Genomic DNA, 63,142 nt, shown 5'->3' on the forward strand with positions numbered 1-63,142 from the left:
GCTGTCTAATTCTCTACATTGGTTATAAAGGGCTTTTACCCAACACAGGAGTGCTTGGCAAAAGCAGTTGGGGTGGCTAGGAGCTGCAGGGAAGTTTGCCAGGCTCATGAGTAGGGATGGCTCATGGAAGTGGGGGCACATCTTAACCTAGGACATATACCTAATAACCACAGAGTTAAAATCACTGTCTAAATCTGCATAGGCTGCTGTGTTAATTGCTTTAATGGCATCAGAAAGAGAACAGCACCTGAGTACTGAGCTTATGAATGCAAACAACAATCCCAAAAAACAAAATAGCCAAGTTCCCCACAAATGTTCACCTGCTCGCAGACCCCGCTGTCCTTTCTGCAAGTGTGACAAGTATTGCTGCAGGGAAACTGTTCTTTTCCCAGTGTCATTTCTTTTCCCATAGCAGCTGATAAAACTGGTCCTTTCTCATGCTGCCTTTGCTCTTCATCTGGCACTTGGTCTTGATCTTGGCGGTATGACTGCTTGCTACCGGAATATTTTTCTAGTTTGCTTTAAGACAAAGCTGGTGTAAATATTTATGGCAAAAAAGGAAGAGGACTTTGACTTTATCACACAGCAAGGGAATCGCTGAGCAGCAGCATGAGAAGCACTCCTTAGTTCACCCAATATTGCAGCAATTACATTTTGTTTTATTGACATGTTAAAAGTCATAATCATTACAAGAAGATTTTGTGGTTATCCTCGTATTATGTTCTTCTAAAATGCAAAGCACTTGCAGTTTTTCCTTCATACCAACCTAGCCTACCATTTCTCCAGTTCAGCGAGTGCATTCTGCTTTGTAACTGTCTTCCAGGAAGCAGGGATTTCTCCTTTGCCATGAAATTTCCCATTGTAGTATTGTTCTAGCTGTGTCCTGAAAGAAGACACAAACCATTTCCAGTATGCTGGCATGGATGGATCAGGAGGAATGTTCCAAGTGGAATAGGGATGTCCCGCATCCCGGTATTTCTTGTAGGGGATTGATCTGTCTTCACCAATCCTGAATAAGCAGTCACTTGAAACACTGCTAGAACAAATATCAATTTTAAAGTTGTCTGTTTTATGCCATTTAAATAGTCTCCTTTTATACCATTTGCATCCTACCAAAAATTGTGGACGATGGAAGACAACCTGGTGGTCTCCGTCATGGTTTGGCATAGTGTTAGTGCAAACAGCCCCACAAAATGGACACTGCTCCTGGCACCCTGCAAACTGCTCAGCCACTATTGTGTGAGGCTGCCTTTCAAAGGAGCTCATACGAGCTTCTTCAAACTCTTTCCTGAGATCATCAATAACGGGAGACAGTGCTTCTGTCATGGCATTATTCAGGAACTCTATGTCTGTTATCTCCTGATGTTCAATGCCCTTCAGGTCGCTCCTGGGCAAGCTTAGCACATCTCCGAGTGCTCTGCAGAATTCATCCAGCCAAAGAGAGATTTTATCTTTTCTGTCTTTTCTGTCTTTGACAACCATGGTTGATGCAAAAACTGCTGACTGAATGTTTTCATAGTAACGAGAGAGGGAGTCTCTTAAAAACATCTCTAGCCTTCTGTTCTTATCTAAACAGTATGTCTCAACTTTTGTCTTAATGTAATTATTTAAAAACTCTCCTGGGGCATTAAGGTAATACATGAAATTTTCAAAATTTTCTTCTTCTGCTAGGTATTTCAGCATGTAATTTTCCAGAGTGGATCTATTGCCTCTGAAATCTGGAATTTTATCCTTCACGTCTCGAGCTATGTCAAGAGCTGTCTTCTCATAGATGGCGTGTCGAAGAGCCGGGGCAATCTTTCTGCACAGGAAATCAGCAAATGTTGTGATACTAGAGGCTCCTTGGCAGGAAATCTGGAAACATTTGAAGAAGTCTTCTCTCTTGCTCTCCAGGTAGATGACTGGATCATTTGCTTTCCTGAACGCTGCATGCATGTCTTTAAACCTTTCTGCTGCCATTCTGCACAGGTACAGTGATAATTCCATTCTGTAATCTTTATTAAAACTGTAATTTGCAGTTGTAGGGACAGAGTTCATACCTTCCTTCACTTCATTTAGTATTTCATGAATAAAAGTTCGACTGTAATCCATTTTGTCCCTTTCCTTCTTCTCAATGTTTGCCTTCACACGCATTATGATGCTCTCTGTAATGTGGTGCATATTGTTCACGTCGGCATCGTCCAAACTCTTAGAAAAGATGCGGAAGCCTTTTTTCTTAGACACGTGTTTCTCTATGTCAAGACAAAAGACATTCTTTTGGGAAAACTTTCTGATTCGTTTATCTACCTTGGGCTCCTTAAAGTGATCTAGAAGGACATTTTCTATATCCACATCGATGTCCACCTCTTCCAGAGGGGGAGTAGCAGAGGACACTTCAGTAACCCACTGCTTCCAGATAGAATTGAAGTGGTTTCTCAGTTCACTTTCACCTAATTTCTGGCCTTTTAGAGACAGGGCCAACTCTCTGCTCTTTCTCAGGAGCTCGTTTTCATATTCAGACTTCCTCTCATCCAGTTTACTCTGGCTCTTCTTTACTTCTATAAGTTTCTCACACTTCCTTCGCGTTTCAACAAGAAGGGACTCTCTCAGTTCTTTCAGCTTCAGTTCCGTGCTGCTTTTCCACTGGATCAGTATTTCATGGTCTTTGTCTTCACTGAAGAATGTTTCCATGTTCTTGGTGATGGCATCACTTCTCTCTTGCACCAGTTTTTCAAGGTGTTCCGTGGTGACTTTCCCCAACTCCCCATTCCGCACCTTGTTTTCCAGTTTCATTTGCAAGTCTAAGATGTGACTTCTCAACTGCCAGGTCCACTGACTAAATGCAGTTTCCAGTTTCTTGTAGGCAGCAATCTCCACTGAATTCTTGAAGCTGAAAACAAAGTTTTCATTCAGCAGGGCATTCCACAGGTCACTAATACGAACTTTCAGGCTGGAGAGCCTCAAAACGCTGTTGTGCGATTCCTTCTTGGCAGCTTGGAGAATTTTGCTCTTTAATTCCTGGACGTTCTGGCTGTAGGTGGGGTTGGGCGGTGCCATCGGTGGGTTTCCTTCCCACAGGTGAGCAAAGTAATGAATGTGGGTGTTCATGTCAAAGCGGATGACGTCGTTGAAGCAGGTGATGTCACAGAATTCCTGCTGGGCCGCGGTCACGGTCATTTCATCCAGCTTTTCCTGCAGACGTCTTTGTCCTTCCATGTTCTGTTCCTTTGCGGTTATTTCGCCCACGTTTTGGTGCACAAAGAGGCAGCCTGGGGAAATATTAACTTGCTTCATCCTCAGGAAAGCCTGCACAGCAATCTGAAGGACGTCTTGCATTTCCGAAGGATTTTCTCCAAAGATGTTGATCAGAGTCATGTTGCCGATGCCGATGACAAAGGTGGCCAGCTCATTGTCATGGTTAAGTGACTGCTTATTGGCCATCTCTATGGCACGAAGTCCTTCTGTGTCAACAACGAGCATGTAATCAAAGTTCAAATCCTGTTGGAGCTTCTCATCCACTGTAATGAGCTGCATAAACGCTCCCCGGGTGCACCTCCCTGCGCTGACGTTAAACTGGAGACCAAACATGGCATTCAGCAGGGTTGACTTCCCTGTGCTCTGGATGCCAAGCACGGAAAGCACAAATACTCGCTTGTCCCCTAGCTTCTCAATTAACCTGTCAAAGATGGCTCCAATCCATTGCAGTGGTATGTAAGAAGCATCACCGTCCATCAGCTCAATGGGATACCCTAAAAGCATCAGATTGGCAGCAATTTCAGGTAGTTTGACATACCATTTTTCTTTGGAGTTTGTTGATTCCAGTGCCTCATAAATCTGCCCCACCTCTCTCAAAATATGCTCAAGGCCAATGGACGAATCATTGATTTCATCAGACAGGGCATCTAATTTCTTCATCAATTGAGTTTTCAGGTTGTTATTTCCATTGCTTTTCTTTAATGCCAGGATTTGAGACCAGAAGTGATGATACTTTCTCTTCAGCTCATCAAGGTGATCAGAGGAGATGTCGTCCATGAAGATCTTCATCCACTGCAGAAAGAATTTCTTGGTATTGTCTGGCTGTGACTGGAGAAAGCCAAGGACTGTTTTCATCAGCTGATTGAGGGGAAACGCTTTGCCTAGTTGCTTTCTTCGTATTGCTGACTTCTCCAATTCAATTTGGCTCCGATGATGCTCTATGCTCTTGTTCCTCTTTTCCTGCAAGCGAGTGAGTTCTTTGTCCTTTTTACACCACAGGTACCACAGTTTTCCCTGAAGAGGCAGTAGCTGTGATTTGATCTCAGACAACTTCTCCTTCTTCAACAGATTCACCAGTTTGATTGCCGTTTCTTTGGCTGTCACGCACGCTTCTGCATCTTCATCGACTTGGAAGCCGTGCTGGTGAGCTGTGCTCAGGCATGCATTGAGGCTAACAAGCGTGCTCGACCCTTCCACTAGGTCTCGGATGGTTTTTTTCAGCTCACCCACTAATTCTGCTTCATTTCTGTTCTTGATCCCTATTCTTATGTTTTGGCTAGATCGGCCAGCTGCAATGCTCTCTTTCTCAGTGAAAAGGCAAACCAAAGGTCTCTGAGACTCCCACAGATCACGTAAAATTCTCCTGCCTTTCTTCTCATTACTCTGATCAGACTCAGAAACAAGAACCACGTTCACGGCAGAGATCTCCTGTAAAAACTGCAGCTGGGGTTCGTGATCCCTTGCATCTCCATGCAGGTTACAGAAAGCAACAGGGCCGTTAAAGCTGTCATCGTCGCTACCACGTGGAATGTACCAGGAGATCTCCACAACACCTTTCATCAGGAAGCAGTCTTTGGTGCTGCCTTTGCAATGGCGGTGGAAAAAAGTGTCGTGTTTTCTCATGCTCAGCAGGGCATTCAGGAGCTGAGACTTGGAAGAGGAAGGAGAGCTGCCGATGCGGAGGAAGGACACGACGGGCATCTCTGCCTGATAAATGAGTTTGTTTTTGTGACTGCTAATGCTCGTCTCCTCTCCCGATCTCACCGTCCCTTTCCAGCTCTTCTTGATTTGGCTGAGGGACCAGAGAGGGAACTCTATCTGTGAAGTGCCCGGGTTTGGTACCAGGAGGGGTAGTGCAAACTGGCAGAAAGCGAGCTTGGATGAAAGGTACTGTCTCATGAAATCATCAGCACAATGAAAAATTGCCATCTGGAGGTCCATGGGGTGCACATGACTCTCCCTGCTTGCAGATTCAGGGGCTCCTTTGTCCAAGTCACTGAAAAAGTCATCAAAGGAATCAAAGGGCTCGTGCTCCTCCCCTGAGGTGTTTGGTGTGGGAACAACTCCTGGCTTACTTGTCTCCTTGCAAGTCAGGTACCTCACCCGGTAATCCACGGTCAGGAGCCTTTTCAGGAAGTAAAATGGTAGCTCGCTGTCCTTGCTGGGCTGGCTGTCGTGTACAGATGTCTGGTGTATTCTGTGGAAATCTTCTGTACCCATTTTTCTTGGATAGTACCTTTCCAGCCCGAGGCGCTTAAGTAAGTTGAGGAACTCCGGGTTTGCAGTGGTTTGATTTGCTTTGGATTTGCTGCTGTCTGATTTGGGATTGCACTGACTGGGAGGCTGCATGCCTTGAAAAGCATCTTCCAGGTCTTTCATTATACTGTCTTTGTTCAGGTTGCCAGATGTGTCCTCCACTTGCCCATCGATGAAGGATTGCAAATCTCTTTCCAGCATCTCCCAGTCTCTGAATGCACTGTGCTTTTCGAGGAGAGCTTTCATCTCTGTGGACCATGTGTTTTTCATCTTTTCTTTCATGAAAACTAAGCGGTCATTCTTCTGCTCAGGGGTCACCTTCTTGTTTTCGGATGTTACGTTGAGCCCCGTCAGCAGCAGGAAGGCCTGAGCTCTGCAAGCATCCTGTTCCTTCAGGCTCTGATACTCGTTATGTGCCACGCGCATTTCCTCTATCATGAAATTAATTTCTGGACACCCAAGGAGGCACTGAAAAGTGCCGCTTTCTACTTGGTATCCTGTGCTGGTTGTAACTAAGAGCACTAAGAGTTCTATGTCTTCCTGTGCCCTTTGCTGCAGAGACTGGAGCAAGGAAGAAACAGACTGGCTTACAGTGAAGGTGGCTTTGATCTTTGCCTCATGAATGGCAGATGCAGAAGTTGCCGGTGCGTAGGTGACTTCCATGATGTACTCCTTCATTTGCAGCAGTGTTATATTGAGATCTTCAAGACTGGAAATACTGGGAGTTTTGGGAAGTGTGTGCTCCTTCTGGAAGACCCATTGCATAATGAAGGAAGCCCTGGGGAAGTCCCTGACAGAATAGATGTGAGGATCCAGCAGGCTCTGCAGCAGAGATTTGATGTAGGTGGTGTTTTCTGGAGAAGACCTCTGGCAAAAAGAAACAGTGTTCACCAGGAACTCCTGCAATGCTTTGTCTGACAGACATATGTTGATCCAGACACTGTGATTCTTTGTTCTCTTATTCAGACCCTGTTTAAAATCTATCAACGTGAGCAGTTTCTTTTCATCAACTGTCCCCTCCCAGGTCTTCACTTGCTCCAGGAAAGCTCTGGCCTCTTCTATGGCACTGGCCAGTTCCTCTCCAAAGATCACACTGGTGCTGTGGTCCATTAGCGCTTCATAGACAGTCCTGAGGCCGCTGCCCATTTGATGGGAGGCTTTAAAATCGCTGCTGTGGTTGGACAGGATTATGTCCCACACTGGGATCAGCTGAAAGCCCCGGTCAATCACACACCAGGTTGTGTTATTGGCCACAAGCCCGCATTTCCACTCGGGAAGGGAATCCGTCTCTGCTGGGCCACCTGTTTTGGTCACATAGAGCTGAACTGCTCTGTGGGTGCTGCTTCTGTCTCTTCCCTGAAATGATGCCTGTGAGCTGGAGTTTGAAGCATCCCCCTTCACTCCCCACTTGGTACCGAAGCCGCTGAAGCTAGCCCCGACGTAGCTGTTCAGTGCTTCAGATGTTTGTTGCTTCATTTCATCCCATTGCTCTGCCCTGAAACCTTCGGCAGATGCTTTCCACCAGAATATTCCCCCAAAGTGGAGGGGTCCCTGGTTCACGTGGGACCCAAACCTGCTGAAGAAGCTGGAGCACCTGCTCTTCAGTAGGTGGAACCTGTCTGCCTCCTGGGTGATGCTCAGAAGCTTTTCGATGTCTTGCAGCTCTCGCAGGGCTGCGTCTGAGAGGCGAAGCTGGTCCATTTGGAAGTAGTAGGAGGCCAGAGGGATGTATTGGTACTTGGTGGTGCAAATGTACGCCTGCTCGGAGCATGACCGACGGGAGTCCTCTGACTGTGAGGACTTGCTGTAATCTACACCTGTTTCAACACTGAACCTCCAGAACCCAGCTTTGACAGAAGCATTGATGCTGAACCCCAGCTGCTCCATGGACTTGGTGAAAGTGGCTTCTGCTGCAGAGGAGGAGAACTCCTTCCTCTCAAGCAGCGACCCTTGCACTGGACCAGTAAGCATGAAGCCATCAGGGACCCTGATGAGTTGCTCTCGCTTTGCCAGCACATCCTCCAGGCTCTTGGTTTGGTAAATCCCCTGCAGAGCCAGGCCTCCCGATGCCCGCCTCAGGACCTCCTCATCAGAGACGTTCTCCCTCTTCCCCATGGACTTCTCCTGCTGCTCCAGTTGCTTCCGGATGCTCACCAGCTCATCCAGCAATGCCTTCTCTGGAGGTGCCCAGTACTCCTTGGGAATGTCCATGGCTTGCCATAGGGCCTCCTCTTTCTGTCTTATCATTTCCTTGCTGTGGCTGCAGCTCTTCTGCATTTCTTCCAGCTCCTGTAGGATTGACTTGGCTTCTTCTTGTCTCTGCTTCATCACATCCAAGCGCTGCTTCTGTACTTCATCAACAGCTCTTTTGTTGTCTGTGATTCCTAGGAGCCTTTGGATTGCCTTGGTCTCCCAAGGGTACCGTACTTCGCACTCCAGTTTAAGGCAGTCTTCATATTGCAGATGTTTCAAAGCATCTCTTGACTTAACACCCAATATCTCTGACAGTTTGGGGAGCCAGTATTCTTCATCAAGTCCTTCCTTCTCAAATGCTTCTGCCAGCAATTGCTTAGCAATTCGTGCCTTTTCCCCAGCATCTGCTCTCTCCTCCTGTGACTCCATGGCTGTGGAAGGGGAAAAGAGACTTTGGTTACATCAGGTTAGAGGAGGCCACCACCCCTTAGAAGAGGCCTCTCCATAGTTCCTGGCTCAGGGATTTCTTTTGCCTTGCTGCTGGAACCCAGCCTCGGGCACCCCCGAGATAGGCAGACACAGACAGAGAGACACACGCAACCACTGGCACGGCTACACAAATAGCCATGGACAAGGCGCTGCCTTCAACAGCACCCATGTATAAGCTGCTGTGATGGTTCCGCTCGAGTGGACAGCTGAGCTCCACCACAGCCGGTTTCTCACTCCCCCTCCTCAAAGAGGAAAGGAGAGAAAATGCGATGAAAATGGCTCAAAGGTTGAGAAAAGGACAAGAAGGTCATGCAGTAATTATTTGTGAGGGGAAAACAGACACAGCATAGGGAGACAGAACTGTAGGGGTTGGAAGGGTCCTCGAAAGACCATCGGGTCCAACCCCCCTGCCAAAGCAGGTTCCTCAAAGCAGGCTGCCCAGATAGGCGTCCAGAAAAGCCTTGAATATCTCCAGAGAAGGAGACTCCACAACCTCCCTAGGCAGCCTGTTCCAATGCTCCGTCACCGCCACTGTGAAGAAGTTCTTTCGCATGTCAGTGCAGAACTGCCTGGGCTCTAACTTGCAGCCATTGACCCTTGGCCTATCCCCACAAACCACTGAGAAGAGGTTGGCTACATCCTTCTGTCCCCCACCCCTCAGATATATACACTGAGGAGATCCCCTCTCTGTCTTCTCTTCTCCAGGCTGAACAGACCCAGGTCTCTCAGCCTTTCTTCATAGGGAAGATGCTCCAGGCCCCGTATCAACTTTGTGGCCCTCCGCTGGACTCTTTCCAGGAGATCCCTGTCTTTTTTGTACCGGGGAGCCCAGAACTGGACACGGTACTCCAGGTGAGGCCTGACCAGGGCAGAGTAGAGGGGGAGGATCACCTCCCTTGACCTGCTGGCCACGCTCCCCTTAATGCATGCCAGGATCCCATTAGCCCTCTTGGCCACAAGGGCACAGTGCTGGCTCATGGTCAACCTGTCGTCCACCAGGACCCCCAGGTCCTTCTCCTCAGAGCTTCTCTCCAGCAGGTCATCCTGTAGTGATCCATGCGGTTGTTCCTTCCCAGGTGCAGGCCCCAAAACTCGCTCTTATTAAATCTCATTTGGCTTCTTCCTGCCCATCTGTCCAGCCAGTCCCGGTCTCGCTGAATGGCAGCACAGCCTTCTGGTGTGTCAGCCACTCCTCCCAGCTTTGTGTCATTGGTGTACTTGCTGAGGGCAGACAATATTCCCTCATCAAGGTCGTCGATGAAGATGTTGAACAAGACCGGACCCAGCACCGGCCCCTGGGGAACACCGCTAGTCACAGGCCTCCAGCCAGACCCTGCTCCTCCGATCACCACCCTCTGAGCTTGGCCACTCAGCCAGTTCTCAACCCACCTTACTGTCCACTCCTCTATCCCACACTTTCTCAGCTTTGCTATCAGGATGTCATGGGAGACAGTACCAAAAGCCTTGCTAAAGTCAAGGTAGATGACATCCACCGCTCTCCCCCCATCTACCCAGCTGGTGATGCCATCATAGAAGGCAACGAGGTTGGTCGAGCACGACTTCCCCTCAATGAATCCATGCTGACTACTCCTCATAGCCTTCTTCTCTTCCAATTGCTTGGAGATGGCATCCAGAACAAGCTGCTCCAATACCTTTCCAGGGACAAAGGTCAGACTGACTGGCCTGTAGTTTCCCGAATCCTCCTTCCTGCCCTTCTTGAAGACCGGAATGACATTGGCTGTCCTCTAGTCTTCAGACACCTCACCCGTTCTCCAGGACCTTTAAAGATGATAGAGAGCCGTTCGGCGATCACAGCTGCCAACTCCCTTAGCACACGTGGATGCATCCCATTGGGACCCATGGATTTGTGTGTGTTGAGCCCACTCAGACACTCCTGAACCACTCCCATGTCCACCAGGGGGGAGCCCTCCATTTCCCAGACCCTTTGTCCTATTGTCAGGGGTGAGGAGTCCGGGGGGAGTGTCCTTGGAGCAAAGACTGAAGCAAAGAAAGCATTCAGTATCTCTGCCTTCTCAGCGTCTCCTCTGACCAGGACACCCCCTCATTCAGCAAGGGACCCACATTATCCCTAGTCCTCCTCTTGCTGTTTACATACTTGAAAAAACCCTCTTATTATCCTTTATCTCTTTTACAAGCCTCATCTCTAGGTGGACTTTAGCCTTCCTCGTTGCGTCCCTGCAGGCCCTGACAACACATTGTGTTGGGTCTGTCTGAGCTGGAGTCACCTTTTCCCTGCAGCAGCCCGCACAGTGCTGTGCTCTGCACTCGTAGCTGGAACAGCACTGATATCACTCCAGTGGTGTGTCTATTGCTGCGTAGTGCTGGCACAGCATCAGGACTCCTTCCAAGCCCCCAAGAGCCAGCAGGCTGGGGGTGGGCAAGTGATGGGGAGGGGACATTGCCGGGGCAGCTGACCTAAACCAACCAAAGGGATATTCCATAACACCTGATGTCACACTCAGCAATAAAAGGGGGGGCTCTCGTGGGGGAGGGGGCTGTTCCTCCTGAACAACCACTACGCGTTTTGAGGCCCTGCTTCCCAGGACGTGGCCGAACACCGCTCGTTGATGGGAAGTAGAGAATAATTTGGTTTTTCTCTCTCTCTGTGCTTCCGCGCGGACTGATTGTTTCTTTTGTTTCTGTTTTTCCTTCCCATTCCCTTTCCCTTTAATTAAACCTTTCTCATCTCAAACCTCGAGTTCTCTGTGTTGTATTTTCTCCCCCTTCCTCTTTGAGGAGAGGGGGAGTGAGAGAGCGGTTGTGGTGGAGCTCGGCTGCCCACCTGAGTAAAACCACCACACACATCTATACTCCTCCCAAGAGGACAGGCCCTTTTTCCACATTTCACAGATCTTCCTCTTCCTTTTATTCTTATTGATGAACTCCTTGCTCATCCACACGGGCTTCCTGCCCCCCTTCCCCGATTTCCTATTCCTCGGGATGCACTGACCCTGAGCATGGAAGAAGTGCTGCTTAAATGTAGCCGAGCTCTCACAAGCACCCTTGCCTTCTAGCAACCTATCCCATGAGATACTTCCAAGCAGGTCCCAGAAGAGGTCAAAGTTGGCTCTTCGGAAGTCCAGGGTAGCAATCCTGCTTTTAGCTTTACTTCCTTTGCCTAGTTCTATCTGGAACTCCACCATCTCATGGTCACTGCATCCCAAGCTGCCCCCAACCTTCACATCGCTAACAAGGCCATCCCTGTTGCTAAGAACGAGGTCCAGGAGCACCCTCTGCCTCGTCGGCTCCTCCACCACCTGCATCAGAAAATTGTCCTCAACACTTTGTAGGAACCCTTTGGACTGCTTGTGCCTGGCCGAGTCGCTTACCCAGCAGATGTCTGGGTAATTGAAGTCCCCCATGAGGACCAGCGCTCGTGATCGTGAGGCTACTAGCAGCTGCTCGTAGAAGGCCTCATTGACTTCCTCCTCCTGATCTGGAGACCTGTAGTAGACCCCCACCACTGTGTCTCCCATACCAGCCCACCCCTTAATTCTCACCCACAAGCTCTCCACTTGTCCTTCACCCTCCCCCAGCTGGAGCTGGGTACACTCTAATTGCTCCCTCACATAAAGGGCAGCCCAACCCCCTCTCTTCCCCAGCCTGCCTTTCCTAAAGAGGACATAGCCCTCCATGACTGCGTTCCAGTCATGCGAGCTGTCCCACCACGTCTCAGTGATCGTACTGAGATCGTGGCCCCTCGACCGAACACAGATCTCAAGCTCATCCTGTTTGTTTCCCATGCTCCGTGCATTGGTGTACAGGCACTTTAGGGAAGCAGCAGGTGCAGTTACTCCTGGGGGGATGCAAGAAGAAGATACTGGACAGGGGATTGGGAATGCTACCTTCTCTGAGGAGCCCTCAGACAATCCTATGGGAGAGCTGAGAAGTTTTTCCCTGTCTTCAACAGTGACAGCAGTGATGACTTCACAGAATCACAGAATCACAGAATTTCTAGGTTGGAAGAGACCTCAAGATCATCGAGTCCAACCTCTGACCTAACACAAACAGTCCCCACTAAACCATATCCCTAAGCTCTACATCTAAACGTCTTTTGAAGACTTCCAGGGATGGTGACTCCACCACCTCCCTGGGCAGCCCGTTCCAGTGCCTAACAACCCTTTCAGTAAAGAAATTCTTCCTAACATCTAACCTAAAACTCCCCTGGCGTAACTTTAGCCCATTCCCCCTCGTCCTGTCACCAGGCACATGGGAGAACAGGCCAACCCCCACCTCACTACAGCCTCCTTTAATGTACTTATACAGAGCAATAAGGTCACCCCTGAGCCTCCTCTTCTCCAGGCTGAACAAGCCCAGCTCCTTCAGCCGCTCCTCATAGGACTTGCTCTCCAGGCCCCTCACCAGCTTCGTCGCCCTTCTTTGGACCCCCTCAAGCACTTCCATGTCCTTCTTGTAGCGAGGGGCCCAAAACTGAACACAGTACTCGAGGTGCGGCCTCACCAGAGCCGAGTACAGGGGGACGATCACCTCCCCAGCCCTGCTGGTCACACTGTTTCTGATACAAGCCAGGATGCCGTTGGCCTTCTTGGCCACCTGAGCACACTGCTGGCTCATATTCAGCCGACTGTCCACCATCACTCCCAGGTCCTTCTCTGCCTGGCAGCTCTCCAACCATTCCTCTCCCAGCCTGTAGTTCTGCTTGGGGTTATTGCGTCCCAGGTGCAGGACCCGGCACTTGGCCTTGGTGAACTTCATGCAGTTGACCTCAGCCCATCGGTGCAGCCTATCCAGATCCTCCTGCAGAGCCTTCCTACCCTTGAGCAGATCGACTTCCCCCAGCCCTTCTCTGTCACCTTTAGCTCCCCTCCCTTCCCCCATCAAACCTAGTTTAAAGCCCTGGTAATCAGCCCAGAAAGCTTGCTCCCCAAAAAAATTGCGCCCCACTTGGTGTCTGTCCATAGCCCACATACCCAACCTCTCAAAGGACGGCCCAAGATCAAAATACCAAAATCCCTGGTCCAGACACCACCCCGTCAGCCAGTCATTTCTCTGTAAAAGCCTTGCAGGTGCCAAGGTCAGTGAAGAAGGAGGGGGAGAGGTGCTCCAGGCACCGGAGCAGAAGTCCCCTGTGGCCTGTGGTTAGGCCCATGGTGAAGCAGGATGTCCCCCTGCAGCCCATGGACTACCACGGTGGAGCAGGGTTCCACGCTGCAGCCCGTGGAGGAGACCACGCAGGAGCAGGTGACCTGGCAGGAGCTGCTGCCCGTGGGGGAGCCAGGTTGGAGCAGTTTTCTGCCGAGGGATGGACCTCGTGGTACGGACCCATATCTGGAGCAGTTCTGGAAGAGCTGCTGCCTGTGGGCAGCCCACGCCGGATCAGTTCATCAAGGACTGCATCCCATGGGAGGGACCCCACAGCACAGGGGACGAGAGTGACCGAGAAGGAGTGGCGGAGAAGTGCTGTAGGCTGACCATAACCCCCATTCCCACTGTTCCTCTGAACCGCAGGGGGGGAGGAAGTGGAAGAGGGTGGATGGGGGGGGAAGGTGCTTTTGGTTTCTTTCCTTTGTTTCTCACTTCTCTAGTTTGTTAGTAATAAGCAATAAACCTTACTCTCTCCCTATGCTGTGTCTGTTTTCCCCTCACAAATAATTACTGTGTGATCTTCTTGTCCTTATCTCAACCTTTGAGCCTTTTTCATCGTATTTTCTCCCCATTCCTCTTTGAGGAGGGGGAGTGAGAGTGTGGCTGTGGTGGAGCTCAGCTGCCCACTCGAGCAGAACAACCACAATGATCTATAATATGTCTTCCATCTCAAACCATTTTAGAATCATAGAATCATAGAATATCCTGAGTTGGAAGGGACCCTTAAGGATCATCAAGTCCAACTCTTGACACCGCACAGGTCTACCCAAAAGTTCAGACCATGTGACTAAGTGCACAGTCCAATCTCTTCTTAAATTCAGTCAGGCTCGGCGCAGTGACCACTTCCCTGGGGAGCCTGTTCCAGTGTGCAACCACCCTCTCTGTGAAGAACTTCCTCCTGATGTCAAGCCTAAACTTCCCCTGCCTCAGCTTAACCCCGTTCCCGCGGGTCCTGTCGCTGGTGTTAATGGAGAAAAGGTCTCCTGCCTCTCGACACCCCCTTACGAGGAAGTTGTAGACTGCGATGAGGTCTCCCCTCAGCCTCCTCTTCTCCAGGCTGAACAGGCCCAGTGCCCTCAGCCGTTCCTCGTACGTCTTCCCCTCCAGGCCTTTCACCATCTTCGTAGCCCTCCTCTGGATACTCTCCAACAGTTTCATGTCCTTTTTATACTGTGGTGCCCAGAACTGCACACAGTACTCGAGGTGAGGCCGCACCAGCGCAGAGTAGAGCGGGACAATCACCTCCCTCGACCTACTAGCGATGCCGTGCTTGATGCACCCCAGGACACGGTTGGCCCTCCTGGCTGCCAGGGCACACTGCTGGCTCATATTCAACTTGTTGTCTACCACAACCCCCAGATCCCTCTCTTCTAGGCTGCTCTCCAGCGTCTCATCGCCCAGTCTGTACGTGCAGCCAGGGTTTCCCCGTCCCAGGTGCAGGACCCGGCACTTGCTCTTATTGAACTTCATGCGGTTGGCAATCGCCCAGCTCTCCAACCTATCCAGATCCCTCTGCAAGGCCTTTCCACCCTCATCCGAGTCCACAACTCCTCCAAGTTTGGTGTCATCAGCAAACTTGCTCAAAATACCTTCTATTCCTACATCCAGATCGTTTATAAAAATATTGAAAAGTACCGGCCCTAAAATGGAGCCTTGAGGGACCCCACTGGTGACCACCCGCCAGCCTGACGCAGCCCCATTCACCATAACCCTTTGGGCCCTGCCCGTTAGCCAATTGCTCACCCATCGTATGATGTTTTTATTTAGCTGTATGGTGGACATTTTGTCCAGTAGGATCCTATGGGAAACTGTGTCAAAAGCCTTGCTGAAGTCCAAAAAAATCACATCAGCTGGTTTCCCTTGGTCCACCATACGGGTGATCTTACCATAAAAGGAAATCAGGTTAGTTAGGCAGGACCTACCCTTCACAAACCCATGCTGGCTGGGACCAATGATTGCTTTGTCCCCCAGGTGCGCCTCAATAAGTTCGAGAACCATCTTCTCCATGATTTTACCAGGCACTGACGTGAGACTGACAGGCCTGTAATTGCTAGGGTCTTCTTTCTGACCCTTCTTGAAAATCGGCACAACATTTGCCAGCTTCCAGTCTACCGGGACCTCTCCAGACTCCCAGGATCGTTGAAAAATAATTGAGAGAGGTTCCGCGATGACGTCCACCAGCTCTTTCAGCACCCGGGGATGAATCCCATCCGGACCCATGGACTTGTAGGGATCCAGGTGGAGTAGCAAATCCCGCACACGTTCAGGATCGGTTGGGAGTTTGTCATCCGCACCGTCCCGGTCCTCCAGCTCAGGGCACCCTGGGTCCCGAAGCCCATCATCGGCATTGAAGACAGAGGCAAAGAAGGCGTTAAGCGTCTCTGCTTTGCCTATGTCATTGTCTGTGAGGAGACCTTCCCTATCAAGGAGCGGCCCTATGTATTCTTTAGTTCTCCTTTTTCCATTCACATATCTAAAAAAACCCTTTTTATTTTCTCTCACAGACACAGCCAGCTTCAACTCTAGGTGTGCTTTAGCCACACGAATTTTCTTCCTACAAACACGAACAGCATCCCTGTATTCTTTCCATGTCACCTGGCCCTCCTTCCAGTAGCGAAACACTCTCTGTTTCCGCCTAATCTCCATAAGAATGTTCCTGGTCAGCCATGCCGGCCTCCTGCCGCGCCTGCCTGACTTGCGATATTTAGGAATTGCCTGATCCTGTGCTTCTAGGAGGCATCGCTTAAAGAATGACCAGCACTGGTGGACATCGAGGCCTTCAAGAGCAGCTTCCCAGGGGACCTTGCTGACTAGTTCCCCGAGCAGCCTGAAGTCTGCCTTCCCCATATCTAGGGATGAGGTTTTGGTGGCACTTTTCCTTCTGTCACCGTAAATTTTGAACTCAACCACTTCATGGTCACTATGACCGAGGCGGCCACCAATCACCACATCTGCCACCAGACCCTCTCTGCTTTCTAGCAACAGGTCTAGGAGGGCACCTTTCCTAGTTGGCTCCGTTAGCACCTGCACCAAGAAGTTATCATCTAGGTGCTTCATGAACCTCCTGGACTTGCTCGTGTCAGCCGTGTGGCACTCCCAGTTAACGTCTGGCAAGTTGAAGTCCCCCATAAGGACAAGTGGAGTTAATCTCGAGGCCTCTCTTAGTTCTGTAAAGAATAATTTATCGGTGCTATCGTCCTGGCCAGGCGGTCTGTAATAGACTCCCACAACGACATCCCCTTTATTCGTTCGTCCCTTGATCCTTACCCAGAGGCTCTCAACTTTGCCATCGCCGACCTGAAGTTCCACACAGTCCAGCCCCTGCTTCACATACATCGCCACCCCACCACCTCGCCTACCCTGCCTGTCCCTCCTGAAGAGCCTGTAACCATCTATTGCAACACCCCAGTCACAGGACTCATCCCACCAGGTTTCGCTTATGCCGATGATGTCGTAGTTGCGGGACTGGGCCAGTACTTCTAGCTCATCCATTTTATTCCTCATACTGCGTGCGTTCGTGTAGAAGCACTTCAGGTGCGTCTCCTTACACTCAGCACCTTGTGGATCTAACCGAAGGACCTCACTGGCACACAGCCCCTCTGATTCTAGCGTACCATCCCTTAGGTCTTCACCGGCGCGCCTGGTTTTAGCCCCTTCCCCCTTCGACTCTAGTTTAAAGCCCTATCTATCAGCCCTGCCAACTCCTGACCAAAGATACTTACCCCTCTCTGAGAGAGGCCCATCCCATTCTGTGCCATCAGGCCCGGTGTAGCATAGACCTTCCCGTGATCAAAGAACCCAAAGTTCTGCCGGTCACACCAGTCTCGAAGACACGAGTTTATGTGAACAGCACGCCTTTCAGCTTCGATCCCCCCTATCGGAAGGACAGAGGCAAACACAACCTGCGCCCCTGATCCTCTAAGTAGTCGCCCCAAATCCCTAAAGTCTCTTTTGATCGCCTTCGGACTTCTCTTTGCTACTTCATCGCTACCAGCCTGAAAGACCAGTAGCGGGTAGTAGTCAGTGGGCCGTACCAGGCGCTTGACTTTCTTGGCAACGTCCCTGACCCTGGCCCCAGGGAGGCAGCAGACTTCCCTACGGGTAGGGTCAGGCCGACAAATAGGGCCCTCTGGTTCCCCTAAGGACAGAGTCTCCCACAACAATCACCCTCCTGTCTTTCTTGGTGAAGGCAGTCCTGATGCGTGGAGTCGACCTCCTCGCCCTAGGCATCCTCCTGGGAACACTTTCTATCTCTTCCTCAGTTGCTGGTCTCTCAATCTCCAGGGCCTCAAACCTGTTGTGTAAGGGCACCTGGGAAGGTGGGGCTGGAAGGGGAGGGCATCACCTGCCATGTCGAGCAGGGACCTGTCTCCATTCCTCCTCAACTCCCAGATCCCCTCCCTCTGCCCGACAGCGACAGGGCAGGGGGTCCACCCCCATTTGGGGTGTCTCAGCCCGGTACCTCTCCTTGAGGCCCTGCAGGGAGTTACTCCACAAGTCTATCTCCCACTCACACTCCCTGATGGCCCTCAACCTCTCCACCTCCTCCTTGAGCTCCGCCACCATGCGGATCAGGTCATCCACCTGCTCACACCTCACGCACGCAGCGTCTCTGCCTCCCGCCGATGGCAGCAGCAGGCTCTGACACTCCCTGCATGCGGTGACCTGAACCGCTGCATTCTTTAACGGGCAGTCGGTCTGGGTGTGTACCGACCTCCTGGAGAGCTCACCGTGCCTGGTGGAGACCATTATCACCCAGCTAACGGCTGTCGTTAAGTGTTCGTATGGGAGGGGGTTCCTCTCCGCCCTTCCTGCTCGCCCTGCCTGCGCGAACTGCTGCACCACTCCCCTCTGACGCGCCACGCCCTGTTTGCCCGCCCTGTTTGCCCGTCCTGGTCGCCGCGCTCCCTAGGGGCAGCTTTTGAACGGCCGGGGAGGGGGCGCTGCTGGCTCCGCCTTCGCCTCGTCAGCCTCCCTCACGAGGGCTGCCGGCTCCTGGCGGCTCCCTGAAGTCGGCTCGATGCCGGAAAATGAGCCCTGCCTGGCCCGATCCCCCGCTCCGCTGCAGAACCCGTCTGCCCCGGAGCCGATCGCCTCGGCAAAATGGATTCTTTAGGATTTGGAGCCTTGGTTTCTCATGGTCGGGTAGATGACCTGGCAATGCACAGACTATGCCTCTGGGGCTGTTTTCAGAGCACGATGCAGGGAGCAGCCAATGCCTGCCCAGGGCCATGGTGGAAGGGCCCTGGGGGAGCTGCCAGAGGAGCATGAAGCCCACTGGGGTGGTGTTGGAGGATGTTGTGGTTTAACCAGGCAGGCAGCAAAGCACCACACAGCCGTTCGCTGGCTCCCCCCACACCCACAGCAGGATGGGGGAGGGAACTGAAGAAAAAAAAAAGTTAAAGGGCAAAAAAAAATCCAGATGCTCTTAGAAGTTTATCTAAGCGCACTTGTTGAGTGATCTCCCTGTCCTTATCTCAACCCATGAGCCCTTTTCATTGCATTTTCTCCCACTTTTCCTATGAGGACGGGGAGAGAGAGAGCAGTTACGGTAGAGCTCAAATGCTTAGAAGAACAGTACCACCACAGTCCCTTCCAATCCAAACCAAATTAGGATACTATGAAGTGCTAAAAACCTGCGTGTTGAGAAGAAGACAGTTTAATAGGACAGAAAAGGAAGGGATAATGATGATGATGGTGATAATAATAAACCAACAAATATCCAAAGCAAGTGATACACAGTGCAATTGGTCACCAACCACTGACTGAAGCCTAAGCCTCGCTTTAGCAGTGGCAGCCCCCCACCCAGGCTAGCTCCCCTAGATTTTATTGCTGAGCAGTATGCCCTCTGGGATGGGACATCCTTTGGTTCCTTAGGGTCAGCTGTCCTGCTTCTGTCCCCTCCTGGCTCATTGTGCACCCTGGGCTCCTCGCTGCCAGGGCAGTGTGAGGAGCAGGAAAGTCCTTGGCTCTGTGCAAGCACTGCTCCGCAACAACTAACACATTGGTGCTGTCAGCACCCTTCTCATCCTAAATCAAACCCATAGCCTATAGCAGCTACAAGGAAAAAAATTACTCCATCCTGACTGTGCCTCTGCCTGCTGTGGGTGATGCGGCAGCCCCCAAGACAGGGAGAGGACCCCTGTGCTGGGTTGGCCCTGGCCAACAAGGAGAACCCAGCAGCTGCTCCCCCGCTCCCCACCAACAGGACTGGGAGAAAAGCGGAGACACAAAAGCAAGACAAGCTCGTGGGTCAAGGTAAGGAGAGTTTAGCAATCACTGCCCTATCTAGCCCCACCACCAGGCTTCGCACCTCTGCGGGGCATTGGGCTGTCCCAGGGGGCCTCCTGCTTACCTGCCTGCTGCTGCCCCGGCCCCCAGATCCTCCCTGCCCTCCAGGGCAGCCCTTGCAGCACGCCCCCCCACATCCTGCAGCAGCCTGACTGGAGGGAGCTGCTCCTCCATCCCCGACACCCGAGCAGAGCCCGTTTCCCCTGTGTGAAAAGCCCTTCTGCCCTCCTGGCATCTCGCAGCCCAGCAGGAGATGGGTGAAACAGCGAGCAGGAGGCCAAGGGGTCTCCGCATGTGGCCCCTACCCTGCCCAGTGCATGTCAGCAGGGACCTACCTGCCCTCCCTGGTGCTCTGCAGCTCCAGTAGCGTCTCAGCCCAGCTCCCGCACCATCTCAGCGCAGCCCCTGCACAGCCTCAGCCCACCCCTGACCCCACTCTTTATAGAGCCCCAAGCCCCTGCACTAGCCACAGTTTATTGGTTACACAGCAGGGAGATATTTTTTCCTTTCCTGGAAGTCAGGCTATTACCTTTCAGGCAGTGCCAGAAAGTGAAACTTGGCAGTTGCTGGCTGTGCTGGAGCAGCCACATCCCCAAGCACTCCTCCACGGAAGGAAAGGGTGTTGCAGGAAGCACGGCTGAATGCATGACAGACACCAGGAGAGTCAGATCACGCTCCATTTTATTGCCCGAATAGCCTAACTTTTAGAGTGAACTTAACAGGGGCGGACAGTGTTTCACACAAGATTATTGCTCAAAAGCACTCAGACAAACAACTACAAGAAAACAACCCCACCTGCAAGAAAACTTGTGATTAGCAGTCACATAGACCTTGTCCTTGAAGCCAGCTACTGGTAACAATATTTTTCTGAATTCCTCTATTGGGCGATGTGGGAACACTGTCATGGGAACTTCTCATAGTTGCCCTGGTAGCTTGGTTTGCTCAGCTACAGCAAGCCATGGGATCTTTGGCGTTTCAAAAAATCCCGCAACAGAAGGGGAAGTGGAAGAAGCAGGCAGCTCTAAAGCAGAGCCATCACAGAAATGGGAGGGAGAAGAGACAGAAATCGTAGCAGAGTCAGAATCCACATGAACCCTATCCCTGAGAGAGGTGCGAGGTAGCAAAAGGATTTCAGCTGTCACCTACGTGAGCACATTTTCACCTGGCTGCTCTGATGCTGGGATACTGGGGCTGGTAGCTGGGAATCAGAAGGCAAGGAAGCCAAGCAGCTGCAATCCCTCTCTAGGAAAAGGGTCCTTGCAAAGTGATTGGGAGAGGGCACAAGTCCTTAGCATCTGGAGATGTCCCACGTCAGGCGTGAAGGAAAGGTATCCATCCCCTCAAGGAAGGTACTGTACATCAGCCAGGCAAGTCGACCACCGTGGAGAAAGGTCTCCAGTACCTGAGGGAATGAGCTGTGCTCGAGACGGTTTATGGTGATGTGGACGATGACCAGGCACCCAAGGATCCAGATGAAATTTGTTCCACATGGTGGAAGTTTATACAGAGCACCACCGTCGTGTGCCAGCATGCTGCCAGTGATGAACTGGATTGATGGGATGGGACCAACAGTGTTTAGTGTCCGGCTAACTCCAGAATTATGAAGACAGTGGACTAATGGCATGCAGGCCCCAGTTTGCTTTCCCTTGCAGGGACGTCCAGTCCACCTGGAATCGACTGCCCCAGGGGTGGAAACGCAGCCCCACTGTTTGCCTTGGACTGATCCAGGCAACACCACAAGTCCATGGGGCTAGATGGGATCCACCGGAGGGTGCTGAGGGAGCTAGCAGATGTGATTGCTGAGCCAATCTTCTCAACCTGCGTGTTGAGAAGAAGACAGTTTAATAGGACAGAAAAGGAATGGATAATGATGATGATGGTGATAATAATAAACCAACAAATACCCAAAGCAAGTGATACACAGTGCAATTGGTCACCAACCACTGACTGAAGCCTAACCCTTGCTTTAGCAGTGGCAGCCCCCCACCCAGGCTAGCTCCCCTAGATTTTATTGTTGAGCAGTACGCCCTGTCACAGAATCACAGAATTTCTAGGTTGGAAGAGACCTCAAGATCATCGAGTCCAACCTCTGACCTAACACAAACAGTCCCCACTAAACCATATCCCTACGCTCTACATCTAAACGTCTTTTAAAGACTTCCAGGGATGGTGACTCCACCACTTCCCTGGGCAGCCTGTTCCAGTGTCTAACAATCCTTTCAGTAAAGAAGTTCTTCCTAACATCCAACCTAAAACTCCCCTGGCGCAAGTTTAGCCCATTCCCCTTCGTCCTGTCACCAGGCACGTGGGAGAACAGGCCAACCCCCACCTCACTACAGCCTCCTTTAAGGTACCTATAGAGAGCGATAAGGTCACCCCTGAGCCTCCTCTTCTCCAGGCTGAACAAGCCCAGCTCCCTCAGCCGCTCCTTGTAGGACTTGTTCTCCAGGCCCCTCACCAGCTTCGTTGCCCTTCTCTGGACCCGCTCAAGCACCTCCATGTCCTTCTTGTAGCGAGGGGCCCAAAACTGAACACAGTACTCGAGGTGCGGCCTCACCAGAGCCGAGTACAGGGGGACGATCACCTCCCCAGCCCTGCTGGTCACACTGTTTCTGATACAAGCCAGGATGCCGTTGGCCTTCTTGGCCACCTGAGCACACTGCTGGCTCATATTCAGCCGACTGTCCACCATCACTCCCAGGTCCTTCTCTGCCAGGCAGCTCTCCAACCACTCATCTCCCAGCCTGTAGCTCTGCTTGGGGTTATTGCGCCCCAGGTGCAGGACCCGGCACTTGGCCTTGTTGAACTTCATGCAGTTGACCTCAGCCCATCGGTGCAGCCTATCCAGATCCTCCTGCAGAGCTTTCCTACCCTCGAGCAGATCGACACATGCACCTAACTTGGTGTCATCTGCGAACTTAATGAAGAGTGCGCCAGTCCAAGCCAAGAGCAGCCAGTTTCTTGAGGAGAATGCTGTGGGAAACAGTGTCAAAAGCCTTGCTGAAGTCAAGGTAGACCACATCCACAGCCTTTCCCTCATCCACCCAGCGCGTCACTTTGTCATAGAAGGAGATCAGGTTTGTCAAGCAGGACCTGCCTTTCTTAAACCCATGCTGACTGGGCCTGATCACCTGCTTGCCCTGCAAGTGCTGTGTGATGACTCTCAAAAGCGCCTGCCAGCTCCAGCAATGCCAGCCACCAGCCCACAAACAGCTCCTGGGCTCACCACGGAGATTTTTGGAAGGTTCCCTTCACGGGACAGGCAGAGGAGACCTCCACGGGCAGCACAGGGAGCATTCTTGGCCAGCCAGAGGAATTGCAGCTGCACCGTGGACAGCTTGATGCAACCTGCCCTGCCTGCCTGCCCCCTGCCAAGTCCTGCCCCAGCTCTCAGAGCCACGCGGCTCTCCCAGAGGAGCAGGACCAGGGACCTCCTGGCCCCCCCTAAAACAGGAGACAGGTCACCAACAGGGTGCTGGTGTGGTTCAGAATAACCCACTGGGATTGCAGCTCTGTGCCACTCACCTCCTGTCGCTTGGAAGAGACCTTCCCCTTCCAAAAAGACAGAATTTGTTTCTGAGCAAGACCTTCAGCCCCCTCCCTCATCCTGCAGATACCCCAAAATGCCACAAACACCACCCCACATCCAAGAGCAACCCCGAATCCCACACGCCCTGCTGCAGGTCAAGCAGCAGAGGATGATTTATTCGGCAGCGAGGAGAAGAGGGGCGCAGACCCCAGCTCTGGAAGGAGATGTGGGGCTCCTGGCAGAAGGCTCCTCTCCACCACAAAGCCAAGATTCCTGCAGAGGGAAGGGGGAAGCAGGAGGTCTCGCCCCTCACCCCAGAACTTTCTGATCCTCAGAGGTGGCTGAGGATATCCCGATATCCTTACCCTGGGAACCCCGTGGGAGCTGCAGCGCAGCACCACAACCCCGAGCTGGAGGCCGTGCAAGATGAGGCCTCAGCACTGAGGAATTTCCATCCCAGCTTAGTTCAGCGGCGGAGGACAGAACGCCGAACGCCTTATGAGATAATAGGCTTTGGAGTAACCACCAGATAGGGGAGGAGGAGGGCTGCAGGCCCATTAAATATCATTATCCCCGTCACGGCCTCGAACGAGGGAACAAACGCCACACCAGGAGCGAGGCAGGGGAAGCCCCCTGTAGTTTGTCTGCCGGGGCGGTGCCCTGGGGAAAGTCCTTAAAAAATCTCCTTAAAAAAACCCTACCAGGATGAGGGGCCCTCTGTAGAGCTCTGCCGCCCCCCATCTCCAGCCCCTGCTGGGTGACGTTTCCAAAAGCAGCTGCTCCTACGCACAAAAAAAAAGCCATAAACAGGCAATTTGATGGATCTCAGCGTAATTTACACTCAGAAACTCTTTACCTGGACGCGTGAGCTCGCGCAGGCTCTTGGCACAGCTGATGAGCACGGTTCTGGGGAAGGGGCACCACGTGCACACCCCGTACCTAACACAGCACTGATAAAGGCAGCAAGGAGCCCGGTGCTCTGGTGCTAATCCAGAGCCCATCAGTGGGGTCACACTGTGTGCACCGAGGGCACCCACGGCAGCCTTCAGCCTCCCTCCTCACACGAAGAAGCCAGCTGGGGGGTTTCTGAGGAGTACTCAGGACCAGCACGGCCTGCAAGGGACAACTTGGTGCCACCACGGCACTGAGCTGCCTGCCATCGTTACGGGGTTTAGAGACACGAGCGGCTCGCAGAGCTTACACCCAACGTTCAGCACCAAACCAGGACGTTTCCGCAGGATCCAATTACGTGCGCGAGGAAGAAAACGCAGATTTACAGCCCAGATTCCACTAATAGCTTTCCTGGCCAGAAAAACCCCGCGGCTTTTCAGTAATCCCATTAGCGGGAGGCAGCAGCAGACAGCACCCTGCTGTGCAGGCGCCCCGGCCTCAAACACCCGGAGGGGGCTGGGGGAGCCCCGAGGCAGGAGCAAGGCAGCGTGCGCTCGGCACAGCAGCCCCAGAACATCCAGGAGGCCGTTTCCTACAACCCCCCTTCAGTACAAGGGGGGCAGCTTGCCCCACGGGGGCTGAGGCGAGGCAGCGAGCCCGGCAGGCCCCAGGACCCGCAGCCGAGCCGTGCCAGGGCAAACAAACCCCCCCTGCACTCTGCCCGTGCTCTGCTGCCACGCTTTAAGGGCGTTCAGTGCCACCGACCTGTTTGTTTTCCCCGAGGTCACTTCTCTGCTGGCACCAGGAGGGAGCGCGGGGGCAGCGAGGAGCGTGCAGGGAAGGGTGCGAGGGGCGGCCGGTGGCAGGGAGGACACACGGGGCAGCGGGACGCTGGGGAGGAGGTGCTCGAGGTGCCCCCCAGCCTCGCTGCCTGCCCCATTTCCCTTCTCTCACCCGTTTTCACACGTTGCTGACGTCCACGAGCAGGGCTGAAGCCCCTCTGCTGTGAGAGGAGCTGCCGTGGTGAGCAGAAGCCTCGTCCGGCTCCCCAAACCACAAAGCCGAGGCTCCTTGCTCCTCCAGAGCGGGAATCGCAGGATCAGAGCAGGGATAGGGGAGGGAAACAAGGCAGAAATGGAAGTGCACGAACAGGAACCTGACAGAACAGCCTTGTGACAGCCGAACAAAGCTTTTACGCTCATCTACAGCCCGCCAGGGATCTGGAGGGGGGCTGCAGGGCCCAGAGGGGGATCGGTCCCGAGCAGGCAGCTCTGCGAGCCCGCTCCTGGTGCCGAGTTTCAAGATGTGACCTGAAAGAGACAAAACATTTTTTTTTCCCCCCAAAAAAACCCATAACCCTCCGGCTCTGTTTGCAGAGAGGAGGAATGAGGGCTAGAGGAGGTTCACAACTACGAGAACCAGGCAGTGACTTTTTGGATGGAGCTCCTCACCACCACGATCCGACACGCAGCAACAAACAAAGCAGCAGGATTTCAGTGCCACGATGAAGACCCGAGATGGGCTGACCCTCCCTTGGGTTTCTCCTACCCCACAGCAGAAGGGAAAGCTTCTCATGGCAGAGTTTGGGCCTCCCTGGGAAGCTACAAGCCCTCTGCCCTGCCATCACCTCTCTCTGCGTCCCTGCAGCCACGACTCGGGATGAGATGCACAAGATGCACCCGGCCATCCCAGCAGGCTCAGCAGGAAGGCGCACACGAATATCTCAGATATTTGGAGCAAAAACACCAAGTAAAAGACAGAGCTTTTGATTTTGTTTGCTTTAAAGGCAACCTGAAGAGCAAAACACTACTAAGAAGCGGCTCCCCGAGCACAGAGGGCTTCGTGTGTGGCTGGGAACGGCGATGCCACTGCCACCTGCAGCCCTGGTTTTCACCCAAGAGGGGGCCTTCAGACAGGCAAGGGATGCTCTGAGCTGGGCTGAGGTTTCAGCCCCTGAATTTCCCTGCAGAACTGGAGAAAAAGAAGGAAGCAGCTCCACCTCACAGCCGCTCACCTGGAAGTGGTGAAGGCCGGGAGGATGCTGAGCTTACGGCTCCCTGTGCAAGCGGCGCCTTGGGAAGGAGATGTTTAAAGGCAGGCACACGCGGGAGCCTCAGAGCAATTAGGGAGCCCTTGGGGAAGGAGTTAAGTGATTCAGGAACAGGGCTCAAAGGCTTCTCCTCCTCCGCACCCTTCCCAGGAAGGGCCCTGCAGGAGAAGACAAGTAGTTTGCCCAGGGGCAGCAGGGACCAGCCTTTTTGTAGCTTCAAGCCTCCCATCCAGGTCGCTACCATCAAAAATCTCCCCGCCAGCTGCGGTGTTGTTCTGCAGAGCCTGCTCGCCAGAGCAAGCCCCGCGGAGATCTTTTTAGGGCTCGTATTTCCAGACGAGCCTCTGCGAGGCTGCCAGGACAGCCGCCAGCCACCTGCTTCCCGCAGCGCCACATCTGCAGCCCTGCTCCCCGCGGCGTTTGGAGGCTGTGGGAAAAAGGATTTCCCCCGGGAGAGGGGGCACCCTCTTTTTTGGGGGCAGAGGACACCGCACGGGACTGGTGCTCCCTTCCAGCTGCTCCCCGGCCTCAGACACGTGAGGAGAACCACGAGGGCTTTGTTTCAGCGCCCACGCAGGTAAGGAGACAAAGAGCCTCTCACGAGAGCCGCCACCGAGCGCACTGCTGCCCGCCGCCCCCGCACCGCTGCTGCTAGACACGGCCCCAGAAGGATTTCGGGTTGTGGCAGCTCCGAAAGGCACTTCCCAAACCCCAATTCCCTCTCCCCTCGCCAAGTTTGTGAGGTGAGACAGCGTCCTGCCCCACCTTTGGACCCGAGCAGGCCACGTGGCGCTGCCGCAGCTCGGTGCCAGCGCCCTGCTCCGCTGGCGCTCCCCCCAGACCGTTGCCCCCGGGGCATCGCCTCCCTGCGCGGGGAGCCAAGGTCCAGCAGCGGCTCGCCAGGTGAGGATGACGCCAGGTAGCCCCGTGGCAAGAGCCTCGCGCGCAGCTTTTATCACCTGAGAGCTTCCTCTGCTCCTCCTGCAGCAGCTGGATGAGAGCTGCGCCCTGGGCACCGCGCAGCGGAGGCGCAGAACTTGCACGAGGGCGAGAGAAGAGAAAGGAAGAGGAGGAGCAGGCGCCTCCGTGAGCGTCCCGCACCCGTTTTCTCCCCTGGCCACAGTTTTCTAGGAGGAGGTTGCCCAGGAGCCTGCCAGAAATAGATTTGGAGATGGGTTTTTCAAGCTGCAGCTCGTGATTTCTGGCAGCCAGCCGCAAGGTCTGCGCTCCTGAACAGCGGAGCCGCGCTGCATCTCTCCCGGCACGGGGTGCTCAGCACCCAACAACACCCAACAGAGCGCCTGCTTTGGGCTCTGATGGCTTTGGGGACGTGCTCCGGGCACAAAACACCTCCTCCAGGGCTGAACGCAGGCTGCTGAGGGGATGAGGCAGAGGAAGCAGCACAGCAAGAGCTGAAAGAAATCCGCTATTTTGCACCGTCACCTACCCGCACCCCAAAAGCAGCAGCCTCCTCGCTCCCTCTTTTGGGGCCACGCTGTGCCCTGATGGAGTTTCCCGGGCCCCAGCATCGGTGGAGATGCTCCAGAAACGTGCTCCGTCACAGCCCCTATTGATTCGGGGAAACCACAGCCTCCTGAGCACAGCTACTGCTGCCAGCACGACCGCAGGCCTGCCCCGGGGGCACGCGCCGCTGGCTGGGCTCCTGCCGGCCCCACGCTGCCTCCCAGTAAGGCCAGTAAGAGCAACTGGTGCTGCCAGTATGCAGCCAGAGCTGGAAGAACTGGGCAGGACCCAAGCTCCAGCTGCACGAAGCGTGGTTGGAAAGCTGAGAGGGGCCTGGAGCAGCCTCCCTGCGAGGAGAGGAGGAGAGACCTGGGGAAAAGAGACCGAGAGGGGATCTCAGCAATGTGCATAAATACCTGAGGGGTGGGAGGCAGAGGGGTTTGGCCAACCTCTTTTCAGTGTTTTTTGGGGACAGGACAAGGGGTAATGGGCACGAAACGGAGCCCAGGCAGTTCCGCACCAACACACGAAGGAACTTTTTCACGGTGAGGGTGCCGGAGTGCTGGGACAGGCTGCCCAGGGAGTCTGGGGGGGGTCTCCTTCTTTGGAGATGCTCAAGGCCCGTCTGGACACCTCCCCACAAAGACCAAGACCCCCCCCAGCACCAAGACACCCCCCGAAGCACCAGGACTCCTCCACAGCACCACCATACCCCCCAGAGCATCAGGACCTGACCCCCCCTCCGGCACCATGAGGCCTCCCAAAGCACCAGGACCCTTGGCACCAAGACCTGACCCCCCCCCACACTGCACCAGGACCCCCTCCCACGATCCACGGCACTACGACCTGCCCCCCCTCACAGCACCAGGACCCTCCCCCCCCCCCAGAGCTCCAGGACCCCTGGCACCAAATCCTAACTTCCCCCCAATAACCAAGACCCCCCCACTAAGGACAAGGACCCCTCTACCGCACCACGACCCCCCCCCCCCCAGCACCAGGATCCCAGGCATCAAGACCTGACCCCCCCCCAAGAACCGGGACCCCCCCATAAGGACGAGGACCCCTCCCCCCAGCACCAGGACCCCTGGCATCAAGACCTGACCCCTCCCAAGCACATAGGAGCCCCCCCCCCCAAAGAACTGAAACCCCCTCTCCAAGCACCAGGACCCCCTCCCCAAGAACCGAGACCCCCCCCAAAAGAACGAGGACCCCTCCAGAGCACCACAACCCCCAGCACCAGGACCTGCCCCCCCCCAAAGTACCACGACCCCTCCCCAGCACCAGGACCCCCGGCATCAAGACCTGACCCCCCCCCCAGCACATGGGACCCCCCCCCCCAAAAAAAACGAAACCCCCTCCCCAAGCACCGGGACCCCCCCCCCCCCCCAAGCACAGGGACCCCCGGTATCAAGACCTGACCTCCCCCCAAGAACCGAGACCCCCTCTCAAGCACTGAGACCCCCCCTCAAAGCACCGGGACCCCCCCCCCCCACTGCACCAGGGCCCTCGGCACCAGGATCTGACCACCCCCCCCAGCACCGGGACCCCCAGCATCAAGACCTGACCCACTCCCAAGAACCGAGACCCCCTCCCCAAGCACCAGGACCCCCTCCCAAGCACCAGGACCCCCTCCCAAGCACCGGGACCCCCTCCCCAAGCACCGGGACCCCCTCCCCAAGCACCGGGACCCCCTCCCCAAGCACCGGGCCGCCCCCCCCCGGCACCACGACCCCCTCCCACACCCAGCAGACCCCCCCCGCGGCCCCTCACCTTGTACTTGCCGAAGCCGGCCAGCTGCTCTCCCGTCACGTACCCCATGGCGTCCCCCCCTCCCAGCACCGCGCCCGCCGCCTCACGGCGCCTCCCGCCGCCGCCTCGGCCCACCGGGCGTGCCCGTGACGTCACCGCCGCCCCCCCCCTCCCACAGCCCTCCCCACAGCGCCCCCTAGCGGCCTGGAGGACCCTAAGTGGGGGGGGGGGGGCAGGAACATGGCTGCCATTCCCCCCCCCCCCCCCTCCCTCAGCCCCATCCAGCCTGGCCTTGGGCACCCCCAGGGATGGGGCAGCCTCCACCAGGGCCTCACCACCCTCAGAATAAAGGATTTCGTCCTTGCACCTGTCCCAAACGTGCCCTCCTTCATTTCATCGCCTTCACGGGGGGTGTTGGGTGTTTTGGGCATAAAAAGGTTGTTTTGGGACATTTACGTGGGTGAGAGGGAAGGAAGGAAGGTGGTGTTGGGGCACGCTCGCAGCGATCAGAAAGCGCAGCAGGCGACCTTGTAAAATGCAGGCCACCGCAAAGAGTGTCAAAGGCAACAGAAATCTGACTTGTAACGGGAGGCAGCTGAAAGCACCGGATAGGCTGTGAACCTGGATTATTACCCAGTCAAGGGGTAAACAGGAGGGTCCCGGTCCTCAAGAGAAAAAAAAAATAAATAAATATATAAACTGTGTTATGGAACTGCTTCAAAGATTGAAGCCGAAATTTCCTTAAGTGGTATATTCTTTATTGCAGCGCTGGATGCACGGGGGGATCTCTCCACCTATCGTGCATACCCAAAGCGTAAAGCAGTCTTGAATTTATACAATCAGTCTATCAATATTCTACAAGCGCCTATACATATTCATTACCTATCCCCGCCTTCCCTCGCTTCTCATGCTAATTAGCCTTTTGGCACCTTGCGCCTGGGTAGAGCCTCCCAAGAATTGTGGGCGGGGGTCTTTGGGAGGAAGACCCCGAGTCTTCCTCACAGTATACTTTTCACCTTTGGTCAGGAATCTGCTGAGTTGGCATGTTTCTTAATTGCAACAGCTGGTCGTTGCTAATTCTTCTGTTTGTTGTATCTTTATAATGAATTCCAATGTCCAGTTTCGAGATTTATAGTCCTTCCATTTGTTTCTCTGTCTGTCTGCCGCTTCCTTATCATGAGTTCCAGTGTCTTGTAGCATCAGTTGTGTGATGCGTAGCAGGGATTCTCCCTTTAAACACAGAATCATAGAATCATAAAATATCCCGAGTTGGAAGAGACCCATAAGGATCATGGAGTCCAACTCCTGGCACCGCACAGGTCTGCCCAAAAGTTTAGACCATGTGCCTAAGTGCACAGTCCAAATGCTTCTTAAATTCCAACAGGCTTGATGCAGTGACTACGTCCCTGGGGAGCCTGTTCCAGTGTGCGACCACCCTCTCTGTGAAGAACCTCTTCCTGATGTCCAGCCTAAACTTCCCCTGCCTCAGCTTAACACCATTCCTGCGGGTCCTATCACTGGTGTTTACAGAGAATAGGTCACCTGCCTATCCACTCCCCCTCGTGAGGAAGTTGTAAATGGTGATGAAGTCCCCTCTTGGCCTCCTCTTCTCCAGGCTGAACAGGCCCAGTGCCCTCAGCTGCTCCTCACACGTCTTCCCCTCTAGGCCCTTCACCACTTGACAAAATTCCCACAGGTGCTAGCACTGGTGATTAAGGAGAACAGATTGGCGCCTGCTCCTCCACTCCCCCTTGTGAGGAAGCTGTTCTATGATGAGGTCCCCCCTCAGCCTCCTCTTTTGAGGCTGAACAGGCCCAGTGCCATCAGCCGCTCCTCATACATATTCCCCTCTAGGCCCTTGAACATCTTCGTCGCCCTCCTCTGGACACTCTCCAACTGTTTAATGTCCTTCTTGTACTGTGGTGCCCAGATCTGCACGCAGTACTCGAGGAGAGGCCGCACCAGTGCAGAGCAGAGCAGGACAATCACTTCCCTCGACCAACTGGAGATGTCCTGCTTGATGCACCCCAGGGTACGGTTGGCCCTCCTGGCTGCCAGGGCACACTGCTGGCTCATATTCAACTTGCTGTCAGCCACAGCCCCAGATCTCTCTCTGCAGGGCTGCTCTCCAGCGTTTCGACCCCCAGTCTGGACGTATAACCAGGGTTGCCCCATCCCAGGAGCAGGACCTGGCACTTGCTCTTGGTAAACTTCATGTGGTTGGTGACCGCCCAGCTCCCCAGTCTGTCGAGATCCTTCTGCAAGGCCTTTCCACCCTCATCTGAGTCCACAATTCCTCCAAGTTTGGTGTCGTTGGCAAATTTGCTCCAAACACCCTCTAGTCCTACATCCAAATCGTTTATAAAGACATTGAAGAGGACTGGCTCTAAAATGGAGCCTTGGTGGACCCCACTAGTGACCGTCCACCAGCCAGATGTGGCCCCATTAACCGCAACCCTTTGAGCCCTGCCCCTCAGCCAATTGCTCACCCATGGTATGATGTTTTTGCTAAATTTTATGCTGGACATTTTGTCCAGTAGGATCCTATGGGAAACTGTGTCAAAATCTTTGTGAAGTCCAAAAAGATCAAATCAGGTGATTTCCCTTGATTGACTATAAGGGTGATCTTATCATGGCCCCAGTTGACTGGCGGCTAGCAAACGTGACACCCATCTACAAGAAGGACCGGAGGGCAGACCCGGGAAACTACAGGCCTGTCAGTTTGACCTCAGTACCAGGGAAGCTCATGGAGCAGATCCTCTTGAGAGTCATCACGCAGCACTTGCAGGGCAAGCAGGTGATCAGGCCCAGTCAGCATGGGTTTATGAAAGGCAGGTCCTGCTTGACGAACCTGATCTCCTTCTACGACAAAGTGACGCGCTGGGTGGACGAGGGAAAGGCTGTGGATGTGCTCTACCTTGACTTCAGCAAGGCTTTTGACACCATCTCCCACAGCATTCTCCTCAAGAAACTGGCTGCTCATGGCTTGGACTGGCGTATGCTTTGTTGGGTTAGAAACTGGCTGGATAGCCGGGCCCAAAGAGTCATGGTGAATGGAATCAAATTCAGTTGGAGGCCGGTCACTAGTGGCGTTCCCCAGGGCTCGGTGCTGGGGCCGGTCCTCTTTAATATCTTCATCGATGATCTGGACGAGGGCATTGAGTGCACCCTCAGTAAGTTTGCAGATGACACCAAGCTAGGTGCATGTGTCGATCTGCTCGAGGGTAGGAAAGCTCTGCAGGAGGATCTGGATAGGCTGCACCGATGGGCTGAGGTCAACTGCATGAAGTTCAACAAGGCCAAGTGCCGGGTCCTGCACCTGGGGCGCAATAACTCCAAGCAGAGCTACAGGCTGGGAGACGAGTGGTTGGAGAGCTGCCAGGCAGAGAAGGACCTGGGAGTGATGGTGGACAGTCGGCTGAATATGAGCCAGCAGTGTGCTCAGGTGGCCAAGAAGGCCAACGGCATCCTGGCTTGTATCAGAAACAGTGTGACCAGCAGGGCTAGGGAGGTGATCGTCCCCCTGTACTCGGCTCTGGTGAGGCCGCACCTCGAGTACTGTGTTCAGTTTTGGGCCCCTCGCTACAAGAAGGACATCGAGGTGCTTGAGCGGGTGCAGAGAAGGGCGACGAAGCTGGTGAGGGGCCTGGAGAACAAGTCCTACGAGGAGCGTCTGAGGGAGCTGGGCTTGTTCAGCCTGGAGAAGAGGAGGCTCAGGGGTGACCTTATTGCTCTCTATAGGTACCTTAAAGGAGGCTGTAGTGAGGTGGGGGTTGGCCTGTTCTCCCACATGCCAGGTGACAGGACGAAGGGGAATGGGCTAAACTTGCGCCAGGGGAGTTTTAGGTTGGATGTTAGGAAGAACTTCTTTACCGAAAGGGTTGTTAGACACTGGAACAGGCTGCTCAGGGAAGTGGTGGAGTCCCCATCCCTGGAAGTCTTTAAAAGATGTTTAGATGAAGAGCTTAGGGATATGGTTTAGTGGGGACTGTTAGTGTTAGGTTAGAGGTTGGACTCGATGATCTTGAGGTCTCTTCCAACCTAGAAATTCTGTGATTCTGTGATTCTGTAAAAGGAAATCAAATTTGTTAGGCAGGACCTACCCCTCATGAACCCACGTTGGCTGGAACCTATGACTGCATTGTCCCCCAGCTGCGCTTCAATAACTTCAAGGATCATCTTCTTCATAATTTTACCAGGCACTGACATGAGACAAATGTAGTACAGGCAGCCGTGGTGCCCAGAGGAGTTGTGCTTCTGCACCAACAACCTCTGAAGTGGCTCAAACCCCACATACAATGTTAGTGTCTCCTTTTCAGTTGGGATGTAGTGGGCTTCTGATCCTTGATAACCCTGGCTCCAGAACTCCAGAGGTCAACCTCAGGTTTCTGCTGAGATTTTCTGCCAGAAGCTCCAGCTGAGGCCATGTGTATTGTGTTTATGTGGCAAGGGCTCTTATTGCTCTCTACAACCAACTGTAAGGAAGGTGTGGGGAGCTGTAGGTCTCTTCTCACAGGTAACTAGTGATAGGACCAGAGGGAATGGTCTCAAGTTGTGCCAGGGGGGGTTCAGGTTGGAAATGAGGAGACATTTCTGCTCAGCAAGAGAAGTCAGGTGTTGGGACAGGTTGCCCAGGGAGGTGGTGGAGTCACCATCCCTGGGGGTGTTCGAGGAGAGGTTGGACATGGTGCTTGGGGAAAGGGTTTAGTGGGTGGCATTGGTGGTAGGGGGATGGTTAAACAAAATGATCTTGGAGGACTTTTCCAACTGTAATGATTCTAGGATTCTAAGGGCTTGTATTGGGTTGGTATTGGGTTTATGTGGGTTATTTATGTATTGATGTTGGGTTTATTTGGCTTGTATTAGGTTTATGTGGCTTATGTGCAGGTTGGGCTACAGGGGAGGCCTCTACAGAGCCCAGCAGCTGCCCCAGGTCAGATCAGAGCCAGCTCCAGATGGCTCCAAAGGAACCTGCTGCTGTCCAGAGGCAATCCAGTGAGCAACGCTGTGAGAACAGATTGAGGAAAGGGGGAAAAGCAGGAAAGGGGGAAATTTGAGGAAAGGGCAGAGAGGGACGTGAAGCAGCGGCGGGGACAAAACATCAGGGACTGACTGCAGCCCCCATTCCCGTGTCCACTGCTCCACTTGGGAGGAGAAGACAGAAGAGGGTGGGTGGGAGGAAGGTGTCCGTAGTTTCCTTTTAGTTTCTCAGCGCTGCAGTCTGCTAGGTCAATAAATTGTATTTATCTCCCTGTGCTGAGATTGTTTTGCCCATGACAATAATTACTGAGTGATCTCCCTGTCCTTATCTCAACCCTTGAGCCCTTTCCATCATATTTTTGCCCCTTTTTCCTTTGAAGAGAGGGAGTGAGAGAGCGGCTGTGGTGGAGCTCAGCAGCCCTGCAGGGTAGAACCATCACACCATGCTCCCTAGGTATAGTGTGAAGCAGGTTTTGCATAGCTGGCCTCGTACAGACAGCCCCAAGAGCTGCTGCACGAGCAGTTTCCTCTTTAGTCCATTCAAAAAGGCTTGTTGATGATCAGGGCTGCACTCATCACAGTCCCTCTTGCGAGTCTCTTAATATAGAGTCACAAACTGAGCATGCATTCTCCAGAATCCCAGAAGGCCTAGGAAAGCTTGTGTTTTTCTCTTGCTAGTTGGTGGGGACATAGCTATTATCTAATTGATCACATCCACCCTGCCATTTTACTCACAAGAACTGGATCTCGTGTGTGAGTCCTTTGATCTTGTTTTGCTTTATAGCAGAACCAGCTCTCAGAATGTTCTAGTTTCAGTTAGGATAGAGTTAATTTCCCTTCTAGTAGCTGGTAGGGTGCTATATTTTGGATTAGGATGAGAAGAGTGCTGATAACATGCTGATGTTTTAATTGTTGCAGAGCAGTGCTTACGCTAAGCCAAGGATTTTCGAGCTCCTCGTGCTGCCCTGCCAGCGGGCAAACTGGGGGTGCGGCAGGAGCTGGGAGCGGACAGACCCAGGACAGCTGACCCAAATTAGCCATAGGGGTATTCCATCTCATATGGGGTCATGCTAAACAATATATAGGGGTGGCTAGCTGGGTTGGGGGGCTGGCTGCTCAGGGATAGGCTGGGCATTGGTCATCGGGTGGTGAGCAATTGCATTGTACATCACTTGTTTCGTACACATTGTTGTTGTTGTTGTTGTTATTATTATTATTATTATTGTAATTATTTTCCTATCTTAATAAACTGTCTTTATCTCAACTCACAGGCTTCACTTTCCCATTTCTCTCCCCTATCCCAGAGAGGGAATGGGGAGGGAGAGAGAACATGGTGTTTAGCTGCTGACCGTGTTAAACCACAACAGGCCACACCAACCCCACACAGCGCTACAGGCTTGGGGCAGAGTGTCTTGAAAGCTGTGCAGAGGAAAAGGATCTGAGGGTGCTGGTCAATGCTCACCTGAACATGAGCCGCAGTGTGCCCAGGGGCCCAAGAAGGCCAAGGGCATCCTGGTTGTGTCAGGAGCAGTGCAGCCAGCAGGAGCAGGGAGGTGATAGTCCCTCTGGGCTCTGCTCTGGTAAGGCCAAACCTTGAGTGCTGGGTTCAGCTTTGGGCCCCTCACTACCAGAAGGACATCGAGGCCCTGGAGCGTGGCCAGAGCAGGGCTACGAAGCTGGGGAAGGGCCTGGAGCACAAGGCCTGTGAGGGGCGGCTGAGGGAACTGGGGGTGTTTGGTCTGGAGAAGAGGAGGCTCAGGGTAGAACTCATTGCTATCTACAATGACCTGAAAGGAAGGTCTGGAGAGCTTGGAGTTAGCCTCTTCTTGTGGGAAACTGTCGTGGTTCCGCTCGAGTGGGCAGCCGAGCTCCACCACAGCCGCTCTCTCACTCCCCCTCCTCAAAGAGGAATGGGGAGAAAATATGTGAAAGGGGCTCATGGATTGAGATAAGGACGAGAAAATCACGCAATAATTAGTGTAACGGGCAAACCAGACTCAGCATAAGAAGACAGATAGTAAGATTTATTGCTCATTACTAACAAGCTAGAGAAGTGAGAAACAAAGGAAAGAAACCAAAAGCACCTCTCCCCCCATCCACCCTCTTCCACCTCCTCCCCCCGAGCGGCGCAGGGGAACGGGGGAATGGGGGTTATGGTCAGTCTACAGCACTTCTTCTCTGCCGCTCCTTCTCGGTCACTCTCGTCCCCTGTGCTGTGGGGTCCCACCCACGGGATGCAGTCCTTGACGAACTGATCCGGCGTGGGCTTCCCACAGGCAGCAGCTCTTCCAGAACTGCTCCAGATATGGGTCCGTACCACGGGGTCCATCCCTCAGGAGAAAACTGCTCCAACCTGGCTCCCCTACGGGCAGCAGCTCCTGCCAGATCACCTGCTCCTGCGTGGTCTCCTCTCCACGGGCTACAGGTCCGGCCTGGAATCTGCTCCGGCAGGGGTCTTCCACAGGCGGCAGCCTCCGTCGGTGCAGGGCCACCTGCTCCACCGTGGTCTCCTCCACGGGCTGCAGCGTGGAACCCTGCTCCACCGTGGTACTCCATGGGCTGCAGGGGGACATCCTGCTTCACCATGGTCCTCACCACAGGCCGCAGGGGACTTCTGCTCCGGCGCCTGGAGCACCTCTCCCCCTCCTTCTACACTGACCTTGGCACCTGCAAGGCTGTTTCTCATTCCCTTGACTCTCCCGGCTGCTGTGTGGCGCAGCGTTTTTTCCCTGTCTTAAATATGCTCTCACAGAGGCGCAAAACAACATCGCTTATTGGCTCAGATCTGGAAAACAACGGGGCCCTTCCCAAACATGGGGCGGCTTCTAGATCTTTCTCACAGAAACCACCCCTATGGCCCCCTGCTACCAAACCTTGCCACGTAAACCCACTACAGAAACCAGTGACAGGACCAGAGGGAATGGGCCCAAGTTGTTCCAGGGGAGGTTCATGCTGGAAATGAGGAGACATTTCTGCTCAGAAAGAGCAGTCAGGCCTTGGGATGGGTTGCTGAGGGAAGTGGTGAGGTCACACTCCTGGGAGTGTTTAAGGAGAGGTTGGACATGGTGCTTAAGGACGTGGTTTAGTGGTGACATTGGTGATCGGGTGATGGTTGGACCAGATGATCTTGGAGGGCTTTTCCAACCTTCATGATTCTAGGATTCTACAGGAAAGCTGGGGTGGGACAGCACAAACGCTAAGCTCACGCACTGCTAACAGCTGCTGAGGAAGCTGCAAAGCTGTCTAATTCTCCACATTGGTTATAAAGGGCTTTTACCCAACACAGGAGTGCTTGGCAAAAGCAGTTGGGGTGGCTAGGAGCTGGAGGAACGTTGCCAGGCCCAGGCTCATGAATAGGAGTGGCTCATGGAAGTGGGGGCACATCTTAACCTAGGACATACACTTAATAACCACAGAGTTAATATCACTGTCTAAATCGGCATAGGCTGCTGCATTAATTGCTTTAATGGCATCAGAAAGAGAACAGCACCTGAGTACTGAGTTTATGAATGCAAACAACAATCCCAAAAAACAAAATAGCCAAGTTCCCCACAAATGTTCACCTGCTCGCAGACCCCTCTGTCCTTTCTGCTAGTGTGACAAGTATTGCTGCAGGGAAACTGTTCTTTTGCCAGTGTCATTTCTTTTCCCATAGCAGCTGATAAAACTGGTACTTGCTAATGCTGCCTTTGCTCTTCATCTGGCACTTGGTCTTGATCTTGGCGGTATGACTGCTTGCTACCGGAATGTTTTTCTAGTTTGCTTTAAGACAAAGCTGAGGTAAATATTTATGGCAAGAAAGGGAGAGGACTTTGACTTTATCACGCAGCAAGGGAATCAGCGGCATGAGAAGCACTCCTTAGTTCACCCAATGTTGCAGCAGTTACATTTAGTTATATTGACATGGTTTAAGGTCACAATCTTTTCAACAAGATTTTGTGGTTATCCTCGTATTTTTTTCTTCTAAAATGCAAAGCACTTGCAGTTTTTCCTTCATACCAACTTAGCCTAATATTTCTCCAGTTCATCGAGTGCATTCTGCTTTGTAACTGTCTTCCAGGAAGCAGGGATTTCTCCTCTGCCATGAAATTTCCCACTGTAGCATTGTTCTAGCTGTGTCCTGAAATAAGACACAAACCATTTCCAGTATGCTTGCATGGATGGATCAGGAGGAATGCTCCAAGTGGAATAGGGATGTCCTGCATCCTGGTATTTCTTGTAGGGGATCCATCTGTCTTCACCAATCCTGAATAAGCAGTCACTTGAAACACTGCTAGAACAAATATCAATGACTAGGTTGTCTGTTTTATGCCATCTGCATCCTTTAAAAACTTGTGGACGATGGAAGACAACCCGGTGGTGTCCATCATGGTTTGGCATAGTGTTAGTGCAAACAGCCCCACAAAATGGACACTGCTCCTGGCACCCTGCAAACTGCTCAGCCAGTATTGTGTGAGGCTGCCTTTCAAAGGAGCTCATACGAGCTTCTTTAAACTTTTTCCTGAGATCATCAATAATGGGAGACAGTGCTTCTGTCATGGCATTATTCAGGAACTCTATGTCTGTTATCTCCTGATGTTCAATGCCCTTCAGGTCGCTCCTGGGCAAGCTTAGCACATCTCCGAGTACTCTGCAGAATTCATCCAACCAAAGAGAGATTTGATCCTTTCTGTCTTTTCTGTCTTTGACAATTGTGGTTGATGCAAAAACAGCTGACTGAATGTTTTCAGAGTAACGAGAGAGGGAGTCTCTTAAAAACATCTCTAACCTTCTGTTCTCGTCTAAACAGTACGTCTCAACTTTTGTCTTAATGTAATTATTTAAAAAGTCTCCTGGGGCCTTAAGATAATGCATGAAAGTTTCAAATTTTTCTTCTTCTGCTAGGTATTTCAGCATGTAATTTTCCAGAGTGGATCTATTGCCTCTGAAATCTGCAATTTTATCCTTCACGTCTCGAGCTATGTCAAGAGCTGTCTTCTCATAGATGGCGTGTCGAAGAGCTGGGGCAATCTTGCTGCACAGGAAATCAGCAAATGTTGTGATACAAGAGGCTCCTTGGCAGGAAATCTGGAAACATTTGAAGAAGTCTTCTCTCTTGCTCTCCAGGTAGATGACTGGATCATTTGCTTTCCTGAATGCTGCATGCATGTCTTTAAACCTTTCTGCTGCCATTCTGCACAGGTACAGTGATAATTCCATTCTGTAATCTTTATTAAAACTGTAATTTGCAGTGTTAGGAACAGACTTCATACCTTCCTCCACTTCATTTAGTATTTCATGAATAAAAGTTCGACTGTAATCCATTTTGTCCTTTTCCTTCTTCTCAATGTTTGCCTTCACACGCATTATGATGCTCTCTGTAATGCGGTGCATGCTGTTCTCATCTGCATTGTCCAATCTCTTAGATAAGACGATGAAAGTTTTCTTCCTAGACACGTGTTTCTCTATGTCAAGACAAAAGACAGTCTTTTGGGAAAACTTTCTGATTTGTTTATCTACCTTGGGCTCCTTAAAGTGATCTAGAAGGACATTTTCTATATCCACATCGATGTCCACCTCTTCCAGAGGGGGAGTAGCAGAGGACACTTCAGTAACCCACTGCTTCCAGATAGAATTGAAGTGGTTTCTCAGTTCACTTTCACCTAATTTCTGGCCTTTTAGAGACAGGGCCAACTCTCTGCTCTTTCTCAGGAGCTCATTTTCATATTCAGACTTCCTCTCATCCATTTTACTCTGGCTCTTCTTTACTTCTAGAAGTTTCTCACACTTCCTTCGCATTTCAACAAGAAGGGACTCTCTCAGTTCTTTCAGCTTCAGTTCCGTGCTGCTTTTCCACTGGATCAGTATTTCATGGTCTTTGTCTTCACTGAAGAATGTTTCCATGTTCTTGGTGATGGCATCACTTCTCTCTTGCACCAGTTTTTCAAGGTGTTCCGTGGTGACTTTCCCCAACTCCCCATTCCGCACCTTGTTTTCCAGTTTCATTTGCAAGTCTAAGATGTGACTTCTCAGCTGCCAGGTCCACTGACTAAATGCAGTTTCCAGTTTCTTGTAGGCAGCAATCTCCACTGAATTCTTGAAGCTGAAAACAAAGTTTTCATTCAGCAGGGCATTCCACAGGTCACTAATACGAACTTTCAAGCTGGAGAGCCTCAAAACGCTGCTGTGCGATTCCTTCTTGGCAGCTTGGAGAATTTTGCTCTTTAATTCCTGGACGTTCTGGCTGTAGGTGGGGTTGGGCGGTGCCATCGGTGGGTTTCCTTCCCACAGGTGAGCAAAGTAATGAATGTGGGTGTTCACGTCAAAGCGGATGACGTCGCTGAAGCAGGTGATGTCACAGAATTCCTGCTGGGCCGCGGTCACGGTCATTTCATCCAGCTTTTCCTGCAGACGTCTTTGTCCTTCCATGTTCTGTTCCTTTGCGGTTATTTCGCCCACATTTTGGTGCACAAAGAGGCAGGCTGGGGAAATATTAACTTGCTTCATCCTCAGGAAAGCCTGCACAGCAATCTGAAGGACGTCTTGCATTTCCGAAGGATTTTCTCCAAAGATGTTGATCAGAGTCATGTTGCCGATGCCAATGACAAAGGTGGCCAGCTCATTGTCATGGTTAAGTGACTGCTTATTGGCCATCTCTATGGCACGAAGTCCTTCTGTGTCAACAACGAGCAGGTAATCAAAGTTCAAATCCTGTTGGAGCTTCTCGTCCACTTTAATGAGCTGCATAAACGCTCCCCGGGTGCACCTCCCTGCGCTGACGTTAAACTGCAGACCAAACATGGCATTCAGCAGGGTTGACTTCCCTGTGCTCTGGATGCCAAGCACGGAAAGCACAAATACTCGCTTGTCCCCTAGCTTCTCAATTAACATGTCAAAGACGGCTCCAATCCATTGCAGTGGTACGTAAGAAGCATCACCATCCATCAGCTCAATGGGATACCCTAAAATCATCAGATTGGCAGCAATTTCAGGTAGTTTGACATACCATTTTTCTTTGGAGTTTGTTGATTCCAGTGCCTCATAAATCTGCCCCACCTCTCTCAAAATATGCTCAAGGCCAATGGACGAATCATTGATTTCATCAGAAAGGGCATCTAATTTCTTCATCAACTGAGTTTTCAGGTTGTTATTTTCATTGTTTTTCTTTAATGCCAGGATTTGAGACCATAACTGATGATACTTTCTCTTCAGCTCATCAAGGTGATCAGAGGAGATGTCGTCCATGAAGATCTTCATCCACTGCAGAAAGAATTTCTTGGTGTTGTCTGGCTGTGACTGGAGAAAGCCAAGGACTGTTTTCATCAGCTGATTGAGGGGAAACGCTTTGCCTAGTTGCTTTCTTCGTATTGCAGACTTCTGCGATTCAATTTGGCTCCGATGATGCTCTATGCTCTTGTTCCTTTTTTCCTGCAAGCGAGTGAGTTCTTTGTCCTTTTTACACCACAGGTACCACAGTTTTCCCTGAAGAGGCAGTAGCTGTGATTTGATCTCAGACAACTTCTCTTTCCTCAACAGATTCACCAGTTTGATTGCTGTTTCTTTGGCTGTCACACACGCTTCTGTATTTTCATCAACTAAGAAGCCGTGCTGGCGAGCTGTGCTCAGGCATGCATTGAGGCTAACAAGCGTGCTCGACCCTTCCACTAGGTCTCGGATGGTTTTTGTCAGCTCATCCACTAATTCTGCTTCATTTCTGTTCTTGATCCCTATTCTTATGTTTTGGCTAGATCGGCCAGCTGCAATGCTCTCTTTCTCAGTGAAAAGGCAAACCAAAGGCCTCTGAGACTGCCACAGATTATGTAAAATTCTCCTGCCTTTCTTCTCGTTGCTCTGATCAGACTCAGAAACAAGAACCACATTCACGGCAGAGATCTCCTGTAAAAACTGCAACTGGGGTTCATGATCCCTCGCATCTCCGTGCAGGTTACAGAAAGCAACAGGGCCGTTAAAGCTGTCATCGTCGCTACCACGGGGAATGTACCAGGAGATCTCCACAACACCTTTCATCAGGAAGCAGTCTTTGGTGCTGCCTTTGCAATGGCGGTGGAAAAAAGTGTCGTGTTTTTTCATGCTCAGCAGGGCATTCAGGAGCTGAGACTTGGAAGAGGAAGGAGAGCTGCCGATGCGGAGGAAGGACACGATGGGCATCTCTGCCTGATAAATGAGTTTGTTTTTGTGACTGCTAGTCCTCGTCTGCTCTCCCGATCTCACCGTCCCTTTCCAGCTCTTCTTGATTTGGCTGAGGGACCAGAGAGGGAACTCTATCTGTGAAGTGCCCGGGTTTGGTACCAGGAGGGGTAGTGCAAACTGGCAGAAAGCGAGCTTGGATGAAAGGTACTGTCTCATGAAATCATCAGCACAATGAAAAATTGCCATCTGGAGGTCCATGGGGTGCACATGAGTCTCCTTGCTTGCAGATTCAGGGTCTCCTTTGTCCAAGTCACTGAGAAAGTCATCAAAGGAATCAGAGGGCTCGTGCTCCTCTGCTGAGGTGTTTGGTGTGGGAACAACTCCCGGCTTACTCGCCTCCTTGCAAGTCAGGTACCTCACCCGATAATCCACGGTCAGGAGCCTTTGCAGGAAGTAAAATGGTAGCTCGCTGTCCTTGCTGGGCTGGCTGTCATGTACAGATGTCTGGTGTATTATGTGGAAATCTTCTGTGCCCATTTTTCTTGGATAGTACCTTTCCAGCCCAAGGCGCTTAAGTAAGTGGAGGAACTCAGGGTTTGCATTGGTTTGACTTGCTTTGGATTCGCTGCTGTCTGATTCGGGATTGCACTGACTGGGAGGCTGCATGCCTTGAAAAGCATCTTCCAGGTCTTTCATTATATCATCTTTGTTCAGGTTGCCAGATGCGTCCTCCACTTGCCCATCGATGAAGGATTGCAAATCTCTTTCCAGCATCTCCCAGTCTCTGAATGCATTGTGCTTTTCGAGGAGAGCTTTCATCTCTGTGGACCATGTGTTTTTCATCTTTTCTTTCATGAAAACTAGGCGGTCATTCTTCTGCTCATGGGTGACCTTCTTGTTTTCGGATGTTATGGTGAGTCCCATCAGCAGCAGGAAGGCCTGAGCTCTGTAAACATCCTGTTCCTTCAGGCTCTGATACTCGTTATGTGCAATGCGCATTTCCTGTATCATGAAATTAATTTCTGGACACCCAAGGAGGTACTGAAAAGTGCTGCTTTCTACTTGGTATCCCGTGCTGGTTGTAACTAAGAGCACTAGGAGTTCTATGTCTTCCTGTGCCCTTTGCTGCAGAGACTGGAGCAAGGAAGAAACAGACTGGCTTACAGTGAAGGTGGCTTTCATCTTTGCCTCATGAATGGCAGATGCAGAAGTTGCCGGTGCGTAGGTGACTTCCATGATGTACTCCTTCATCTGCTGCAGTGTCATATTGAGATCTTCAAGACTGGAAGTACTGGGAGTTTGGGGAAGTGTCTGATCCTTCTGGAAGACCCATTGCATAATAAAGGAAGCCCTGGGGAAGTCCCTGACAGAATAGATGTGAGGATCCAGCAGGCTCTGCAGCAGAGATTTGATGTAGGTGGTGTTTTCTGGAGAAGACTTCTGGCAAAAAGAAACAGTGTTCACCAGGAACTCCTGCAATGCTTTGTCTGACAGACATATGTTGATCCAGACACTGTGATTCTTTGTTCTCTTATTCAGACCCTGTTTAAAATCTAGCAACATGAGCAGTTTCTTTTCATCCACTGTCCCCTCCCAGGTCTTCACTTGCTCCAGGAAAGCTCTGGCCTCTTCTACGGCACTGGCCAGTTCCTCTCCAAAGATCACACTGGTGCTGTGATTCGTTAGGCCTTCATAGACAGCCCTGAGGCCGCTGCCCATTTGATGGGAGGCTTTAAAATCGCTGCTGTGGTTGGACAGAATTATGTCCCACACTGGGATCAGCTGAAAGCCCCGGTCGATCACACACCAGGTTGTGTTATTGGCCACAAGCCCGCATTTCCACTCGGGAAGGGAATCTGTCTCTGCTGGGCCCCCTGTTTTGGTCACATAGAGCTGAACTACTCTGTGGGTGCTGCTTCTGTCTCTTCCCTGAAATGATGCCTGTGAGCTGGACTTTGAAGCATCCCCCTTCACACCCCACTTGGTACCGAAGCCGCTGAAGCTAGCCCCGACGTAGCTGTTCAGTGCTTCAGATGTTTGTTGCTTCATCTCATCCCATTGCTCTGCCCTGAAACCTTCGGCAGATGCTTTCCACCAGAATATTCCCCCAAAGTGGATGGGTCCCTGGTTCACGTGGGACCCAAACCTGCGGAAGAAGCTGGCGCACCTGCTCTTCAGTAGGTGGAACCTGTCTGCCTCCTGGGTGATGCTCAGAAGCTGTTCGATGTCTTGCAGCTCTCGCAGGGCTGCGTCTGAGAGGCGAAGCTGGTCCTTTTGGAAGTAGTAGGAGGCCAGAGGGATGTATTGGTACTTGGTGGTGCAAATGTATGCCTGCTCCGAGCGTGACCGACGGGAGTCCTCTGACTGTGAGGACTTGCTGGAATCTACACCTGTTTCAAAACTGAACCCCCAGAACCCACCTTTGGCAGAAGCATTGATGCTGAACCCCAGCTGCTCCATGGACTTGGTGAAAGTGGCTTCTGCTGCAGAGGAGGAGAACTCCTTCCTCTCAAGCAGCGACCCTTGCACTGGACCAGTGAGCATGAAGCCATCAGGGACCCTGATGAGTTGCTCTCGCTTTGCCAGCACATCCTCCAGGCTCTTGGTTTGGTAAATCCCCTGCAGAGCCAGGCCTCCCGATGCCCGCCTCAGGACCTCCTCGTCAGAGACGTTCTCCCTCTCCCCCATGGACTTCTCCTGCTGCTCCAGTTGCTTCCGGATGCTCACCAGCTCATCCAGCAATGCCTTCCCTGGAGGTGCCCAGTACTCCTTGGGAATGTCCATGGCTTGCTGTAGGGCCTCCTCTTTCTTACTTATCATTTCTTTGCTGTTGCTGCAGCTCTTCTGCATTTCTTCCAGCTCCCGTAGAATTGACTTGGCTTCTTCTTGCCTCTGCTTCATCATCTCCAAGTGCTGTTTCTGCAGCTCATCAACACCTGTTTCATTACTTGTGATTCCTAGGAGCCTTTGGAGTGCCTTGGTCTCCCAGGGGTACCGTATTTTGCACTCCAGTTTAAGGTAGTCTTCATATTGCAGATGTTTCCAAGCATTTATTGACTTAACACCCAATATCTCTGACAGTTTGGGGAGCCAGTATTCTTCATCAAGTCCTTCCTTCTCAAATGCTTCTGCCAGCAATTGCTTAGCAATTCGTGCCTTATCCCCAGCATCTGCTCTCTCCTCCTGTGACTCCATGGCTGTGGAAGGGGGAAAGAGACTTTTGTTACATCAGGTTAAGGAGGCCACCACCCCTTAGAAGAGGCCTCTCCATAGTTCCCGGCCCATGGATTTCTTCTGCCCTGCTGCTGGAACCCAGCCTCAGGCACCCCTGAGATAGGCAGACACAGACAGACAGACACACGCAACCACTGGCACGGCTACACAAATGCCATGGACAAGGCGCTGCCTTCAACAGCACCCATGTATAAGCTGTCAGGACTGGTCTCACCCGTCACTCACTCCTCGTCCTTAGAGCAATCGCCCACACAAGGTAGAAAAAGGGAGGGAGGGAGGCAATCTCTGGCCTATCAAGTAGTGATATGGGGAAGATGCTAAAACTTACACGAATTAATATTTAGCTACATATATGGTAAAATATCCTAATTATTGGGGATGTGGATGAGAAGCTAAAAATATTCTAATTATAGGAATGTAGATGAGAACATTATGAGAAGCAGATGTAAAAAAGAAGATATCACTCAAGGCCTACGGATGAGGGAAGTACGAACAACTCATTAGGGAAGGATGAACAACTTGTTGGCTCCTTTGGTGTAATTGCCTGAAGTAACTAGGAAAATAAAAATAACATTCATATTTTTAAGGAAAATGTACAGCTTTAAAAGGCTTTCAGGGTAGGGCATAGCTGCATTACCTGAGCATTCCCTGGACTTCCAACCTTAGATGCTATCACGCTGGGAAAACTTGGTGTGCTAGCCCTAAGGAACAGTACAGAGCGTAGAGTGGAGTGGAGACACCATGGTTAGGCTCTGTAACCAGGTGGGGACTTTATTGTTCTTGTGCCCACCGAGACTGATAAGCTGCACTTTTGCCACCCTGAGCCAAGGATCTGTCATGCTTTGACAAATGCTGTACCCTAGTGTACTTTTTGCTCATTTTAATATCATTATAATACCAAAACACACTTCCATCCCAAAAGCTACCCACCTCCAAGGTGCGACCGCCCCTCACTGAGCATGCGCTCTGAATTTCTGGGAGCCTATTACTTTAAATGGAGATGGGAGAACTTTTCACCAATCATAACTAAGATATGCTTGACTAGAGTCACTCAAGCTCCACCTAAAAGACAGAAACTCTATAGTCTTTGATCCTTTTAACGCGTTTATTTCTAGGCCATGCACCTGTAACACCTGTAACACCTGAGTATTTCATGCATGCTAGTTTGCTGTTGCAGACAGTCACTATCACCAGCAATCCGAAAGAACCTGGTTATCTGTTGCTGTGAGAAACCATATTTGATTGCGTTGTGATAGCTCTCATTAAGTGCAACTAGGGTAAGGGTGGTTATCCATGACTGTGATAGTTCTGAATCTAGCTGGACCCCCCAGACGGTTAACGTGTTATTGGTGAATGTCCAGCCGGACCCCCAGACAGTTAATGTGTTATTGATGAATGTCTGACTTGATCCCCAGACAGTTAATGCATTATTGGTGAATGTCCGACTGGTTCAGTACCCTGAATCCAACCGGGCCCATAACAGTTAATCAGCTACACCCCTTAACGTGACAGCAGGAAACAAGGCAAAGATAAACAAAAAACTTCAAAATACTGTCCAACAGCAGGTCAAAGTCCAGAAAGGTAAAAAGTTTAACCTCCTCTTACTCATCGCCTTCATCCTGAAAGACCCTTGTCCACGACCACAAGGCTACACGATGCAGGCGCAACCAGATGGAGCTAAGGGTGGGGAGTATGGAAATGAGTACTTGGAAGAGGTCCGCCTTTTGGGGGAAAATAATGAATATGTATTAGAGCTCATGTAATATGTAACAGTATTCGTGTATAAAGTTGTGAGAGACGACCGGGCAGGCGCGAACCTTTTTGAGGGAAGCTATTCCCAGTGCGCCCGGTGCACCGCAATAAAGTATACGTAGTTTACAACCCTATGGTTGTAGAGTCTTTTCCTCACATCAGTAGCAACTGGAGACTGGATAACCTTAATGAAGCCAATACTCTCACCATCCACATATCCTTATAGTTTTTCATGCACTAAACAAAGCTACTAAATAAAGGTACACAACTAAAACTACTAAATAACGGAACAAAGATGGTAAATCAACTAAAGAGGAAGACATATGAGGAGTGGCTGAAGTCACTTGGATTGTTCAGCCTGGAGAAGAGGAGACTGAGGGGAGACCTCGTGGTGGCCTCCAACTTCCTCACGAGGGGAGCGGAGGGGCAGGCACTGAGCTCTGCTCTCTGGTGACCAGCAAGAGGACCCGAGGGAACGGCATGGAGATGTGCCAGGGGAAGTTCTGGCTGGATATCAGGAAAAGGTGTTTAACGAGAGGGTGTTGCAGGCACTGGAGGCCAAGGAGGTCTAGGGGCCTCCGCTGTGGCCCCTGCCCTGCCCAGCGCAAGTCAGCGGGGACCTACCTGCCCTCCCTGGTGCTCTGCAGCTTCTGCACTGCCTCAGCCCAGCTCCAGCAGCCTCTCAGCCCAGCTACTGCACTGCCTAAGCCCAGCTCTGACCCCACTTTTATAAAGGCCCAAGCTTCTTCACAGGTTGCGGTTTCCTGTTTACACAGCAGGGAGAGGCTTGCTTCTTTCTTGGAAGTCAGGCCATTAGATGATACAGCACCAGAAAGTGAAACTTGGCAGCTGCTGGCTGTGCTGGGGCTGAGCCAGGCTGCTGGGGCATCCGCATCCCCAGGTACACCCTGCTCCCCAGGTGTGCAGGTATGGTGGTTTTACTTTGCTGGGCAGCTGCACTCCTGTGGTGTAATTGCCTGAGGTAACTAGGGAAATAAAACTAACATTCACATTTTAAAGAAAATGTACAGCATTGAAGAGGCTTTCAGGGTAGGGCATAGCTGCATTACCTGAGCGTTCCCTGGACTTCCAACCTTAGATGCTATCGCTCTGGGGAAACTTGGTGTGCTAGCCCTAAGGAACAGCACGGAGCGTAGAGTGGAGTGGAGACACCACGGCTAGGCTCTGTAACCAGGTGGGGACTTTATTGTTCTTGTGCCCACCGAGACCGATAAGCTGCACTTTTGCCACCCTGAGCCAAGGACCTGTCATGTTTTGACAAATGCTGTACCCTAGTGTACTTTTTACTCATTATAATATCATTATAATACCAAAACACACTTCCATCCCAAAAGCTACCCACCTCCAAGGTGCGACCGCCCCTCACTGAGCATGCACCCTGAATTTCTCGGAGCCTATTACTTTAAACGGAGACGGGAGAACTTTTCACCAATCATAACTAAGATATGCTTGACTAGAGTCACTCACGCTCCACCTAAAAGATAGAAAATAATATGAATTGGCCCAAGAGAGAAGGGATGTTAGGGAAGATATCACCGTCAGGGGAGATACCATCCCGAGGAAATACAACATCCTTAGGACCTGCTGACTCCTGGGATCAGCATCTTTTTCCCCCCCATTGGGACGCCTTTGGGTGAGATCTGAATACTTGCTTATAAATCTCTCTAGAGTCTTTGATCCTTTTAATGTGTTTATTTCTAGGCTGCGCACCTGTAACCCCTGTAACACCTGTGTATTTCATGCATGCTAGCTTGCTTTTGCAGACAGTCACTATCGCCAGCAATCCAAAAGAACCTGGTTATCTGTTGCTGTAATAAACCATACTTGATTGCATTGTGATAGCTCTCATTAAGCGCAACTAGGGTAAGGGTGGTTATCTGTGACTGTGATAGTTCAGTGTTCTGAATCCAACCAGACCCTCCAGACGGTTAACGTGTTATTGGTGAATGTGCGACCGGACCCCCAGATCCGACTGGTTCAGTACCCTGAATTCGACCGGGCCCATAATGTTTTACCAGCTACACCCCTTAACGCGACAGTAAAATTGGTGTAGTCGGCAGGATTGCTATGGATAAACTACTGCAAAATTAGAAATGTGCCCCTTCCCAGGCAGGGAAGGAGTTTTCCCAATTGTTTTGGAAAGATGAGGAGAAAGTGGTAGAGCGCATTGAGCAGTGTCAGGCTTCACGAAAGGTTGGTCAAAGAAAGGGTAAAGGTGCAATTTGTGCTGTGTTAGGAGCCTGTTTGTCTTGTGCTCAGCAAGAAGCTAAGGAAACTCCTGCTCCCAAACTGATCTCTGATGCGGAACATTCAGCTTTGAAATCAGAGAATGAGCTATGGAAGTCATCATTGGCCTTGGAAAGGGAGATGGGAAAACCATTAGGAATCAAGAGTGGATAAACTTTCGATTGAGGATGACAAACTTGTGACTGAAAATGATAAACCTGTGCATGAGAATAATCATCTTAAACAATTGCTGGAGAGGGTTAGTCATCTGTTAAGTAAAGTACAGCCTTGCACTACGGTCAAGCAGATTCGTAGATTGCTGCATAGTGCATAGCCTGAAAGCTGGGATAGTGATTTCTGGTCTGACAGTGACGATGGTGTTGAAGAGATTTCTGATTCTGAACCTCAATTGATTTCCTTGAGACCTTTGGTTAAGACTGAGACTGCTGTTGATGATAATGAGGAAATCCGCACTACTGTGCGAACGATTCCGTGGTCACTGGCAGAGTTGGTTAAAATACAAGAGAAGTTCTCAAGGCGGTCAGGGGAATCGGAAGTTGAGTATGTGTGTCGAGTTTCTCTTAAAGGAGGAGATCGAATGATGTTGAGTGAGGAAGAGGTAGGAGGCTTTTGGAGACCTGGAGTATTTTTAACCACCACACCAGGAGCTGACCTGACTGTAGCAGTACAGAAAGCAGCCTGCATTCAGGCGATATATGAAAGAGATGAATTAACAAAATCCCCGATGTTAGCTCCTACTGACCCAGTTCAATTAACCCCTCTCATCCGTGGACTCCCTGATTGTCTTAAGATGTTTGTAGCAAACACCCAAGATGGCATACAAGCTGCTCGTAGGGATGATGATAGTGGTTGTAGGCAAAATCTGAACTCCCCCATTCCTGCCTGTAGTGAATTTGTCCGAATGGGCTGGATAAGTTCAGCCAGTATTAAATCCCAAGACCACTCTCGGCGAGTCCACCAAATCCACACTCAAAATCCCAGATACCTCAAATTCAAAGAGAGGTTCAAACCTAATAGGGAATGGAGTGAGTTGAGGTGTCAGCAAAAAAACTCCTATGCCCGGGGAGGGCAGTGAGCCACCCTGCTTGGCAGGTATTAGCAATTCAATGGCTCTCTAATGAACACTCTGACCCTATCACTGCCATTCCTGTTGAACCCCCCAAAATATTGGTAAATTTTCTTATTGATACCAGGACCCAAATGTCAGTAATTACACATGAGACGGCACAAACCCTGAGCATAACACCTGGTCAACACAGGGTTAAATACACGGGAATCAATGGTGTGGAAAAACAATGCCCCACTGCAAAAATTTCACTCTGGTTGCCAGAGGAACAAAAATTAACCAGGGTAGAAGTATTAGTTGGTGCTGCATATACTAATATTTTAGGATTTGACATACTGCATGGTCGTATGTGGAAACTCCCTGATGGAACTGTGTGGAGTTTTGTGACACATCAAAGGGATTCAGGCACTGTGAGATTGAGCCTGTTACAAACATCCATATCCTTATCCCCTGCTAAAATCATTAATGTTCGGCAATATCTGTTGTCAGCAGCAGCACTTACGGGGATTGACAGGGTGGTAACAGAATTGGAAGAAAGAGGCATTATTAAAAGCACTTAACTCACCTTACAATTCACTGGTTTGGCCGGTAAAGAAACCAACCAGGCAATGGCATTTTACAGTGGATTATCTAACAGTAGTAATAGTGCTAACTACTCCCAAATATCTCTATGCATGGGAAAACAAAGATTGCTATTTCACCCTCTTTCTAACCCTGCCAGTTGAATACAACCGAGCATATTTTACTTTCTTTTGTGTTCACAGGAACCCTGAGCGAACTGTATATGGACAGCTGGAGGATGACGAATCAACAGTTTGGATTAATAATGCTATGCTTTACCCTGACCTTGATGCAATTACAGGCCTTAAAGGAAACTTAGCTACTGTGTTTGTGCATGGAGCTGAGGTGTTTCACCATGGCATCTAACCATGTATTGTCACAGTATAGCACAATCACTGGAACATCTCAAAACAGAAAGGACCCAAATCTCTCTACTTTAGTTCTACATGGAAACAAAATATTTTCAAAAGATGAATGGAGTTGGAACGATTCTCTAAGAATGCCTGAACTTTAAGCCACATCTGGCCAGACAATACAAATTGGTTGCCGAATAACTAATGGATCCACTTATAATTGGCCGACTGAAATTCCAAAATAACTGAACCAAATTTTGATTGCTGGTAATTTCACCAAACTTATAATTGTGTACTGTCTTTGGGGTTACAGAGGCACAGAATTACTATTTGAATTCATGGCTAATACAGAAACATCATTGACTACAAAGGATAAGAAGCCTCTGCCTCCGCAGATACTTGAAAACGAACCAACTCAGCCTCCCATTGGTCTAACTCCTTCCATCTTCAACACAGCTCCTTACATAATTAAAAATGTGGGGCAACAACAAATTCTCTTTAACCCTAGTTGGTCCCTAAAAAGGGTAGAGCTAGCGCTGCACATTAATATTTCTGAAATCAACTCAAAATGTACCACCCTTTTGAGAACTGTCTACACCGGCTGGTTAGCATGGTTACATGGACGTTCTCTGAAACAATCTCAGCGCGTGCCATGGCATGCAACTGGGTTATTGGGAAAAGGATTAGGTATATTAAATAGCATTGATGCTGAGGTCCTAATGAACAGAATAAGTGCTACTACAGATGACCTAAGGAAACTGGAACCACCAATAAAATCATCCTTATTGGCTTTAGGAGCAAATCAATGGCTTCTATCAGATGTTTTGCCCCATTGGGAACAAATTGAGGAAAATTATCATCAATTAATTGTAAATGCCCTTGCAAAAACCCAAGGCAATACCTCCCTTGCCTTCAGCTGCATCCAAGCTCAGTTATGGATGCAATCTGTAGCAGCAGCTATTATTAGAGAGGGAGAAGGAAAAACTTTGCCCACTGAAATTCGAAAATTGATTTGGGATAATGCTTCAGAATTTGAAAAAGAGTTTCATGCATGGTGGCAATTAGTCAACTTTACCCATTATGCCTTTATACTTACCATAAGTAATGCCACCGTAATATGTCTTCCATCTCAAACCATTTTAGGATTCTTTAGGATTTGGAGCCTTGGTTTCTCATGGTCGAGTAGATGACCTGGCAATGCACAGACTATGCCTCTGGGGCTGTTTTCAGAGCACGATGCAGGGAGCAGCCAATGCCTGCCCAGGGCCATGGTGGAAGGGCCCTGGGGGAGCTGCCAGAGGAGCATGAAGCCCACTGGGGTGGTGTTGGAGGATGTTGTGGTTTAACCAGGCAGGCAGCAAAGCACCACACAGCCGTTCGCTGGCTCCCCCCACACCCACAGCAGGATGGGGGAGGGAACTGAAGAAAAAAAAAGTTAAAGGGCAAAAAAAAATCCAGATGCTCTTAGAAGTTTATCTAAGTGCACTTGTTGAGTGATCTCCCTGTCCTTATCTCAACCCATGAGCCCTTTTCATTGCATTTTCTCCCACTTTTCCTATGAGGACGGGGAGAGAGAGAGCAGTTATGGTAGAGCTCAAATGCTTAGAAGAACAGTACCACCACAGTCCCTTCCAATCCAAACCAATTTAGGATACTATGAAGTGCTAAAAACCTGCGTGTTGAGAAGAAGACAGTTTAATAGGACAGAAAAGGAAGGGATAATGATGATGATGGTGATAATAATAAACCAACAAATATCCAAAGCAAGTGATACACAGTGCAATTGGTCACCAACCACTGACTGAAGCCTAACCCTCGCTTTAGCGGCGGCCGCCCCCCACCACAGCCAGCTCCCCTAGATTTTATTGCTGAGCAGTACGCCCTCTGGGATGGGATATCCTTTGGTTCCTTGGGGTCAGCTGTCCTGCTTCTGTCCCCTCCTGGCTCATTGTGCACCCTGGGCTCCTCGCTGCCAGGGCAGTGTGAGGAGCAGGAAAGTCCTTGGCTCTGTGCAAGCACTGCTCCGCAACAACTAACACATTGGTGCTGTCAGCATCCTTCTCATCCTAAATCAAACCCATAGCCCATAGCAGCTACAAGGAAAAAAATTACTCCACCCTGACTGTGCCTCTGCCTGCTGTGGGTGATGCGGCAGCCCCCAAGACAGGGAGAGGACCCCTGTGCTGGGTTGGCCCCAGCCAACAAGGAGCACCCAGCAGCTGCTTCCCCGCTCCCCACCAACAGGACTGGGAGAAAAGTGGAGACACAAAAGCAAGACAAGCTCGTGGGTCAAGGTAAGGAGAGTTTAGCAATCACTGCCCTATCTAGCCCCACCACCAGGCTTCGCACCTCTGCGGGGCATTGGGCTGTCCCAGGGGGCCTCCTGCTTACCTGCCTGCTGCTGCCCCGGCCCCCAGATCCTCCCTGCCCTCCAGGGCAGCCCTTGCAGCACGCCCCCCCACATCCTGCAGCAGCCTGACTGGAGGGAGCTGCTCCTCCATCCCCGACACCCGAGCAGAGCCCATTTCCCCTGTGTGAAAAGCCCTGCTGCCCTCCTGGCATCTCGCAGCCCAGCAGGAGATGGGTGAAACAGCGAGCAGGAGGCCAAGGGGTCTCTGCATGTGGCCCCTACCCTGCCCAGTGCATGTCAGCTGGGACCCACCTTCCTTCCCTGGTGCTCTGCAGCTCCAGTAACGTCTCAGCTCAGCTCCTGCACCATCTCAGCGCAGCCCCTGCACAGCCTCAGCCCATCCCTGACCCCACTCTTTATAGAGCCTCAAGCCTCTGCACTGGCCGCAGTTTATTGGTTACACGGCAGGGAGATATTTTTTGCTTTCCTGGAAGTCAGGCTGTTATCTTTCAGGCAGTGCCAGAAAGTGAAACTCGGCAGCTGCTGACTGTGCTGGAGCAGCCACATCCCCAAGCACTCCTCCAGGGAAGGGAAGAGGAAGTGGAAGAAGCAGGCAGCTTGTGGTGGTTTTACCGTGCTGGGCAGCTAAGCCCCACAACTGCTGTCTCACTTCCCCTCTTTTAGATGAGGAGGGGGAGAAGTAAAGCAAAGAACAACTCACGGGTTGAGATAAGGATAATTTAATTAAAGGGAAATAATAATAATAATTAAATAAATATTATTATGAACTACACAATTTAACTAAAGGGAAATAAAAGGGGAAGGGGAAAAGGGAGAGGGAAAGGGAAAAAATAAAAAGAAGGGAGGAAAACAAAGAAATAAAATAAATGAAGGCTATATGGAAGTCCAGAGGAAAGAATTTACTCTCACCTTCCCACAAGTGAGTGATGATTGACTACGTCCTTGAAGCAGGGCCTCAATGCACGTAGCCAGTGTTCGAGAGGAGGACCGACGTTTTCCCAACGAGAACCCACCCCTCTCCTCTTCTTCCTGTTTCCACCTTTTATTGCTGAGTGTGACATCACATGGTATGGAATATCCCTTTGGTTGGTTTAGGTCAGCTGCCCTAGTGATGTTTCTCTCCTCACTTTTTGCCCACCCCCTAGGAGGGTTAGAGAAAGGCCCAATGCTGTGCCACTGCTGCTCAGCAGTAGACACAACACTGGTGTGATAACAGTGCTGTTCCAGCTACAAGTACAGAGTACGGCACTGTATGGGCTGCTGCTGGGAAAGTTAACATTCCAGCCAGACTCAGTACACAGCTCTAAAGCAGAGCCATCACAGAAATGGGAAGGAGAAGAGAGAAATCATAGCAGAGTCAGAAACCACCTGAACCCACATCCCCAGGCACTCAGAATCACAGAATCACGGAATCACAGAATTTCTAGATTGGAAGAGACCTCAAGATCATCAAGTCCAACCTCTGACCTAACACTAACAAGTCCTCCACTAAACCATATCGCTAAGCTCTACATCTAAACGTCTTTTAAAGACTTCCAGGGATGGAAGTGGTGACTCCACCACTTCCCTGGGCAGCCTGTTCCAATGTCTAACAACCCTTTCAGTAAAGAAGTTCTTCCTAACATCCAACATAAAACTCCCCTGGCGCAACTTTAGCCCATTCCCCCTCGTCCTATCACCAGGCACATGGGAGAACAGACCAACGCCTAGCTCGCTACAGCCTCCTTTGAGGTACCTGTAGAGAGCGATAAGGTCACCCCTGAGCCTCCTCTTCTCCAGGCTGAACAAGCCCAGCTCCCTCAGACGCTCCTCGTAGGACTTGTTCTCCAGGTCCCTCACCAGCTTCGTCGCCCTTCTCTGGACCCGCTCAAGCACCTCGATGTCCTTCTTGTAGCGAGGGGCCCAAAACTGAACACAGTACTCAAGGTGTGGCCTCACCAGAGCCGAGTACAGGGGGACGATCACCTCCCTAGCCCTGCTGGTCACAGGAACAAATTAATTAGGGGGTGATTGAATAGTCAAATTAGGATTGCAGTTGAAGACCTGTGAAAAAAGAGTAACAATCTCAATGAATTTATTTACAGAGAACGATGAAAAAGAAATAAATCCCAATGGACGGGTATGTGTTAGAACTGTTATAAATGGCTCAGTCTTCAAATTAGGATTATAATCAAAGTTTACAATTTATTAAAGGAATAGAGGTAAGCAAACAGCGCTGGGTGCACCGGGAGTCTCTGCTCCACCAGGACGCACACCAGTTACATCAAGTAGATGATTTTTATGCTCCTAGACTAATACATATTCATTACTACTTCTAAAAAAAATGGGTTATTATAATTAGCTTTTGGGACCCAGTCCCTCCTACTGGAGCCTGCGCATCAGTCTCCGGTGGTCCCTCTGGGGATTTCTAGGGGTCTTTCATGCTGAAGGCTCGTAGTCTTCCTCTCCAAGATTTTTTCTTGTCCTTCCCCTTTGTACTCCTTGGCAGCGTGTCAAGTTTACACAGCATCCCCTGCAGGTCTTGTCTCCTAGCCGTCCTTCAGCTTCTTTTTTTTTCTTCTTCTTAATCTCTTGGCCACCTGGCCAGATATCAGAGGCTTGCATAGTATCCCATAGCAGTCACTAGTTGTTATCAGTTGTTCTGAAACCCCCAGACATTAAAGACTTCACACAAACACAAATAGCTTTCTTATTGACACTTCACGAGTAATTAAAACATTCCTCACCAGCCATTCTCAGGGACAGTCACACCTATAGCACTGTTAAGTTAATCTCGAAGAAGACAAAAAAAAAGGCTGTAACTGTTAGAAATAGAAGTCCGGAATAACAAAAGCAAACAGGTTCATAGATTTGAGGAGTATTTTCTGAAGACTTGATAAATTGACTAGAATGAGGGGGAGACTGGGACACACTGCATCTGTGGTTCAAGAATTAAATTGCCAGTGCAGGACCCAGAGGCAGACAGGACTGTTCTTTATTGACAAAAATTGTTAAAACATTCCTCACAGAACTAAACAGTTAGGTTGGTCCAATGTGAAACAGGGATTGCTGTGAAAGTAGCAAGGCAGAACTCTAACCTTTGATAGTACATATTGCTTGTTCAGCACTATGGCACCAGGCTGCAAGTCACCTGTGAATGTGAAGGGGAACTTCAGCTCCAGCACCTGGAACACTTCCTCCCCCTCCTACTTCACTGACCTTAGTGTCTGTAAGGGTGTTTATCACTTCTGTTTCTCTCCCAGCTGCTGTCTTTCACCCCTGATTCCCCCCGGCTGTTTTTCAGGTCAGCCTGGGTCGTTGCACTCCCTCAACAGAACATATGGTAACCCGGGCTAATGCCCCAAGCCAAGATTCTACGTGCCTAGGTCTTGCTATACTGCAGAACCTTTTTCCACCTGTCTGGTTGGAGCCCCATTAGGAAAGCAATGGGTAGCCACTTTTGTGGCCAATACGTGTCCTGAGTGTCAATCTGTGAGCCCTGGAGTGACTCCTGGAATGGTTGGTTATCCAGAGCTGGGGAGACACCAAGCCTCACGCCCCAAGGATTGAGCTTCCTGGGCTCGTTGTCGGTCACCTATTGCACATTTTTCATGTATGCATGGAAAATGACTTAGTTTCATGGCGGATGAACAGTATGAAATCTGGCGTGGCTAGTGCTTGAGCGTTAACCACCCTGAATCACCTAAGGTGCTGGCTAAGGAAATTTAGCAATGCCACTAGGGCTGCGCTATCTGGCTTGCTGCTTGACCTAAACTTAATAAGGCATTCTATGTTACAAAATAGAACTGCGATTGATTTTTGTTACTTGTCCATGGTCACAGTTGCGAGGACTCTGGGGGTATGTGTTGTACGATCATTCCCAGTTGGTACCAGTGAAGGAATGAGAAGAATTAAGCAAACAACTGAAGATGAATGATAGCAGGAACCCATTTGGAGACTGTATGGGGTGTCTGTGTGTGTGTGTGTGGGGGGGGGGGGGGGGGGGTGGCATGGCTACAAAACTACTGTGTAGTTCTCCTATGAATTGCATTCTGTGTTCCATGTCTATTGCCCCGGCTGATATCAGTAAAAGACTCTCTGTTTCAACAGCGTCTAGTACGGATTGTGGAATATCGATCTCTTCCAACAGTGGACCACACGGTGGTATGTGTAAGTTGTTTGGTCTGTTGTGGAAAAGCTTGTCCTGGCATTGGGGGTGGACTTGGTTCCAAATTGATCACTCTACACTTTGTTAGTTCTCACTGCATCTGCCTGTACTGCATGTTGTAGCCCATGCTTGCTATCTTTCATGCAAATATTTTTAACATTTTTATGCAGTTTCATGGCATCTCTATTTTGACACCATGCTGTATCGAAACCATGTACCATGTGTAGGTGAGTACCAGCGTGTTCCACTCTCAGGCCATGCGGTGGCATGTGTTAGGACTAAAAACCGTTGTGTTGGTCTGATTTGAAAAAGGCATTGTTGGTATGTTAACAAGCTAACTCATTAATAATTTCTTTGTTGTTCTATCGCTCGTGTGTGTGTGTGAGTGTATTTGACATCCCCAAACAGCTCACTTGCTTTATATACATATGTATATATAGCTGTTGTCTGATCATTGCTGGGCTGAACCAATCAGCTTCTGCCCCGGAATCTAACTAGAAGAGGGTAAGGGAAAAAAATTGTGGGGGACTTAATATAGCTCCTTTAAAACAACTGTTCAAGAAGGGAGTGGAATAGTGAAACAATGGCAGTAGCCTATGTCTTTTGAAGGAAAAATGGGCCTGAATCTTGTACTGCAAACTTTAATTAGGGATGGTCTTTTGGAGCCTTGTATGTCACCTTATAACACTCCAGTTTTACCAGTATGAAAGCCAGACGATTTGTACTGATTGGTGCAAGACCTCAGAAAGGTTGATGAGATAGTATGCAAACGCCACCCTGTGGTTCCTAACCCTTACACCCTGATGGGTCAAATTCCTTATGAGCACGAATGGTTCACTGTTACATATTTCAAGGATGCCTTTTGGGCTTGCCCATTGGATCCTGAAAGTCAGGATATTTTTGCATTTGAATGGGAAGACCCAGAAACAGGCCGTGAACAACAATATTTTGTTGTTTGTTGCACTGTTTTGCCTCAAGGATTCACTGAATCCCCCAGTTTGTTTGGCCAAATATTGGAAAAGATTTTAGAAACATTTCAGATCCCAGAAGGGGAGACATTGTTACAATATGTAGATGATTTGTTGATATCTAGGGGTAGAAAAATCAAAGGTAAAAGAAGCCACAAATGAACTCTTGATTTTTTTAAGAGAACATGGGCTAAAAGTATCTAAGGTTAAATTAACATATGTAGAAAAAGAAGTCAGATAGAGGGTAGATGGAGAATAAACGCTGAAAGGATTCAGGGAATTGTGCAACTTCCTCTACCTAGAACAAAGAAAGAAGAAAAGTTTTAGGTTTAAATGGATATAGCAGATTTTGGATAGAGGCATATGCGCAGACAACAAAGAACTTATATCTCAAATTATTAGAGGAAAACCTCAATATATTGAATTGGACAAAAGAAGAAAAAGAAATAGAGGAACAGTTAAAACAAGATCTGATTACAGCACCGGTCTTAGCTCTTCCTGCCCTAAAGAAATCATTTCATCCTTTCATAACTGCAAGTGAGGGTGCAGCTTTGGGGGTCTTAACCCAAGAATGGGACGAGACAAGAAAACCTGTAGCATATCTGTCTAAATTATTAGATGCTGTATACCGGGACTGGCGAGTGTATTCAGGCAGTGGCAACAACTGCCTTACTGGTGGAAGAGAGCGGGAAAGAATTAACCACTGGGGGGCAATGCAGTGTTGTTACCCCTCACCAAGTGAAGACCATCCTTACTCAGAAAGCAGGAAGGTGGCTGATAGACTCTAAAATACTGAAATATGAAGCTGTCCTGACTGAAAAGGATGATTTAACTGTAACTCCTGAATCTGTTTTGAATCCTGCCTCCTTCTTGTCAAAGGGAAGTGAAGATCCAAAGGATGTGGAACATAACTGCTTAGGTCTAAGAAATGAACAAACAAAGATCAGATTAGATTTACAAGATGTACCCTTGGATGAAGGGGAAATATTGTTCACAGACGGATCTTCTAGGATGATACAAGGAAGGCTATGCAATGGTTATGCCATTGTTAAAGGAATAGATGGGAAAGCTGAGGAAGTGGGAAGACTGCCTATTAATTGGCCAGCTCAAACTTGTGAATAATATGCATTAAATCAAGCATTTAAGTTGTTACAAGGGAAACAGGGAACTATATATACAGATTCTTGATATACATATGGAGTGATAAATACATTTGGAAATCATTTGGGAAGAAAGGGGTTCAGTAAACAGTAAGGGAAAAGAATTGGTCCATGAAGAATCAATTAGACAGATTCTGGAAAATCTGAAAAAGAGATTGCTATGGTGCATGTGAGAGGACATCAAAGGGAAACTCCCTAGTCGAATGGGGAAACAGAATTGCAGATGAAAAGGCTGAAGAATTGTCCTTGTAATTAGGAGTAGAAATGAAGCTGTTTCTTGTACCTGAAATAAAGCCTTCACCTGAAAATCAAATATTCGATGAAAAAGAGATAGAAACCTTCAAGGAGTTAGGAGCAAAGAAGTCAGGACAGTGGACTCTCCCTGATGGTAGAGAAACGGTAAATAAACAAATAATGAGGGAAATTTTATCTGTTTTACATCAAGGAGGCCACTGGGGAGTCCAGGCAATGTGTGATGCTGTACTGAGAAAATATGTGAGTGTAGGAATGTTTACCATAGCTAAGCAGGTGTGTAACAGTTTCATAACACACCAACGGGTGAATAAGAATGCTGTGTGGAAACAGCCTCTGGGTGGATGGGAGCCAGGACTTTGACCTATTCAGAGCTGCCAGGTAGTTTTTACTGAATAACGTAAAGTAGGCAGATTTAAGTTGCTAGCTTAACTGACCATTTGTCAGGATGGGTAGGAGCTTTTCCTTCAATATCAGTGACAGCTAATATTCAGCTGACAAAGGTAATTCCAGAACAAATAATCCCTAGATTTGGGATTGTTGAAAATATCAACTCAGATCAAGGGAGTCATTTTCCTTCATACATGTATGTTTTAGAAAGATTAATGAGAACTTCAGGAATAAAATGTTAGTTTCATACCCCATGGCATCCTTCCTCCTCTGGGAAAGTGGAACAAATGAATCAGACATTAAAGAAACACCTGTCAAAGCTGGTTTTAGAGACTAAACTTGTATAATTGCAAACTATAATTGTAAATCAACTTTTTATTTTCAGAGGTAACTACTGAATGTGACTTGCGACTGGGAGAAAGGACTGGCTTATACAGGCTTGGAGTGCCCGCAAGGGGTTTTTATTCTTGTAGAAGCATGCATCTTATTCTTGATTTTCATAATTATTTGGAAACCTAAGATTTATAAATAATGACAGGCAGAGGCCAACTGTTAGTTTTGATCCTGGTGAGTGCACACCTCAGGGAAGGCCTTGGTCAGTTGACAGCTTGGAAAAGGGATGACCAGAGAAGGGGAGCGACAGAAGGAAGGGATCATAGAATCATAGAATCATAGAATATCCTGAGTTGGAAGGGACCCTTAAGGATCATCAAGTCCAACTCTTGACACCGCACAGGTCTACCCAAGTTCAGACCATGTGACTAAGTGCACAGTCCAATCTCTTCTTAAATTCAGTCAGGCTCGGTCCAGTGACCACTTCCCTGGGGAGCCTGTTCCAGTGTGCAACCACTCTCTCTGTGAAGAACCCCCTCCTGATGTCAAGACGCTATCCAAAGAGACCTGGATAAGTTTGAGCAGTGTTCCCCCGTGAACCGAATGAGGTTCAACAAGTCCAAGTGCAGGGTGCTGCACCTGGGACGGGGCAATCCCAGACATGAGTACAGGCTGGCAGAAGAACTCATTGAGAGCAGCCCTGCGCAGAAGGATTTGAGGGTTTTGGTGGATGAGAAGCTCGACATGAGCTGTCAGTGTGTACTTGCAACCCAGAAGGCCAACTGCATCCTGGGCTGCACCAGCAGAGGCATGGCTGGCAGGTGGAGGGAGGTGATTGTCCCCCTCTATTCTGCCTTTGTGAGGCCCCCCTTGGAGTGCTGCGTCCAGGTCCTGGGCCCCCAGCACAAGAAAGATATGGGGCTGTTAGAGTGGGTCCAAAGGAGGGCCACAGAGATGATCAGAGGGCTGGAGCACCTCTCCTAGGAAGAAAGGCTGAGAGAGCTGGGGATGTTCAGCCTGGAGAAGCGAATGCTCTGGGGGGACCTCATCGCAGCCTTTCAATACTTCAAGAGTTCTTATAAATAGGGTGAAGAGGGACTTTTTACTTGGGTAGATAATGATAGGACAATGGGGGATGGTTTTAAACTGAAAGAGGGAAGATATAGATTGGATGTTAGGAAGAAATTCTTAACACAGAGGGTGGAGAAGCACTGGCACTGGTTGCCCAGAGAGGCTGTGGATGCCCCATCCCTGGAGGTGTTCAGGGTCAGTCTGGAAGAGGCCCTGGCAAACCTGATCTAGTGGGTGGCATCCCTGCCTATGGCAGGGGGGTTGCAACTAGATGGTCTTTAAGCTCCCTTCCAACCCACGCCATTCTATGATTCCATGATTCTAAGAGGCATTCTACAAGTAGCTGGCAGAAGTCATGCAATCGTCAGTGCTTGCTCTTGTAGGGGACTTCAACTTGCAGGAGCAGGCTGTCCCCATGGGCCTTAAGAAGAGCTGTTGGGGAGGAAGACTGACATGGATGAACAGGGAACTTTTGCTAAGTCTTTGAGGGAAAAAGCGTTAGCCTTCTGTTGAAGAAGGAGCAGAGAACTCAGGGAGAGTACAAGGAGTTTGCTAGCATATGCAGAGAGAAAATCTGAAAGGCTAAAGGCCAGCATGAACTCAATCTGGCAGCTGTGGTGAAAGACAATAAAAAACATTTTCACAACTATATTAACAGAAAGAGAAGGACCAAGGAGAGTCTCCATCTTTTACTGGAACATGACTACGGAGGATAAGGAAAAGGCTGAGATTCTCAATGCCTTCTTTACATCTGTCTTCAGCAGTCAGACCAGTTATCCTCAGGTCTCAGCCTCAGGGTCTCAGGCTCCCAACCTGGAAATCTGGAACGGGGA

The 63,142-nt window shown here is 50.5% G+C and overlaps 2 protein-coding genes across 7 annotated transcripts; both read right to left on the reverse strand.

Moving 5' to 3' along the window:
- Positions 1–638: 638 nt before the first annotated feature.
- On the reverse strand, positions 639–55,867 carry LOC137854995 (interferon-induced very large GTPase 1-like). 5 transcript variants are annotated; one of them, XM_068679054.1, is made up of 4 exons: positions 27,508–28,250; positions 26,025–27,210; positions 19,926–21,408; positions 639–8,114 (listed from the first exon to the last, which is right to left on the reverse strand). In XM_068679054.1, exon 4 carries the CDS (start codon positions 8,110–8,112, stop codon positions 772–774), a length of 7,341 nt encoding a protein of 2,446 aa, XP_068535155.1. In that variant the 5' UTR covers positions 8,113–8,114; positions 19,926–21,408; positions 26,025–27,210; positions 27,508–28,250; the 3' UTR covers positions 639–771. The 5 variants fall into 5 exon arrangements, with proteins under 5 accessions (XP_068535155.1, XP_068535156.1, XP_068535154.1 ...); XM_068679055.1 differs by lacking the exons at positions 26,025–27,210; positions 27,508–28,250 and adding an exon at positions 55,724–55,867; XM_068679053.1 differs by lacking the exons at positions 26,025–27,210; positions 27,508–28,250 and adding an exon at positions 29,295–29,424.
- On the reverse strand, positions 37,443–55,281 carry LOC137855001 (interferon-induced very large GTPase 1-like). 2 transcript variants are annotated; one of them, XM_068679070.1, is made up of 2 exons: positions 54,898–55,281; positions 37,443–45,580 (listed from the first exon to the last, which is right to left on the reverse strand). In XM_068679070.1, the coding sequence occupies exon 2, from the start codon at positions 45,576–45,578 to the stop codon at positions 38,262–38,264; it is 7,317 nt and encodes a 2,438-aa protein (XP_068535171.1). In that variant the 5' UTR covers positions 45,579–45,580; positions 54,898–55,281; the 3' UTR covers positions 37,443–38,261. The 2 variants fall into 2 exon arrangements, with proteins under 2 accessions (XP_068535171.1, XP_068535170.1); XM_068679069.1 differs by lacking the exon at positions 54,898–55,281 and adding an exon at positions 47,994–48,643.
- Positions 55,868–63,142: the final 7,275 nt, after the last annotated feature.

Source organism: Anas acuta, chromosome 3, assembly GCF_963932015.1.
Source record: "Anas acuta chromosome 3, bAnaAcu1.1, whole genome shotgun sequence".
Lineage (NCBI taxonomy): Eukaryota > Metazoa > Chordata > Aves > Anseriformes > Anatidae > Anas > Anas acuta.

Excerpts from the sequence above, each read along its gene's own strand:
- LOC137854995 (XM_068679055.1), bottom strand. The coding sequence starts at position 8,112 with ATGGAGTCACAGGAGGAGAGAGCAGATGCTGGGGAAAAGGCACGAATT.
- LOC137855001 (XM_068679070.1), bottom strand. The coding sequence starts at position 45,578 with ATGGAGTCACAGGAGGAGAGAGCAGATGCTGGGGATAAGGCACGAATT.